The following is a 66,933-nucleotide window of genomic DNA, read 5'->3' as shown; positions in this document are numbered from 1 at the left end:
TTACGACTGGGAAAAAGGTGATTCGGAGGACACGCTGGCCGTCACTGCTGCGGCGAACACTGCACAGCAACTCACCCGTCTCACACCAGCTTACTTGGGGTATGTATTGAAATCTCTTTGATTAGTTGTTTATTGGCATTTGGGACTTTATTTTTCCAATTCCTTTCAACATACTAGCAATTTTATTGCGCTTGTAAAAGCTCCGTTGGGTTCAATATGCAGCTACAGAACTTTGCTTGTTCAGAGACCCCTCTTATCGTTGGTGATGATCAAATGAGCAACAGGGTGACCTTCTCCTCTCTCCTCATCCATTTCACCCACAGCATGGCCAACGCTTCAGTGCTGCCAGGCGAGCTGCAGAAGGAGAACACAGAGGACGTCCTGCAAGGAGAACGACTTAGTGACGCTGACAACTGTCCCCCTATCCCAACGCCAACCAACCCTGGTGCTGACGAATGGGAAGAGATGGACCGCAACCGAAACCATAAACATTCCCAGCCACAGATCAGAAAGGTCAAGACTGTTTGATTTTTCTGTTGACTCTCAGCAGTGTCTTCACAACTGTTTCAAGATTAGACAATCAAAACCACAATTTAAACTTTTTTTCATTGTCAGACATTTAATGATAATTACTGAAGTGTGTCAGAATTAATTCAGATCAAAGCAACAAAGAACCAGCACGTCCTTTATCCAACTGTACCAAACTTACAAAGAAAATACTTAAACATGGATTATTTTGAAGTTCACACACTATTCCTCGGACAAAAATAATTTTTAAGGTATTTTGTAATTCAGCCAGAACCTGTTAGTTATTATAGAGTATTGCTATCATTAATAACCTCACAACAGTATGCACCTACAGTGTAATGCACTTCTTGGTCTTGGAGTCATTTCTCAAAAACACAGTTTACATATTTAGTGGCTTTCCTCCTCTTCTGTGGTCTTTGGTCAGTTGTATTTTGTATTTTTTTTTTTATTATTATTATTGTTGCTCATGCGCTGAACCATGTGGAATGACCTGGGGTTTGATGTTTGAGTTCATTTGGAAGCACAGTTTTTGCTTTATACCTCATCATTCATTTTCATACTTGCAGTTCATGTTGTTGTTTTGTGTTCTGTCTTAAATATGTGGCTAAAATAAGACAGCATTGGCCAGTGCTAAGGGTGGAGCAAAAAGTGGTGCAGCCGATCAGTGGTCAGCTCTGCCCCTTGGGACGGGTTAAGTTTGGTTTGCACTACATATTACACAAGGACCTAAAACTGAAACGGGAGCTGGTTTCTTGGCCAGTCAACACACTGACAAATACCATTTTGAAGGAACAAAAAAAATTATGTAGACTGTAAAATCGGACCCAGCACGTATTGAGGACAGAGTCCATAATGTTGCTCACAACAATCACGTCATTTCACATACTGTTATAAGTTGAATTTATACTCCCCAAACAGGTGGTGAGTGAGGATGAGCACAGTCAAAATCAGGGGAATCAAAGTCCCAACACTGGCTCCATGCAGAGTTCTCCAAGACATGTACGATCAGAGACCATGTTCCTGGAACGGGCTACACCCTTGCTGCGGAGGATGAGACACAGTCAGAGCTTAGCGTTTGAGAAGAGGCTCGTACCTGACCCAAAGCCCACCATCGAACGCTTCCTTGAGACCTAGTTAGTACTTAAACTTGCAGTCTTACATTAAAAAGCAGATATGCAGTACGTGTCTAACTTAATTCACATCTTGTTTCAGTCTGGGCAAACACCCTGTCCTCTCTCACATGGGGGAGAAATCCATCCCAGAGAGACTCTGTGGGAAACCGCCACCCCCTTGCAATGAGGAACACTCTGGGAGAGCAGCACCTGGTCCAGAGGAGGGTGTAGCGAACAGCGGCTTCATGGCTGTAAACCTCAGTCCTGTGCCCCAAGAGGGTGAATCCCAGGAATGGGTGATGCTGGAGTTGGAGCAAGGCAGCGGTTCAGACACAACCAAACCTGCAACTGAACACGAGGAGAAGCCTGGTGTTCACGTGCCTGCTGAGACCGAGAACCACCCTGAGCCACAGGCTGTCCAGTCCCCAGCAACTCCCACTAGTCCTGTCCTGTCACAGATGGCAGTGCCTGGAACGTGGTTGTTGGGCCACAGGAGACTGCAGGGGATGCTGGGGCAAATGCCATCAGTCATCATGGGAAGACCCCAGACTGACCAGGTAGGTGCAGTAAGATACTTCTGTCACAAATCTCGTACCACCTGTAGTGTCCTCTATTAATTGTTGTACTTTCCTCAGTCCTCCAGCTGCACTCTACAATCCGCTGTGCAGGAAAAGAGTGATGTGGTAGGACCAGAACTTTCATCTGGTAAACCTGAAGAATTTCCTGTGAATGGAGAGAAGCTGGATTTAGCCCCAGTGCAAAGCCTAGCTAAAGGCCCCACAACTCATCTAGCCAATGACAGAGACCCAGAGAGTGATTCTGGGCTGCCTGATCGTTCATCAGAACCCAATCAGCAGCCTCAAGTTGACACAGCAGGGGGCGCTATTGAGAGCACAGTCACATTCTCCTCGTCCCCACCCCCGGCTTTGCTACAACAAAGGGACTCTCCCTTATCCCCAAGGTTGAGTCGAATCCCAATAAGAGATACTAGCACCCTCCTGGACTCTCCGAGCAAGGACGTCACCCTGGACAAACGTCAGCGCTGGAGCAGTCCGGTCCCCTTTTCCCCCACTCACTCACCCTCTCCGTCCCTGTCTTGTGACAACCTGCCTTGCGCATTGCCGAGAGACAGGCTCTCCTCAGAGCGAGGCTCCAGGTCTGACTGTGCGGGAGAAGATCCTCTCTCTTTGTCATCCTCATCAGGTAGTAAGAGTAAGATCCCACGTCCTGTGAGCGCCGGCCTTGTACCAGAGCAACTGGCTAGATTTCTGCCAAGACCACCTCCTGGGAAACCACCTCTCCGCTCCTGTGTGGATAACAGGTATGAGCTATGCACAGTGAATGTGTCATCAAGCAGCTTTCTGTAGAGTTGACCAAGAACAATGTAGTGTCCACGTATAAGCACCTGCTGATGGGTCTCAGGGCTTCCACATCACCACGGTGAAGTGGAAATGAAACAGTCAAGATGAACTTGTAGGTTTAAGTCAAAGGGTTTAACAAAAATAAGCATAAACCATATTGGAGTTGTAGCCATTTCTATACAGTGTCCATTTTAAGAGGTTATAAGTAAAATAGCTTGACTTGTCTAAATAAAACTTGCTGTAAAAGTGATTTGTGTCAACAATAATCCTTATATTTTGTGAAATTATATACAGCCTCTGGAAATGGGTGGACAATGGCTATAAATGGCCATAATACCTAAATATTTCAGGCAGTGGCAGTATTACCCTGCTCACCTGTGGAATGTTCCAGACAGGTGTTCTTTGAGCATTCATCAACTTTCCCAGTGTTTTGTTGCCACTGTCCCAGCTTTTTTGAAATGTGTTGCAGTCGTCCATTTCAAAATGAGCAAATATTTCCACAAAAACAAAACAGTCTATCAGTTTGAACATTAAATATCTTGTCTTTGTGGTGTATTCAATTGAATATAGGTTGAAGAGGATTTGAACATGATTGTATTCTGTTTTTATTTACATTTCACACAACATACCAACTTCATTGGAATTGGAGTTGTAATACTTGGAAGTTGGAGGTCTTTAACATGACAAGGATGCCAACCCATGCCACTGACTCAGAAGTCAAATGTCCCACCACTACAGCCACAGTGTGTCACACTGCAATGGATCATAGCATGAAGTCGTCATACATACCAGTGGAGGAACTTTAAAGTTGATTTAAAATCTGACCTCAACTCCTAACCTTAAAAATATCAGTGTGATGTCAGTCTGTTCTCACATCTGCTGTCCAAATACTTATGGGCCTGTATGATAAATGGAGCTGGAAATGACTAACAGGGGACAAATCAAACTTTACAGGTTGAAATTTTAACTTATTTTATATAACATATTTTGTAACATCTGCCATTTCTCTTATACTCAACATAGTCTTTTGTTTGCCTTTCATGCTTGTCAAGTTTTATCTTCTTAACTAAATGTGTTTGTAGTCTTAATGTAAAATATTACACTGCACTTTTCAACAGGCGACACCGGTTCAGAGTGCGAGCTAGCAGTACTAGCGATGCAGACTTCCTGGCCAGTCTGACGCAGCTGATGCACGAACGCAGCGGGACACTCTTCAGTCCTCCTCCTCGTCCCCGCAGCTCTTCCTCTTCTCTGCAACGCTCGCTAAGCTCCTCCCCCTCTCGCCAGGAGCTCCGCGAAGGCCGGCTACTCCAGGAAGGCAGCCGCTCTTCATCCAGCTTCTCTGGGTCTCCTCCTCCGCATCACTCTCACCCACAGGACGGGTCCGGCGGGCAGCTCCAGTGGGGATCAGGTCGCAGCTTAAGGGGGAGGGCGCTGGTCCACGAAGGCAAAGTGAGTCGGTGACTGAACAAAACAACAGATCTCAATGGTGGTGAGAAGCCGTCTCTCATCCAGTCCTTAATGGCATGTGTAAATAAATACCGTATTACTCAAGGGAATGTACTGTATGTAATGTAAAATGTACGATAAATTCTATTTATTTATTTATTCGTTGGATGTGACTGAGTACTTGACGGTGTGGCTGAACACCTGCAGATGAACAAAAAGGTTCGGAAACCTTCAGATTGCCAACTGTTACCTCCTGTTTCCCCACCTGTAAACACTCCACATCAGCCCAATATGAGACCAAAAAGAAAACACGCCGTTTCATACCAAATGTAAAAATGACACTATATGTAGATATGTATCATTCAGAAAATAGTATTATAGACTGACTGTGTACTCACACTGATAATACTATACATAATAGAGCCATCTCCACTGATGTGCCCCACGCGGCAACCTGTGGCATTAACCCAGAGCATTGCCATTTCGAGGCAGATAAACAGCAGCGCATAGAGCATCAAATGTAGCAAAATGGCTATGTGATAAAATAGGAATAATGCCCAAATGGCAGTGCAGGTTGGTGACTGGTATATTCTGGAAACCTTTTTGGTAGACGCCCAGCCAAGACTATACTTCCACATCTTCTCAGCAGACGTACACATGGGGAAAACTCTCCAGCGGTCGCCTGTCCGACATAGCAAGTCAGATGCCCAGTCTCCCCCAACTGTTGTTTGATGGAGTTCGCCACGCGCCGACTGCACCAGGATAGGAGACTGTAGGGGCATTTGTTGAGATGACGAATACAAAGTTCCTGGTTGAATGGCTCGTGGTGGGGATTCATCATAATACTGTATGACGTAATGACACCACTGTTGTTAGTACCTCACTGATGTGGGAACTACCAGAATTCCTCTATGTGGAGACAGCCCTATAGATTAGACAAAATCAGTGTACCAACAGCAGCATTTAGACACCGAGTCCAACATTGCTTTAGCCATTTCACACTACTAGAATAACAGTGGAATAGTGTGCTTTTTTTTTTTTTTTTTTTGGCCAGAAAAAAAGTCATGTTGGTATGTACATGTAAGTGCACTCATACTTGCATATTATAGACGTGCATGAGGCTACAGTGACTTATTTTTATTCATTTGTACAGTTGGTTACAGTATTATGTATTTTTACTGAACTGCTTCTGAACTTTCATGTAGCCAAGAAAAGATGTACCTTTTTTTCTTACCTCAAGTAGAAGGCAAACAACAAAAACAGTTTCTTTCCGTTATGCTTGACTGTTGCATTTTATTCAAGTCTGTAATGTGAATAAACAATGTTAAAACTAAGCCAACCATTTCTGCTTTATCAGTCTAAACTAGGGATTCACAAAGTATGGCACATAGCCCCCCCCCCAAAAGAGGCACGAAGGTAATGCAGGTGGGCCATCACATACAAAACATAAATCAGGCTTCTCAATGTAAAAATTTCTAAAATGATCTTCCTTAGACTCAAACTGAAAGTAAATCTCTACAACTTGATATAAATTAATTAAAGATATAAATGCGAAGATGTGTTGCATAAGTAATGGGCCCCTTTGGCATAATACCTGTAAATAATCAGTTTTATTGCCAGTTTTCTTCAGACAAGTCGGGGGATGGATACATGAACATTTCCAGGTCACTGAATATGTCTTGAACTTTATTTACATCAGTTATGAAGAAGTACAAAACTGTGTGGAGTAGTTTTCTTTCACCAAAACATTAAATCTAGGCTTGCATCTCAGAACTTTCAGATCTTCTTTTTAAAAACACCCTCCTCTGTACCACTTCATCATGAAGCAGTATAATTGGTGATACAAAATGCAAAACATGCACAATGCACAATTTCTCCAATCACAGCCACAGAAGCCTGTCTTGGTGGCTTTCCTCACTCCTTGCACAGTCATTCAGTTTTTGAGATCTGTCTACTCCACACAGATGTACCATACAGTGCCAAACTGTTTATATTTCTTCATAACTGATGTAAATAAAGTCCAAGACATATTCAGTGACTTGGAAATGTTCATGTATCCATCCGCGGACTTGTTTGAAGAAAAGTGGCAATTAAACTGATTATTTACAGGTATTGTGCCAAAGGGGCCCATTACTTATGCAACCCATCATCTTGGCTTTTATATTTTTAATTAATTTATATCAAGTTGTAGAGATTTGCTTTCAGTTTGAGTCTAAGATAATTTTATAAATTTTTATATTGTCTGAGAATCATCCGTCCTATCATTAGGAGGGTGCTAACTACAGCACAATAGGTGCTAATTAGAGCTATTGTTTAGTCACCAGCCTATAGCAGTCGGCCTCTCGGTAGGAGGGGTCTGGTTAGATTAAAAAACTCCAGCTTTTGTTGGCTTCTGTATTTTCTTCTCTACAAGAGTCAAGACAGAAGTCAGACTACCAGAGCAAGAATTTTAGCTGAGGAAGCTTCTGCGAATTGAAGCGAAACGTCCTCGCGTCAAGCAACCCAGTCCAGTCGAAGATTCAAGCTTCTCTACTATTGTCTGAGAAGCCTGATTTACTTTTTATATGTGAAATGCCATAAACAAAATGTGTGAAATACCAAGGGGCTGAATACTTTTGTAACCCACTGTGATTATATTAGATTAAACAGAACTTTATTATCCCTTGCTGGTTTTCAGGTTAGAATTAAACAAAATTTTGCACTAACCTAAACAATGACTTTTTTAAGTTAGGCCAAAAACTGGTTGAAACAAATTCAAAATGGGGTCTTTGAATTAAAAAAAAAAATGTGGACACTAGGAGTGATGTTAGCGTCACAGCTACAACAGTCTTGTTTGCTTAATCAGAAGAAGAAAAAAAGACAGAGAAAAAAGTGGCAAGACAATGAGCAGCATTATGCTTAAACAAATACTGAGTTTTGACCTGTAAACAGATTCCGTCTTTACATTTGGAATGCGCCATGTTGCATAATCTTGACTTGTAAAGCTAAAAATAAATCAAAACGTTAGTCCAAAAAGATCAGCGGCCACAACACACCATCTGTTTAATACAATATAAAGCCTACAAAAGCAGTGAACATTTTGTGAAATTTAAACACTTGTCTTATGAACAGTTCTGACTTTAAGAGCATTGGAGGCAACATTATAAAGTAATAAATTCAGTGTATTAAAAAATATTTACAGTATTTTATCAAATGATTTACAGTCAGCATTGTCAAAAATGCTAGCTGCTAATACAGTTATCAAATGCAGTCTGCTTATTTAAGGATAGAAATGTGGGATAGAAGTGTGCTGGAAGCCTGTACCAAGTACATTGCATTTGGAAAGTATTCACAGCACTTTACTTTTTCCACATTTTGTTATGTCAAAGCCTTATTCCAAAATGGATGAAATATATTTTTCCCCAAAATTCTACACACAATACCCCATAATGACAATGTGAAAAGTTTTATTTTTTAAGATTTTTGCAATTTTAATAAAAACAACAATAATAATTTTAAAATCTAAGAAATCACGTTAAGTATTAGTACGTAAGGATTTTCTTTCACCAAACAAAATCTGGGCTTGCATCTCAGATGTACCATCTGACAAATTGTAGCTGAACTTTCAGGTCTAAAGAAAATCCTTCAAATCACAGCCAGAGAAACCTATAACTTCTAGGTTGTGGCTTTCCTCACAGTCACTCAGTTTTTGAGAACCATCTACTCCACACAGATTTACCAGGGTGCCACACTGCATTTCTGAATTTATGTAAAAATATCCAAGACATATTCAGTGACTTGGAAATGTTCACGTATCCATTTCGACTTGTCTGAAGAAAACCGGCAATAAAACTGATTATTTACAGGTATTATACCAAAGTCGCATTATGCAACACATCATCTTGGCTTTTATATTTATAATAAATTTTATATCAAGTTGTAAAGAATTGCTTTCAGTTTGAGTTTAAGAAAGATCATTTTAGAAATTTTAATTTTTTTGTATTTGAAATGGCATAAATTAAAATGTGTGAAATATCAAGTGTTCCAATACTTTTGTAGGGAACTGTATTCACAGCCTTTGCCATGAAGCTCAAAATTCAGCTGTGGTGCATCCTATAATGGGGTTAATAAGGTTTTAAAAGGAATAGTTTGCACCATGTGTCATGCTTAGTTATCATCAAAGTTAGAATCCAATGGACATCGACATTGTTTGACCTTTACTTTGTAGACCAAGCATTCAACATCATCAAAAACTATTCCATTTATTCATCCTATTAGCTCAACCAATAATTTGCACCACTTTTTACCAAAATTGGAGAAACTTTAAGTTTTGACCCTTGTACAAACTGAAATTTGCCCTTGTCACCATTCTTGCTGTTTTTACGCCATAACATTCAGTCACTAGTAGCCCAAACTATACCTTTTTGGAATATTTATGAGCAGACAAATAATGTGGTATGTTTTCAATATGATTGGAGCATCTTTTAATTTTGACCCCTGTGGAATTCTTCAATTGACCCCCACCTGGCTGCCTATTGAAAATTCAAGTGCACACTCTGGCTTTTCAAAAGGGTAATATCTTGTGCTGAATTTGGTGCTTTTTCACCATTTGAAAAATTCCTCTGTAAATATTATCTCATCTGCTTCACTATGAAGAAATTCTCTGGTCTTATGAGACAAAGCTTGAACTCTTTGGTGTGAATGGCAGGGATCATGTTCGGTGGAAACTAGGCACCATTTGCAACATTATGTTGTGGGGATGTTTTTCAGCGGCAGGAACTGGGAGACTAGTCAGGACTGAGGGAAAGATGAATGCAGCAATGTACAGAGACATCCTGGATGAAAACCTGCTCCAAAGCACTCAACATAAGACTGGGGTGATAGTTCATCTTTCAGCAGCACAATGAGCCTAAGCACACAGCCAAGATATCAAAGGAGTGGCTTCGGGACAACTCTGTGAATGTCCTTGAGTGGCCCAGCCAGAGTCCAGACCTGAATCTGATTGAACGTCTCTGGAGAGATCTGAAAATGGGTGTACATTGACACTCCCCATCCAACCTGATGGAGCTTGAGAGGTGCTACAAAGAGGAATGGGCAAAACTGCTTGAAAATAGCTGCACTAAGCTTGTGGCATCACCTGCCAAAGGTGCATCAACAAAGTATTGAACAAAGGCTCTGAATACTTATATGTGATTTTAGTTGTTCATTTTTAATAAATTTGCAAAAATTTCAAAAAAATATTTTCATGCTGTCATTATGGGGTGTTGTGAGTAGAACTGAGGGGAAAAATGAATTTCATCCATTTTGGAATAAGGCTGTAACAACAAAATGTGGAAATAGTGAAGTGCTGTGAATATTTTCCAGATGCACTGTATGTTTATGGTGTTTGATTTGGAGGTTTTTAAGGTTTAAAACAGTGCAGACTGCCTGGGATCATCTGGCAACACACTGATGGAATCTTCAGCTTTTCCACACAGCATGCACAGCATAGTGTACTCCTGCAAAAATACACACAAAGCTTGAAACACAAAAGATTATGCAAACAACAATCCATAAATGCTTATCTGTAAATACAGGCCCTCTACTATAAAACACAACCACCCCACTAAACAGGGTAAAAATTGTGCTGTGTAGAGATCCTTATTTACCTGATAGTCATCCACAACAGAGAATGTATACTCATGCCTGGCGATGACATGATCACAATTTTTACAAACATCTGCAATGACAAATGAACAACAGGTGAAAGGCATTTTCATTTTATATTTTAACATTAAATTAATCAATAAACATGTCCATGAAGTCAAAGTTCAGTCAAAAAGATCACGTCAGAAGTTCAGTGAAAAATCACATCAGAAATTTGTCCAGCTTTGGTGCATCACTGCTGCTCTGACATCAACACTCCAAGACAAACTTTAAATAGGAGTCCAAAAATAATTCTGACGATGTTGTCCGCAATGCTGTGCACCAACTTCGTGTACTTCCAGCTAGTCTAGCGTTTCATTCTAACTTCCTCCTAACAGCTGTTCATGCCTCCAGACAGCTTACAGTGCAGTGGATTTGTTGTGTGTGTGTGTAGCACAGTCAGTTAGCTCCTCCAAATCGTCGGCAGTCAGTAAAACAAACTCCGCATGTTTAGCTAAACGCTTCTCGCACTAGTGGGTGGGGTTTGCAGAGTGCAATGGTACCAAACATATGTAACCAAATTTGCACACTGATTGAAACCAAACTGCACTGTAAATGCAACGCAGCACAAATGGGACGAATAATCCATGTCATGTGACATACAAAGCACCAATCAATTGACAAGGATCCAAAAATCCTTTAGAGTGATTTTCCTGGTTTAAGGAAGAACTGGATTGGAATCTTTAAAATTGTCCTTAGGTGTGTCTGTGTTTGTTTGTCTGTTTGCGGCCCTGCAACAGACTGGCGTCCTGTCCTGGGTGTACCCTGCCTTGCGCCCTATGACTGCTGGGATAGGCTCCAGCCCCCCCCCCCGTGACCCTTAATTGGACTAAGCGGTAGAAGATGAATGAATGAATGATTACATTTTGAAACACATATGTAACTAGAATAATTTAAAATTAATAAATGCCACCCACTGAATTCCAAGACAAGAAAAACAATCACATTCAACTCAAACATTTAGTAAATAACATATGCTAAACACATTTTCTACCTAATTAACTACAATAACCCTGAAGAAAAAACACATTCAACATATATTCAGGTGAAACAGCGCCCCCTACCCGCACTTCAACTCAGCTAAGCGCAGAATCAAAATGATGAGGATAAATGTGCACATGCAATGCCACAATTTAACGAACAAAGTTGAAAACAAATATTTTATGTACACGAAGCAAAAAAAAAAGGTGATTTTTACGGTCATAGGTGACGATCTCTTCTCCGTCCTCGTCCTCTGTGGCTTTATTACTGATCAGCACAAAGTCTCTCTGCTGGCAGCTCGCACAGCCCACAAAGTTCATCAGGTAGGAGCCGCTCTCCAGACAAATATTACCCTGAGCACAAAAACACACATTTCACTCTCTATCGCTGCACATTTTCTCTTTCCCCATCGTACACCAACTCGATGTTATTAGCACAGTAGCTACAAATTTTAGACTAACATTTACGCGCTAAAACACGTAAAAGTGTCTTAACTCACCCGATCGGGGTATTCTTTTTCCACACAGCCGTTGCACATTATTATTGTTTTTATTTATTTTTTCTTTTCTTCTTCTTCTTCTTATTTCTTCTTCTTCTTCTTTGGCGTTTAACGGCAGCCAACATCCTTATTGGTGCATTACTGCCACCTTCTGCATCAGTCCATTATAGTTAATCGCGAAACGTCCTCGCGTCAAGCAACCCAGTCCAGTCGAAGATTCAAGCTTCTCTACTATGGAAACCACCTCGACAACTGAGAGCCTACACAGAAACATTATAGTTGTACTAGATCTTTTTGAGTCCTCCAGCGTCGTTCAGGTATTAAAAAACACCACTTCCCCCTCCCACTTGACCCCATGTCCAAAATACTTCCTACAGGAACTCCAGCCAGACCTATCCTTCTAAATTCTGAAAGGAGCTTGTGTGTTTTCCTGGAATATTTCTCACAATACATGTATGCTGCACTGTCTGTAGCATAGTCCATCCAGGTGTTTCCCTAGCCTCTTCAGTCACAGACTGGTCCTTCCCAAATGCAGGTCCAATGGACTGAAAAACTCCTTTGTCCCTCGGGCCATCAGACTGTACAGCTCCTCACTCAGGGGGAGGAGGGGTAACAGGAAGACAGATGTCGGGAATGAGAGGAACAGTAGTAGCCAGTAACGTATGTCTGGTATTTATATTTGTGTATTTCTATTTATATTTGCAAACTGTTTTCTTTTATACTTTCACTTTAGATACTCTCTGTGTTTCTTACCTTGTGTGCCACTATACCATGCTGCTGGAACCTCAGTTTCCCTGAGGGAGTCTTTCCCAAAAGTTCTATCTAATCTAATCTAATGTGCGCTGGAACCCACATCAATATTATCTCCACCTCTTTGCTTTCCACATCTCTAATCGCCAAAAGAATGTCATAAATGAGGTGCTGACTCCTGGATGAACCTGTCCCAATACTATTGATAACTGACAGAGTCACTGCACACCAACACTTTGCGATGATAAATCTGACATCCACTGGACTGCCATTAGAATGGCCAATAACTCCACTGTGAAGACATTCAGGAAATCTGATATTTTCTTGCATTACTCAATATTCCATCCTTGGACTACAAAACCTGTTTCTGGATCCTGCAACCTGTCAATAAAAAGTAACACATGTTCTTGGTATCTGTTACGTGCTCATGAAATGCATTGACCAGGACTCCATTATTATTCTCTGCCTTAAGTTCAAGCAGTGCATGGTCAAACTTGGGTATCTCGAACTGCCACAAAGGAACAGGAGGTCACAAAATTCCTGGATGCTGTGCTTTCTCTCTTTCATGGTATCTATTTACACACGTTCTTGCGAACCACGTCAATGTGCATCCTTGGATGTGACGTCAGTGTTTGGAAACAAGTAGTATCCTCAATGATGTCCCAGTTAGAAATCCCTCCAAGGTCTGCAGAAACCAGAGTAAGGTCAATAGATGACTCAAACCCTCTAGACACAGTTCCCCTTCCTAGCAAACTTTCCCATCTGAGACAATCTCACATTTATTTTGTATTTGCCTTTGTCATCTAAATTTTGGAGAGATTTTGAAGAATACCTTTATGAAAAAAACTGGACATACCAACATAGTTGGTTTGAAGGATATTATCACAAGGTTTAAATGTAATGATAAGCCTTTTTATTTATAATTAATCTTATGTTGCTAATTGGCAAATTTTACTTAAACAGAATGAGAATTTTCAAATCTCTTCCACGTTTTCAAATATTTCTGGTAGAATTTATTTGGTATCTAAATACTTTGGAGCGAACAAATGATAAAAAAAAAAGTGAATATACGCTGCAATACCTTGGAGACCTTTGGGGTTCGTTTTTTTCCCTCTTTTTCTTTTCATTTATTTATTAAAATGTGATATATTCAATGTTACATTCATATTGTGTTCTATTTTGTGTCAGTTGTCTTCATTTATATACGTGTTTATTTTTGTATTTTGAGATGCCAAATAAAATTTTGAAAAAAAAAAAAAACTTTCCCGTACCTCCCCGTTCTGTTTACCAGATCTATAAAAGACAGTAACAACACCCAACTTTTAAAAGCTACATCTGTTTTCCTCGCGTGTTTTTTGTAGATCTGCGGCAGTGGCTCGTCGAGTACTTCCTGGATTTTCACGTATTGTGACGTAAGCACGTATGAAAACATGGTGGTACAACAGTAGGTGTGTGAGATTCTTGAAATTGTTTTAATGGAAGTTATGCTGCTTTTAATAAAATAAAAGTTATGTTATCGTTCATTTGACGGTAATTTGTGAAAAGCAAGTCTTTGGCAGCATTGTAGAGTTTGTATGAATGCTAATGGTGATGGTAGCTGCAGCTGTGTTTGACTTTGGCTAACTACCACGTTATGCTAGCGTTTTGAAAAAAAATATTTAGCGTACAAATTGGAGTTATGCTGCTTCATTTATGTTCAGGTGATATTACTTTTATTGCAATTATATATATATATATATATATATATATATATATATTACGGTTTTTGATACCAAATGTTTCTCGACCTGTGCTCGCTAGCTCGTGGCTGTGCGCATGCCCAAACATATACATAAGTATTTCGGAGCTGTGTTTCCACGTCCATAAATCCAAGCAGCCTCTATCTATTTTTTTATTGTGTCTTCTCATCTGTACGTGCATGTGCACAATGGCTCAGAGAAGTGAGTCTGTGCATGCGAAAAGCCACGGGGTTGCACATCTGGGCAAAACACCTAACTGCCTTTAAAGTGCTGTAATGCCGGTAGGGGGCAGTGTTTAGTCACATTCAACCTGCTTGCAAGAAAATACAGCGCGATGTAAATTTCAAGGACTTTTTCTTGAATATAACGAAGTCTCACAATGATTACTGTCATATGATCGTATATATCATATACAGTTTACTTATGATCATCAAACTATGTCACAATGAACCTTCTGGGGTCCATGGATGCACAGACGTGTTCAGTTATTCCACTTTTTATAGTATTGCATATGCAAGTACCTTAAAGGAGAAATGTCCAGAACATTCTCAGCTTTTGGAAAGTGGAACATTTTTAGAAATTCTTCAGCTCTTCACCTTTACCCATGTGAACAAATTGTTTTGTTAGAAATGGGTTGTCCAAAGTGCTCGGGTCACAAAAGTAGTGGCAGATATTAAAAGGATTTTAGATCAATGCATAGTGTATATATATATATATATATATATATATATATATATATATATACACACACACACCATGCAGCACAGCAGCGCCGCCCACTTGGAGCTGCATGGCAGGAACTGGTACATTGCAAAAGGGCATATTTGTCAAATAAAATCACTTATCAGTGCCAGCTTGCTGTCTTCTATTTTCAAATAAATCTTAATATGAATAAAATACTTCAGTGACAGAAACTCTGATGCCCACGTTGTTAGTTGCTACATTAAAAAATACATATTTTCCTCACGCCGATCCTGAAAAAAGAATCCCTTTTCATGTGTTTTCAACAACGATTTTGTTTGTGTGAAAGATTAAATTGAAGTGAAAGTGTTTTCAGCTTGGTGGGAAGGTTGTTTATGATTTTCCTCTGTGTTTATCAGTGTGTTTCCCTGAGAACTGACACTGGAGGACCATGTAATCTTTTCTGGCTTCCAGGATGAGCTGAGAGTGATAGATCATCTCAAGGAAAGATGGAAACTTCAGCTAAGAAGTTCTAGTTTCAGGAAGTGGCCCAACAAAGTCTCTGTAACATTCCTTTGTTGATTATTAATATATATATAATATAATAATATGACAAAAAGTTGATTTGGATGCGCAAGTGCATCTGTGGACCCAAGAGGCTTAATGGTAAATGTAAACGCTGTGACAACGCCTTTTTAAAACGTAACATGGAAGTCTTACTAGCATGAGAATTGCTGATGTTACTGTGTTGTTGTTGTTTTTTTGTTTTTTTTTATCTGGATCACAAAAGACAAAGTAGGTCTTGAACCTTTTTGAATCCATGTGTCCATGTGATTAATATAGGTAAGCAATATCTTCACACCTCATTTATTAAAGTGAAGCTTGGTATAAAAGGTCACCTTACTAAGACCTTGATGAAGTTCAACATTGGGAATTTTTTTATTATAATTGTTGCCACTGAAAGTGCCACTAAATGTGGTACTTTAAATGTGAAACAGATGATTTGTATGCCAAGTTAAGCATAGCTTCATATTTCATTATTTCTTTGGTTGCAAAATTACTTATACTGTGTTTTTGTTGTGTTATTAGAAATGGCACCGACTCCAAAGAAGCCTGTCAAGAATTTTAAAGGAACCTATTGTATGCTGTGTCGCAAGTTTTACGCGACAAATGTAAGCAGTACTATTTTTGCAGAACAGATTTAAATTGTACTGTAATGAAAAATCATTTGTACTTTTATAAAATGTCTCTTAAATACAGGATGTTCAACAGCATATGCACAGCATGTTGCATCACAGGGAGCTTGAAACGGTGCTTGGCACGTGAGTAACACTGTGAAACACACAGGTCTATAACATCCTTTTAAAGGTCATTCCATATCAGATCACAGACATGGAGAAGGAATTCCAACATTACTGCTCCTATACAAAACTTATGTAAAAACCACAAATATTTGGTCTCTAGCGCTTAAGTTTTGAAATAGCAGTCCGTTGAAATCTTAATTATTTTTATGCATTTTGCTAAACAGACTTCAGACATTAACTTCTCCATTTGATATAACATGTACTGCTTTGAAACATTGACTACAGCTAATGTTTTCTGTGCAATTCAAAAAGTGTCATAGAAGGCTCTGACAATGGCCAAAATTTCTAAATTATTAGACACCGTGTGTATGCAGTTAATATTGTAATAGTTGTAGTCTTACACACCTCTCTGCAGCTTCTCTCCCCCTGCCATCCCCTCATTACCCCATCCCCGTAGCGACGGTGCCTGCTCCCAGACCACCAATAACCAGCAAAAATCTATTTAAGGATAAAAATTCAAAAAGAAAAAATAATATAGCACCTTCAACTGCACCACAGACTAAAACAGTTAAATGTGGTCTATTAAACATTAGATCTCTCTCTTCTAAGTCCCTGTTAGTAAATGATATAATAATTGATCAACTATGATTTATTCTGCCTTACAGAAACCTGGTTATAGCAGGATGAATATGTTAGTTTAAATGAGTCAACACCCCCGAGTCACACTAACTGCCAGAACACTCATAGCACGGGCCGAGGCGGAGGATTAGCAGCAATCTTCCACTCCAGCTTATTAATTAATCAAAAACCCAGACAGAGCTTTAATTCATTTGAAAGCTTGACTCTTAGTCTTGTCCATCCAAATTGGAAGTCCCAAAAACCAGTTTTATTTGTTGTTATCTATCGTCCACCTGGTCGTTACTGTGAGTTTCTCTGTGAATTTTCGGACCTTTTGTCTGACTTAGTGTTTAGCTCAGATAAGATAATTATAGTGGGCGATTTTAACATCCACACAGATGCTGAGAATGACAGCCTCAACACTGCATTTAATCTATTGTTAGACTCGATTGGCTTTGCTCAAAATGTAAATGAGTCCACCCACCACTTTAATCGTACCTTAGATCTTGTTCTCACTTATGGTATGGAAATAGAAGACTTAACAGTATTCCCTGAAAACCCCCTTCTGTCTGATCATTTCTTAATAACATTTACATTTACTCTGATGGACTACCCAGCAGTGGGGAATAAGTTTCATTACACTAGAAGTCTTTCAGAAAGCGCTGTAACTAGGTTTAAGGATATGATTCCTTCTTTATGTTCTCTAATGCCATATACCAACACAGGGCAGAGTAGCTACCTAAACTCTGTGAGTGAGATAGATTATCTCATCAGTAGTTTTATATCCTCATTGAGGACAACTTTGGATGCTGTAGCTCCTCTGAAAAAGAGAGCCTTAAATCAGAAGTGCCTGACTCCGTGGTATAACTCACAAACTCGCAGCTTAAAGCAGATAACCCGTAAGTTGGAGAGGAAATGGCGTCTCACTAATTTAGAAGATCTTCACTTAGCCTAGAAAAAGAGTCTTGCTCTATAAAAAAAAGCCCTTCGTAAAGCTAGGACATCTTACTACTCATCACTAATTGAAGAAAATAAGAACAACCCCAGGTTTCTTTTCAGCACTGTAGCCAGGCTGACAAAGAGTCAGGAGTCAGGGCTCTATTAAGCCGAGTATTCCTTTAACTTTAACTAGTAATGACTTCATGACTTTCTTTGCTAATAAAATTTTAACTATTAGAGAAAAAATTACTCATAACCATCCCAAAGACATATCGTTCTCTTTGGCTGCTTTCAGTGATGCCGGTATTTGGTTAGACTCTTTCTCTCCGATTATTCTGTCTGAGTTATTTTCGTTAGTTACTTCCTCCAAACCATCAATATGTCTATTAGACCCCATTCCTACCAGGCTGCTCAAGGAAGCCCTACCATTAATTAATGCTTCAATCTTAAATATGATCAATCTGTTTTTATTAGTTGGCTATGTACCACAGGCTTTTAAGGTGGCAGTAATTAAACCATTACTTAAAGCCATCGCTTGACCCAGCTATCTTAGCTAATTATAGGCCAATCTCCAGCCTTCCTTTTCTCTCAAAAATTCTTGAAAAGGTAGTTGTAAAACAGCTAACTGATCATCTGCAGAGGAATGGTCTATTTGAAGAGTTTCAGTCAGGGTTTAGAATTCATCATAGTACAGAAACAGCATTAGTGAAGGTTACAAATGATCTTCTTATGGCCTCAGAGAGTGGACTCATCTCTGTGCTTGTTCTGTTAGACCTCAGTGCTGCTTTTGATACTGTTGACAATAAAATTTTATTAGAGATTAGAGCATGCCATAGGTATTAAAGGCACTGCGCTGCGGTGGTTTGAATCATATTTGTCTAATAGATTACAATTTGTTCATGTAAATGGGGAATCTTCTTCACAGACTAAGGTTAATTATGGAGTTCCACAAGGTTCTGTGCTAGGACCAATTTTATTCACTTTATACATGCTTCCCTTAGGCAGTATTATTAGACAGCATTGCTTAAATTTTCATTGTTACGCAGATGATACCCAGCTTTATCTATCCATGAAGCCAGAGGACACACACCAATTAGCTAAACTACAGGATTGTCTTACAGACATAAAGACATGGATGACCTCTAATTTCCTGCTTTTAAATTCAGATAAAACCAAAGTTATTGTACTTGGCCCCACAAATCTTAGAAACATGGTGTCTAACCAGATCCTTACTCTGAATGGCATTACCCTGACCTCTAGTAATACTGTGAGAAATCTTGGAGTCATTTTTGATCAGGATAATGTCATTCAATGCGCATACAACCCCTGGCAAAAATTATGGAATCACTGGCCTCGGAGGATGTTCATTCAGTTGTTTAATTTTGTAGAAAAAAAGCAGATCACAGACATGACACAAAACTAAAGTCATTTCAAGTGGCAACTTTCTGGCTTTAAGCAACACTATAAGAAATCAGGAAAAAAAAATTGGCAGTCAGTAACGGTTACTTTTTTAGACCAAGCAGAGGGAAAAAAATATGGAATCACTCAATTCCGAGGAAAAAATTATGGAATCATGAAAAACAAAAGAACGCTCCAACACATCACTCGGATTTTGTTGCACCACCTCTGGTTTTTATAACAGCTTGCAGTCTCTGAGGCATGGACTTAATGAGTGACAAACAGTACTCTTCATCAATCTGGCTCCAACTTTCTCTGATTGCTGTTGCCAGATCAGCTTTGCAGGTTGGAGCCTTATCATGGACCATTTTCTTCAACTTCCACCAAAGATTTTCAATTGGATTAAGATCCGGACTATTTGCAGGCCATGACATTGACCCTATGTGTCTTTTTGCAAGGAATGTTTTCACAGTTTTTGCTCTATGGCAAGATGCATTATCATCTTGAAAAATGACTTCATCATCCCCAAACATCCTTTCAATTGATGGGATAAGAAAAGTGTCCAAAATATCAACATAAACTTGTGCATTTATTGATGATGTAATGACAGCCATCTCCCCAGTGCCTTTACCTGACATGCAGCCCCATATCATCAATGACTGTGGAAATTTACATGTTCTTTTCAGGCAGTCATCTTTATAAATCTCATTGGAACGGCACCAAACAAAAGTTCCAGCATCATCACCTTGCCCAATGCAGATTCGAGATTCATCACTGAATATGACTTTCATCCAGTCATCCACAGTCCACGATTGCTTTTCCTTAGCCCATTGTAACCTTGTTTTTTTCTGTTTAGGTGTTAATGATGGCTTTCGTTTAGCTTTTCTGTATGTAAAGCCCATTTCCTTTAGGCGGTTTCTTACAGTTCGGTCACAGATGTTGACTCCAGTTTCCTCCCATTTGTTCCTCATTTGTTTTGTTGTGCATTTTCGATTTTTGAGACATATTGCTTATGTTTTCTGTCTTGACACTTTGATGTCTTCCTTGGTCTACCAGTATGTTTGCCTTTAACAACCTTCCCATGTTGTTTGTATTTGGTCCAGAGTTTAGACACAGCTGACTGTGAACAACCAACATCTTTTGCAACATTGCGTGATGATTTACCCTCTTTTAAGAGTTTGATAATCCTCTCCTTTGTTTCAATTGACATCTCTCGTTTGGAGCCATGATTCGTGTCAGTCCACTTGGTGCAACAGCTCTCCAAGGTGTGATCACTCCTTTTTAGATGCAGACTAACGTGCAGATCTGATTTGATGCAGGTGTTAGTTTTGGGGATGAAAATTTACAGGGTGATTCCATAATTTATTCCTCAAAATTGAGTGATTCCATATTTTTTTCCCTCTGCTTGGTCTAAAAAAGTAACCGTTACTGACTGCCACAATTATTTTTCCTGATTTCTTATAGTGTTTCTTAAAGCCAGGAAGTTGCCATTTGAAATGACTTTAGTTTTGTGTCATGTCTGTGATCTGCTTTTTTTCTACAAAATTAAACAACTGAATGAACATCCTCCGAGGCCGGTGATTCCATAATTATTGCCAGGGGTTGTATTAAACATATATGTAGGACTGCTTTTTTGCATTTGCGCAATATCTCTAAAATTAGAAAGGTCTTGTCTCAGAGTGATGCTGAAAAACTAATTCATGCATTTATTTCCTCTAGGCTGGACTATTGTAGTTCATTATTATCAGGTTGTCCTAAAAGTTCCCTTGAAAGCCTTCAGTTAATTCAAAATGCTGCAGCTAGAGTACTGACAGGGACTAGAAGGAGAGAGCATATCTCACCCATATTGGCCTCTCTTCATTGGCTTCCTGTTAATTCTAGAGTAGAATTTAAAATTCTTCTTCTTACTTATAAGGTTTTGAATAATCAGGTCCCATCTTATCTTAGGGACCTCATAGTACCATATCACCCCAATAGAGCGCTTCGCTCTCAGACTGCAGGCTTACTTGTAGTTCCTAGGGTTTGTAAGAGTAGAATGGGAAGCAGAGCCTTCAGCTTTCAGGCTCCTCTCCTCTGGAACCAGCTCCCAGTTTGGATCAGGGAGACAGACACCCTCTCTACTTTTAAGATTAGGCTTAAAACTTTCCTTTTTGCTAAAGCTTATAGTTAGGGCTGGATCAGGTGACCCTGAACCATCCCTTAGTTATGCTGCTATAGACTTAGACTGCTGGGGGGTTCCCATGATGCACTGAGTGTTTCTTTCTCTTTTTGCTCTGTATGCACCACTCTGCATTTAATCATTAGTGATCGATCTCTGCTCCCCTCCACAGCATGTCTTTTTCCTGGTTCTCTCCCTCAGCCCCAACCAGTCCCAGCAGAAGACTGCCCCTCCCTGAGCCTGGTTCTGCTGGAGGTTTCTTCCTGTTAAAAGGGAGTTTTTCCTTCCCACTGTTGCCAAGTGCTTGCTCACAGGGGGTTGGTTTGACCGTTGGAGTTTTTCCGTAATTATTGTATGGCTTTGCCTTACAATATAAAGCACCTTGGGGCAACTGTTTGTTGTGATTTGGCGCTATATAAATAAAATTGATTTGATTGGATTTGAATATTTATTGCAGTTATTGTAATGTCACAATAATTTTCAAAAATGTGCTCATTTTTCAGTTTTCCTGAAAAATGTATATATCCACATTTGTCCATGTTGGTGATTTAACCACAGTTTTTGTATTTGTGCCATACATGCATATATTATCTAAAGATGTTCTGACAGAAATATGTTATTGTTGCTGAGCTTCCTCGTAGAGTTAATTTGTTTAACCTACTGTCTGTAGGATTTAGTACAATCTTTCATCTGAAAGCAGACAGACGAGACAGAGAATGTGGCAGGGATGGAGGCAACAGGAACGACATTCCCCACAATCAACAGTCACGGAATAATATTAAATGGTCATTTATATTTATTAAAAGAAATATTAATTGTGTAATCGTATATCTATTTTCTAAGAGGCAACCGTATATATGTGGGTGTGTATATGTCCCTCTCCTGTCCAACTGGCACCTCGGAATTGAGTTGAAGTTGGCACACATACACTTTGGCATCTGGATAGTGGTAGTTGTGGCTAAGGGGAGAGACACTTTAGCACACTATATTGTGTTTAGTGCATTGTTATAGTGTGTTTAGTGCATTATTTGTGACTCACTATGTTGTGTACAGTCTTGTAATGTATAGCATACAAAAACTTGAAAGCAGTGCAAATGCTGACTCAAATCTGACAAAATATTTGTGTGTATTCCTTCCACATATAGAAATTCACGTCATGACTGCTACGCCTGTCAGACATCTTGCGTTGGTTTAAATGAGTATGCCTACCACATCACGACTGCTCTGCACAAAGCCCAGTTTAAGGTCTTCCTGTCTAAAAACATAATGATGCCTTCTCTGGAAAAGACCCTGCATGCAGATGCTATTGCCATAATCATGGAACGAAACAAGGCACTCAAGCGAAAGGAGTAAGATATTACCATTTTTGCATAGTGATAATAAGAAAGGGAAAGCTTTATGGTGTCATGTGTCTGATTGAATGTTTTTCAATCCATTTCCATAACAGAAAGAAAGCCAAGAACAAACAAAGGAAGAAATTAAAGCAGTTAGCTGCTCAAAAAAGTGTAATGCTAAAGGAACCCACCAAAAAAACCACGGTGCCACCTGAAAACAATCTACAAAAATCCAAGCAGGCGGACGTAAGAAACATCAAACAGCAAGGTGCTGTGCGCAATCAGAGCGGCACGATGGGTTGTTTGTCAGTTAAACCTAAAGGCAAAATGCAGCAGCTCCTTCGGCAACAGGAGCAGTTGAGCAGATCGGCACACCGTCTGCAGCAGGATGCAAAAGTCAGTGCCAAAGGTGTCAAGTCCAAAAAAGAGAGTGGTGCTGAAAAAGCAAAAAATGTTACTTGGCCTCCTGCGGATTGTCATTACTATCATGAGGCTCAGTACAGTAGTGAAAAAGATGACGAGTTCATCAGCGACCACCTCCCTCTGGCTGGAGCAATCATTTTTGAGGACAGTTACGGGACACATAAGGAATCCTGTCAGACAAAACCTGAGCAAAGTTCAGAGTGTCCCACTATACCAGCTTCTCCGCCGCAGAGCGTAAACAGATCCAGCAGCTCAACTCCTGCACGTGATGTGGACATCAGTGCAATGCTGAGGCAAATCAGAAGGGCTCTGGGTGTTAGAGAACCGTGCAGAGCAGACCGGCAAGCCCGGCTGCAAAGCAGCAAGGCGGGCGTCCAGGTATCCGGAACAGAGAGCGCACGCCCTGAAGGTGCATCAGAAGGGAACAGTGCAGTCAAAGCTCCACTACAAAAAACCTCCAACGCAGCTGCGGACCAGTCCGCTACGACCTTATCAGTGCAAGCTCAACAGTCCAATACCGTCAGCAGCCTGGCTTCAACCAGTCAGTGCAAGAGCAAGACCACATCCACCAAGCCAAAGGTGGACATTACACAGAGGATGCAGAAAGTTACCAAATCAAGCAAACCAACTCTCAGGAAGTTGCTCACCTTATCAGGGAGCAGAAGAAATTTAAACCCGAAGGAGGTTTACGAGGACATAAAGAGAAAGAATCGAGAGATGCTCAAAGGCATTCCCAGGTGATGAACCCACACTCACACTGAGGGCTATAAACAACGTCATAACAGAGAGGACTATCGCTCTCGTAGGCAGGAACTCTCTAAGTGTCCTCCTAATTGAAAAGTAGTGCAGAAAGGTTGGCAAAAGTCAAATGTACACATGATCATCATCTCATTCAGTGTTAAAAATAATAATCCACTGCAAATTATTTGGTTCTTACCAAGAAAAAAAACTTTAGAAGTGTTCGATAATTTCTCGTTTTAAGAGTTAATTTCTTATTTTAAGTGTTCAACATGCTTATTTTTAGATTTAACAATCTTAATTCAAGAATCTTGTCAACTGAAATTATCTTGCTGCATACCTTTTCCTTCAAATTTAGGGTTTTTATCTTGTTTTTAGACACTCCTTTTTTGCAGTGTACAAAGCTTCAAGCAGTAATTGATTTGATTACATCAGCATAAAAAATAGAAATTGCTGCCAGAGGCTTCAGGCCCCATCTTCCATAAATCCCATACTTTCTCACACACATGCTCATGCATGTTGATGGTCATTTGCATTCAGAAATGCCCTCAATTAACCATATATGGTAACAGAACATCCATTTGTTGCTTGTGTTCCACACTGGAATAACTGATAAGAGTGAAGAAAATCAACTTTTGTGTAACAGAAATCACAGCAAGGCATATCAATGAGATTAAAAATACAAATAATACATGAATGTGCCACAAGGTAGTGTTGACCCATCCCCCAGTAGTTTTGAAAACTAGCCATTGGTGATGGCCATTCACTCATGGTGCTAAGTTGCTTCTTAATTTAGACATCAAAATCTCTCATGGACATTTAAGAAGCTTGAAAAGTTCACCACAAAAACCATAAAATTTCCAATTAACACAATAAGTAGACAATTATTTGGTGTTACACTTGTCTCAGCATCCATTGTGCTCCTTTGACATCACTGCACTTCTGTCTTTATTAAGGTAAAATCTCTACTGAAGGAATTTGAGAAGCAAAAATAATGTGGGAGCATTTTAAATATAAAACTACAGGAGTCAGGCTGTTTTATTTTTGCCTTGTAGCAGGGAGACATCAAGGTGCTTGTTGAAGATCAAAAGCTGCTGTTTAGTTCACACAGGTGCCGTTTGTAAGTTTTAAGACCAATGAGGTTACACGTCTGTTTCTAACATGACATGATTACTAATTGTGTACTTATTTATTTGAGTAAATAAAGAACCTATATGGGCAAGGATGCATGTTGCCAAGGTTTCAGTGCAGAAGGCTCCGGGTTCAAATCCTACCCCTGCCACATTTCTCCATGTAATGTGGAGTTGTGTCAGGAAGGGCATCCGGCGTAAAACCTGTGCCAATTCAACATGCAGATCCACCTTGGATTTGCTGTGGCGACCCCGAGTGCAAACAAGGGAGCAGCCGAAGGGATTTACTTTTATGGGCAAGGATGCATGTTGTGACATCAGCAATGTTTTATAGTTGCAGTTTCCCAGTTCTACCACTAGATGCTGTGCGTACATGTATATTTAGAGACCCATTCCTAAGTCTAGTACATGTTGAAAATTCGACACTTTGCATAGAAATGTTTGTACTTGCAGGATAAGCACAAAATTGTGCATACGAATGCTTGATAAATGAGGACCCTGGTATTTAAAGAGCAAAGTAGTCCGAAAGCCTCATGTGGATTCACAATGCACATACATTCTGTGCACAAAGATGCCAATTAATGCATCATAGGACCATCAAAATGAATTGGCAACAAAAATTAATATCATAAAAGAAAAAGCTATTGGAAAAACTCTATATCCTGCTTTTCTTCCTCCTTGTGGCTGGTATATATGCATGAACAAGGGGAATTCCATTTTCACAGAGTCCAGACATGAAACATAGCTTGAAATGAAAATGTAGAATACTGATAATACATTTCTAATATCCATTAAAAACATGTACTTTAATGCAAAAAAAAAAAAACATGACAAATGCTAATTACACACTACAGCCTTAACAGAAAATGAAACTTCACTCACTGTGCCAAAGTTTTTTTAACAGAGTGTACAATAGCTAATTTCCACTTTTTACATTTTAAACAGTTTGTAACTTACCTTCAAGAGTACTCCCCCAATTACAGTGCCTGCCAGTAGATGGAAATATTGGACAAGAGGTTTTAAGTTGTTTGAAACAATATAGCAGATGTGTTAACAATGTTGAAGTCTCAAAATTAGCACCTCTGTTATTTTTTATGTAACATTGATTTTTATTCATTTTAAAATGCGCTGTTTTGATTTTGTGTGACTGCAGGTTTGGAATAGAGTTGGCACCCCCATTGTCTGACCAAGGATGCGCCCTTCCTCTACAGGACAATGAACAGCCTCCTCCAGAATGCCTCAATTGGGAGTCTTTACCAGACAGTCCCCCACATCTTTTCTGTCCATTAACTCCTCTGAACCAACAAGAGGAAGGCCGTGACGCTCTCACAGATGCACAGTCTAGTTCTGCAAATCAGGAGGTCTCTGAGCTGCCTGCGGCAGCACCAAAAGATTGTAGCATCACTCAAACAGTAACACAACCCACTATGAAAACTGAGCCAATCTCCATTGATGAGAATGGACATTTTTTAGAAAACGGCAGCACAAAGAAGAGGAGAAGCCACACAGTAAAAGTGAGCAGTGTGTTGCCGACTGCTGTTAGGTGCAAATATCCCAGTAAATTTTAATTATGCTTTCTGTATTTTTATAGGATGGTGACATTAATAACAAGGATCCAAGTGGAAAAAGAAGAAGAAAAACAAAATCAAATGAGGGTAATTCAAATATTTAATTTGCTTTTATGAATAAGATTTGTAAATAATACAGGTTGTGTTTTTGATGTTGATAAATTTACACCATGGGATATTTTGAGGTTTGGACCCAGTGTAGAAAATTGGCATGCACGTTACTACCAGTAGTTTTACACAGAATTGTCTGAGTTCAGAAATCCCAAAATGATTAAAATATGGCTGAATGTAAAACTCTCACGGAAACATCATCACAGTGTGTATCTCTTTTGAAATTTATTTTAATTGGATACAACTTGAATAATATGTAACAGTTGAACTGTTGGCTGTGATAACTTTGGGCAAAAAGGTATTAAGTATCTGCAAGTTGATTAAGTGAACCTAATGAGACTGTGTTTTTGAATTTCACCACCCTATTTACCGTCAGATCCAGAAGTAATTGGACGGTATTGGACAGCAACATTTTCATACACAGTCCCTCCACTATCAGAGACCTTACATTATTGGACAGACTAACTATAAGTATTATTGGTAATACAAATTGTCTCTTTGACAGCTAGTTTTGTTTTGACAATCAGGTCAGTGATACATTTACATTTCCAAGTCACTGGATGTGTCTTCATTTACAGCAGTCATCAGTGAATGCAAACAGCCTGGTGCTGTGCGGTAAATCTGTCTGGTGTAGACACTTCTCATAAAGTGAGTAACTATGCATGAAGGAGATTAGTGTGGGAAGCTACCAATACACCCATGACAATTCTGAGGGAGTTATAGTCTTCTGTGTCTGTGATTCTTGAAGCTACAAAGTGCAGCTTCTGTATTTTGGACCATATTGGACATTTTGAAAATGGCCAGTACAGTCCTTTTCTGGTTGTGTGATTTTAAGAATTTTACCTTTTGAGGATATGCAGCCTGTCTTCATTTGTAACGAAGCATAGCTCTCTAATCTTTTCAATAATTTAAAGGAAAGATCCTCCCACAATTTTGCTTCCCCCCACTTTTTTCTTGTCCTATAGACCAGGTTGAAATGAATCAGCTCTTGGCTGTGTCCCTGAAGGAGGAAGACCTGAACCATTCTTTGCTTGAATTAGATAAATGTCTGATCCAGGCTCGCAGTGCCTTGCAAACAGCCTATGCTGAAGTGCAAAGACTGTTGTTACTGAGACAGCAGGTACCGCCACTACTGCTCTTACTAATGCTCATCAATTCCTCAAATTTGCATTTATATGTTCATGTTTAATTGACGTTCTCATTTTAGGTTATTGCTGAGGTCAACGATCTTAGATCTAAGCGGATTGAGATCCTGCAGGGGATGCAAGGTGGGTTTACATTGGCATGGAAACGTGTGTTAAAATTACTGGCAGACACATGGTGAAAATGGAGGTGCTTCACTCGGCTCCATTGCTTCACTGGAGACATTAGTAGAAGCTGCAAATAAGGGGGGGGGGGGCTCATTTTGTAAGTTTGTTCAGTTAGTTTTTCTTCACTACATCAGATTTTCAGTGAGTCACCAGTTCCCGCACACCATGGAAGTTCAGTTTCAATTTATTTTCATATATATATATATATATATATATATATTAAGTGCCAAATCACAACAGAGTTGCCTCAAGGCGCTTCACACAAGTAAGATCCAAGGTGGAAGTTCCAGAAATTGTAAAAGCGTCCATTTGACTTACTGTATTGACATAATTTGGGGTTACTTTTGAGACTTTTTGTGTTTTTTAATGGCCTAAGTCATGCGAAGTCTGGGAGCATGCACTGGTGTCACACAACACTGCATCCACCACATCACAGAAGTTCCTTGGGTCCTAGATGGCAACCACCCAGGCAGACAACCACAATGGAATGCAACTGCAGAACCAAGAATTTTTTTTTTTTCCTCTACACTCTTATCCTCACCTATGGTCATGAACTTTGGGTATTGACCGATAGAACAAGGTCATGGATACAGGTGGCAGAAATGAAATTCCTCCATTGGGTATCTGGGCCTACACTCAGGGACAGGGTGAGAAGCTCGAATATCCAGGAGAGACTGTGAGTACAGTCGCTGCTTGTTTGCATCGAAAGGAGCCAGTTGAGGTGGTTCGGGCATCCAGTGAGGATGCTCCCAGTCATCTCCCTAGGTAGGCCTTCCAGTCACTTCCCACTAGGTGGACACCCCTGGGAAAAACCCAGGGTATAAGGATTATATATCCCAGCTTCATGGGAATGTCTCGTGATCCCTAGGAAGAGTTAAGAGGACGTGGCCAATTCAATTTATTTTATTTATACAGCGCCAAATCACAATAAAGCTGCCTCAAGGCCCTTCACAAGAGTAAGGTCTAACCATACCAACTCCCCTGAGCAACCACACACTTCCCGATGATTGGGAAATGTGGGATGAACTACTTTGTCTTCTGCCACTGCACCCGGCACCTGGATAAATGGCAGAAAATGAATAAATGGGTTAATAGCATCCTCTTTGGTCACTCTTACACCCACACACATGTTTGAGAAAATGGAATATGTGCAGTGGGGGAAAATTGAGTTTGAAAGTTTTAGTCAATGTATGTAAACGTATGGACACAGCTGTAAATGTAGCTACACTTATCAAAAGCTGTAGCTACAGTTTTCTTTCAACTTTGTCAAAAATGAGCATTAGCTTGATCAGGTGCTGTCAGAGTCAACAAATAATTCCCCTTCTCCTCTGAATCTTTTCAGAAAACTATTCTGGGGCATCAGATGTGGAAAATAAAGCCATCATCCCTTCAACAGGGGCTGCTGCTACAGTCCAGGCTACATCATTGTCATCATTACCCTCCGAAGATCCGGGATCAAACTTCAGCGATCATACACTAGTTACAGTCCAATCAAGACCCTCGTCATGTTCTTCCTCTAGTTCTTTGCCTTTTTCAGAGCCGGCATCGAGCATCAGCCATCATCAACAAGCTGCAGTTCAGTCAAGACCTTCATGTTCTTCCTCTCCTGCTTTACCCTCTTCAGATGTGGCATCTGGTAACACCCATCATCATCCAGCCTCCACTTCATTGTCAGCCATGACGCTTAAGTTCAAGAAAGACATCTCAGAAAGTCTTGCACAGAAACAGGAAATTAAAAATGACCAAACTGTCTCCTGTAATGCTGATGCCTGTCAGATGCCTGTGAACTCTTGTGTTCCTGTGTATGTGTTGGATACACCCACTACCTCGCCACATTCTCCTGCTCCAATTACTGGTGGTCCTCCAAGACAAGTCCAAGAAAACCTCAGCAACATCCAAGTTAAAGGAAGAGAGGTGTCTGTAGACAAGCCTGTTTCCAGGTTTGTGCCTGGAAGTGACCAAAACGCTGGTATATCTTCTGTATCAATAAACGATGGAGGGAATGACTGTGATGTTGAAATTGTGGCTCCTTCTCAATTGCCCATCATTAATGTTGAGGAGGTGGATAACAAGGAATCATCTGAGAAGTCTGACTCTGTGGAGGTCAGATCTGCAACTGACAGGTGAGGTATTCTCATATGACTTCCTTGTTCGTGTTGGATAAAAAAAAAAACGAAAAGCTTGAGCTTTACCAGGACCTCATTACTTGCCAGTTACAATAAATATATTTACACTTTTCTGTTTTGACCTCAGAAAAAGTCAGCCACCAGCTGTGACAGTAAAAGATGAAAACGTCTGTCAGGGTGCGTATTATTGTGTTTTTCTGTGTGTTTTCCCTCACTTTCATGAAATAAAAACGGCAGAGAATGTCTACCAATCCAATCCTTACCCACTGCTACACGGTTTAGAATCAGCTTTGTGTTATTTCAGAGTCTATTGTGGTGACCGAGGATGTGGAACCATTTTTGGGAGTCTTTGAGAATCACAAGGGCCCTGTCTACGGCCTGCAGATTCATGAAGACCTGCTGTACACGTGCTCTGGAGACAACACTGTGCGAGCCTACAATCTGGTGGTATGTTGGTTTGACAATACTGTATGTAAAATTCATAATGTATTAATAACATGTAAAAGGGGGTGTTAATCTACAATCATATAACAGATCAGTTCTAGGAGCAGGCACTATCAGCCATACCATAGAACTGCCCTGGGTTCTGGAGCAAGGCAGACAACCAGTCCACCCCAACCTTTTGAAAGTAACTAACTGTCTGCTGCAGCCAGGTGAAACGAGAGCATCCCCTTAGCCTTCTTCAGCTGTTAGTACCATCAACACTGAGGCACCCGCATGCTGGAGCACGCTCAGAGAAATGTGTCATATGGCCAAAATGTTACAGTTGATGGTCCCCCACTATGCGAGTGATACGCCTCATTTGGGTCTTCATAAGTAGCCGGTTGTTTGACGCAGAGTCGCTCCAGCAATACCTAAGGATCCTCCAAACCACCCTCATAACAAAGGCATTAGTCATCATCTAAGATAAGAAGCACCAGGGCCCGTATCCATGAAGCAGCCTAAGGCTAAAAATAGCTCCTAGTGACGCTGTTCTAAGAAAAATTTAACCTTGGTAAGATGAAAGTTGTCCACAAAGCACCTTAGGAGCTCTCTTAAGACCTAAGACCAAACTGGTAAGAGTAGGGAGGAGGACTTTTAAGATGCCTAAGAGTGTCTTAAGCAGATAAGATGGCAGAAAAGACAGAGGAAGCAGAGATATTCTCCATATGTAGGATGACAGTGAGTCAATAACACGCTCCCTGCTTGATCTACGTAATTGTTTTATGTTAATTTACTGTCGTAATAAATTGTTTAGGTTCTTGTTACCATATACACACATTAATATTATTATTATTACTGTCATTGGTATTATTAATATTGTTATTTTCTTTTATTATTACATCTATTTTGTCATTCAATTTTAAATGGACCACAATGGAAATAAGTGTTTTCACTTTCGTATGTCATGTATGTATTTTTAACATTTTTACAATTATATTATGTACTCACAGTGAACATACTAAATAAACTCACACATCAATGCACATACACACGCACACTTTTAATATATAGATATTTGGCATGTGAATGAGGTACGTTAAAACATTTTCAAGCTGTGTAACAATTCATTTAATTTTGCTGGGTTTCATCATCATAACAAAGTTATCCTCACGATTACACGTTTGGGTTATATGATCGGTTGATTTCACTGTACATTCATGACTAGGAGGGCGGCGCTCACTTGTTTTTTTATTTGTTCCCTTTCTGTGACAACCAATCACAGCTCGAAGAGGACTGAGTCATACCTAGCAACGGTGTCAACCCCGCCTCCTCACAAAGATAGGAGTTTCTGTCCCCTCCTTGCTCAGACTTGCTCTCAGACACCTCCTGGGTCACTGTTAGGCTAAGATTCCTTGCCAGGAAATTTTAGGCTAAGTTAGGAGCTCTTTGAGAGGGCTTTGAGTTGCTTCACGGATACGGGCCCACGACCATAAGGACTTGGTCTTTTCTTCTACTGTGAAGATATTGGCATCATCAAACACCTCTGTCCAGTTAGTCTTGATCCAGAACAACTTCAAACCCAGACACTTCGATTCCTCACTCAGGTTCTCAAGTGCTGCAGTCAGGGCATTCATCAATTCCACAAATATCACAGTATCATCCATAAAGTCGAGGTTGGTAACCCTTTCCTCGTCTGGTTTCCACAACCGTAACCCACATCCGGTCTAAAGATGCTTTTGGGAAATTTAGACCATAAGCAGTGTGTGTAGCTAAGGGCACAAAATCCAAAGTTGATAAAATACACGAGGGAACTGCTGTTTTTAGTTTTAATATCATTATATTGCAATAGAATCTGAATGTGTATTTGTGTTTTGTCTCTGTGTCTCCAGAGTGGGGAGCGTCAAGCAGTGTTTGAAGGTCACACAGATAAAGTCAACTGCCTGTTGGTGTCATGGCTGCCAAACATGCCGGCACGCCTCTACACCGGATCCAGTGATCAGACTGTTCGCTGTTATAGCACAAAGGTACACACGCGCCTAAACAGAATTAACTTTGTTCCATCCTCTTGGGCCGCCCAGAGTTTTGATCGCATTTTTTTTTTTTTTTTAAATCATCCCTGTTTATTGAAGCACTGCTTCTGTATTTGCTGTTTCATCTTGGATTCTGTTTTGGTGACTTATGTTGTTTCTCCTCCTGTGCCTTATTTTTGTTATTTATTTATTTTGACGTGTCGCCTCCAGTCCAAGAAATGTCTCGAGCAGATCTCTCTACCGGACAGAGTGTTTTGTTTGCACTCAGCCTGGAACATTTTGTATGTCGGACTCGCCAACGGATCAGTTGCCAGCTTTGACTTAAAGGTGAGTGGAAACGATCTTGATGCAATTTTCCACATTCTTTAGTTAATGTTATGGTGTGATGTGATTTTTCTTTTTTCTTTTTTTTTTTTTTTTTAATGAAACTTTTTGACACCCCATGATCTCATGAGTTAAGTGGCAAATGAAATCTTACAACTCCAGATTCAGCTAAATACCGTAGTCCTACTTTACTAAAGTGGTAGCTGTATGATGGTCAACTTCCTCATTTGTAACTTAGTGGGTTTTGGCTGCGCAATTTTTTTTTTCTTCCTGAATGATATTTTCTTCAACCTTCTCTGAACTCCTTTTGTCAGACTCTGAAGCAGCTGGATATGTTCGAGTGCCACGGGCTGCGCGGCGTGAGTTGCCTCGGTTCGGCGCAGGAAGGCGCTCGCCGATTGCTGCTGGTCGGCTCCTACGACAGCACCATAAGTGTGCGTGACGCCAAGAGCAGCCTGCTGCTCCGCTCCATGGAGGGTCATTCCAAAACTGTCCTCTGTATGAAGGTGAGGAGGTAAAGTCACTTTGGGGAAGTTGATCCGGGAAGGTTGAACCTTATCGATCTGATATTGTTTGTTAAATTTGAATATGCAGACGTCCACTGTTGTATTTTGACTGGCATTCCTGTGTTTCATTTTCCTTCATCAGGTGGTGAACGACCTCGTCTTCAGTGGCTCCAGCGACACGTCTGTTCATGCCCACAACATCCATGTAAGCCTCACGCTCCCGACAGCACAAATCAGTTCTGTATCTGGAGAGCAACACTGCAAAAATTGACATCTAAGAAAGTAAAAAGACTTGTTTAAAGAAAATTTGACTTTATTTTTCTATTTAGGCAAAAATGATCTTGTCAAGCATTTTTTACATAAGAAAAAAATGTCATATTTTGGGAAAATATATCTCACTTTTTCTTAAGTTTTTCCAGCTAATATCAAGCTGTATTTAACCAGTAACAAGTAAAAGGCAATGGATTTCAAATCAACCAAGCAAAGGAACAAGATTGTTTTCCTTATTTTAAGACAGAGGCTAATCTTAAAATAAGAATTCTGTCTAGTCTTAAGGCACATTTTGATTATTCAGTGCCTAGACATTTTGCTAATTTTGAAAATTCTAACCAAGTAAATTTTTCTTACCCCATTGGCAGATTTTTTTTGCTTAAACAAGACATTTTGGCTAGATTTCAGATTATTTGGCTTATTTTGAGAGGGACAGTTTTTGCAGTGAACACATTTGAACAGACTTTGAGTTGACCCAGCAGTAATTTAAAAAAAGTTTGTATTGATCATGTTGATTATCTTATACATTATTTGCAGACTGGAGAATTGTTGCGTATCTACAAAGGTCATTCTAATTCCGTCACATCAGTAATGGTCCTGGGAAACGTGTTAGCGACAGCCTGTCTGGATAAGATGGTCCGAATTTATGAGCTCGAGGTATGTTTGTCCGAATTTTTTTTTTTAATGTAAACGGACTGAGTTTCTGTAGCGTTTTTTCATCTGAAGCAGATGCTCAAAGCACTTTACAGTTATGTGACACAGTCACCCATTCTGACACACTCGCACACTGATGTCAATGTGCTGCCAGGTAAGGCACACCAGGAACAACTTGGGATTTAAGGACCTTGCCCAAGGGCCTTTAGTGATTTTCCAGTCTGATTGGGATTTGAACGGAGTATTTTCTGATGTCAACCCTACAACTTTTACTTTGAGACAATATCTGAAAAAAAAAAATTGAAGGAAAAAGTCAAAAGCTAAAAAACCAAACCCTGCAGTTTGGATGTTTTGAAGAGTTGACGATCCTCCATTGATGCATTAATTCTGTATTTGTAGTTATTAAGTTGTGAGATGCTATTAAGTAGCAGTTGTTATCAAGTTGTGCTGTAAAATGCTGAACAGTATGGCACCTTCATATCTCTCAGAACTTGTGTGCCATTATGTACCTTCCAGTGTTTTACACTCTCAGGCTGCAGGTGAAAAAGAAGTCAGCAGGCTCCAGGGCTTTCTCTTCTCATGCTCCTTTTTTATGGAATAATGTGCCTGTTGATGCGACACTATCACACTCCATTAACTGTTTTAAATCTAGACTTAAAACACATGTATTCTTTCTTAGTGTGTTACTTTATGAATGAATTTATGAAATAATTTGTACCAGTCATTATTTTTGAAAGTGCTCTTCATATAAATTTACTTGTTGCCTTCTGTCTCCGTATACATTCAGAATTTTGAAGAGTGAAGGGATGAAGTCATAAACGATTGTCTATCTTTGGATGTTTGAAAGTCTTCCAAAAAAATACATGTACTGACTCTCTTAAATTTCCATGAACACTGTTGAATTGAATTGTCTTTGTTTTGTTCCTTTCTAGACCCACGACCGCCTCCAGGTGTATGGTGGCCATAGTGATATGGTGATGTGCATGACCATCCACAAAAGTGTGGTAGGTGTATGCAGACTTGTTGAAATATATCTGATCTTAATATGTCAGGGTTTGTGAAAGCAAATATGACTGTAATTTAATATAATAGCACATTTCTCACCCAGATCTACACAGGTTGTTATGATGGCAGTATCCAGGCAGTAAAGCTCAACTTGACGAAGAACTACCGCTGCTTGGTAATGACTTGCCTTCCTAATTTGTAACAAATGTGAAATTAACAGTGTCATATATAAATTTATATTAATTCATCACTTACCATCTATTGGATATTGTAAATTTCTGTTTCTTGAAGTGTACTAATAGTGCTGTGTTTGGTGATTTACCTATGATTTGCAGTGGCACGGTTGCTCGCTGATCTTTGGTGTGGCAGCGCATGTTGTGCAGCACTTAGTGGGTGACCACACCAACCCAAGTTTACACACGATCAAATGTCGCTGGAGAGATTGCAGCACCTTTTTTGGGTCCCAACTTTCAGTCAGACAGGTAATGAAATAAAGATGTCTTTCTATACACTTTCCCATTCAGGTGAATGGGAAAGTGTGTCCAGACATTATATGCCATTAGAAGGATTTCACCCTTCAGAATTTATCGTCTTATAAAATAAATAAATGTATTCACTGTAGATTCAACTTGGATTTATTGACAAAAAATGTGACGGAAAAACCAGTTTGTACGGTGCATTCAGAAAGTATTCACAGCGCTTCACTTTTTCCACATTTTATGTTATAATTTTGTTAGGTTACAGACAGTTTCTTTGACTTCATGCTTGGTTTGTGCTCTGGCATGCTGTCAACTGTGAGACCTTATATGTAGACGGGGTGTGTCTTTCCAAATCATGTCTAATCAACTAAGTTTACCCCAGGTGGACTGCAGTTAAGCTGTAGAAATATCTCTAGGATGATCAGTGGAAACATGATGCACCTGAGCTTCATGGCAAAGACTGTGATTACTTATGTACACGTTAGTTCTTATTTTATTATTAATAAATTTGCAAAAATCTAAAAAAAAAAAAAAACAACTATTCTTCTTGTTGTCATTATGGGGTATTGTGTGTAGAATTTTCAGGGGAAAAAAAATGGATTTCATACATTTTGGAATAAGGCTGTAACATAAAATGTGGAAGAAAGTGAAGCACTGAATACTTTCAGGATACGCTGTAACATCAAATAAGCAACAAATGACATCATCCCACATAATCATTATTAGTTTAGCCTGTTGGTTTTACAAGTTTTGTAACATTGGGCATCACATATTTTTGAAATGTTTTCCTTCTGAAAAAATGCCATGTTAAACATAAAATAGTTTTAGATTTGATGTAGCACATAAGTATGTTAAAACAAATTCACAACATATGTGTTTGCATTAAATCACACATTTAATCTCATGACAACAGGGACATCTTGTTTTGGTTCAAGTGAATCAACTAAATCTTAATGCTGCATATACACACAATGCTGTTGCTTGAACATGTGCACCAACATGGATCCAAACAGCATCTGTAAACATATCTATCTGTTATATCTACAAAATAGGAAGATTTTAAGTCTGTTTTTCATAATCAGCAGTCCAAAATCTATAAAGTAATTAGTGAACTTGCAAACATTTGTGATTACTCAAAGGTCTCCTGCCTGCACCTGGTCGGACATGGAGGAGATCAGGTGGTCAAATGCTTCACCTCAGGGAGCTGTGGTGGATGACTGCTGCTCCCATAAATGATCTGCCTGCATGCTGAGAAGATATGGACACAAAAGTTCCTCGCCAGAAAACCTCTCGATTCCTTGATTACTTCATTATGCTCATTTAAGTTGATAGGTTTTGATGGGTGAATCGTTTGAGTTGCCTAAAATAGTTAGAAAAACAAATCAGTCATAAATAAATAAATGAGTGTGGCCCAGCTGAGCGTGCACAGACGAGCTGAGCAGTTTCATTAGCCTTCAAGCTGGACACACTCACATTCGTACACTGCGTGTCCAGCCTGGTTTCATTGAAGCTTTGCATCCACAGCGCGAACCTGCAATCTGTATACTGCAGAAACGAAATGAGAAAAACTAATTTTGTGTTTGTGTCTCTGCAGGAGCTTCCTGATCACATGCAGAGCCACGTAGAAAATGAAAGTGAGATCCAACCTTAACGGAGGCAAAGCTGCCATCCATCCAAATGACACATCCGCTGTTTGCTGCATCCGGAACGCACCGTTCATATTAAATGAGTAGTTCTTGCTCTTTTTTTTTTATTTATTTAGTTTTTTTTTTTTTTTTTTTTTACTTGCTGCTGACCTTCTGATCATTTAGTTGCGGCACCCAGTGCTTTTTTTATTTCATTATTATAATGAAGCCTATTATCCTGTTTTCACTGAAGAATTGGTCAGATTGTTTCAGCTCACACCACTTTGCTTGTGTGGGTTAGTAATTAGATGAGTACGTCGTCTTATTACAGCGAGTTGTTTGAAATCAATGTTAATATGAAACACAGGTTCAATAAAGTACCACTTCACAATAAGTTTACATTAATTAATGTGCTAATAAGCAAAAACAACCAGTGAATTAAGACTTTACTATATTTAGTAGTAGATTCTGACTGATATTTCAGTTAGCCGATGATATCAGCTGATATGAGCCTTTCACTTGCATATCGGCATCTGCCTTATTTTTGCCCACAAGAAAATGCAGAGTGGGCATTTTACAGTAACTACAGGCACGTGGTCACTACGCTGCCAGCTTGATGGGGCCAAAGTGGAGAATAATTCTGTTTTATGAAACTGCTGAGTGGTGCGACATGGTGACTGTCAATCCAAGTGACGGCAGCGGGACATACGCTGTTTGGTTGTTGGTTGTATTTATGTTTATTTATTTATAATACAGTTCAAGGCTCAATTAACAGTACATTTATTTGATAACGAAATGTTAGAAATCACTGCTGTATTTGTTTATTCCCTAATATCGGTATCTGTACTGCCCCCCCCCCCAAAAAAAAAATTCCATATCGATCGGGCTCTATTTAGTAATCACATATTAAAAAGTTTCATATTAACTAAGGTATTAATTTATACATTTATTCATTCATAAAGATAACTGATCACCCTCAGTAATTGGCTACTAAACACAGTTAAAGCTTGATTCACTATTAGTTAATCCTTGTTATTGCATAAACTAACAAGAACACTTCAGGCAATATATTAATAAGTGAGTTCATACTTATTAACGCACTAACTAATGTCAATTAATGTGCACTTATTGAAAAGTGCGTTGAAATGTCGCTGGTCACAAGCGATGTTGATTTAGAAAAAAAAAGTATATGTTGGTTTTGCTGTTAAACATGAAACATGTTTTTCAGTAAGTGTAGTCTTGATTAAAAAGGTGTTTTGTTATTCTTTTTCAAGGATGTTTGGGCTTGGCGTAGGTTGAACCTTATGCAGAAAGCAAGCTGTGAAAAATCCCGTTTAAACATGAAGAGTTGCAGCATTTTGCGCTCTTTTCAGGTTAAAATCTGTTTGTTGACTGATTTTAAGTTGGAGGTTTGAGACACTTTATTGTTACTGTATGAACATTTATTTTCACACAGTTTAAGTGTGGATGAATAAAACTGAGTTAATCCTTCAGTGTTTTGGGATTTCTGATATTCAATAAATTTCAAGAAGGCACCTGAATTCTTAGTAAGATTGATGTTTTCCACTGTGTAATCAGCAGCTACGATGTGCAGGATTATGTTTGTTTCTTTGTTTAATGAACTGAAATAGTCTTCTGCTTTGCAAATTAAACTTGTACTTTATATTAGTACATGCCTTTGAAGAGCTGAACATTTTTATCTGATATGTAGAAATAAAGGGAAAAAAACTATGAAAATATCTTATGTAATGTTGGCTGCTCTCACATTTAAAGTTTGAATTAATTTCTTTTATGTGGAGTCCTGAAAAAAAGATGGCTTAGAATGTTTTAAGAAAATGGATCAAATAAATTAGAAACGTCACAGATCTGCTCCTTACATTCAAATATTCATCTGATGTCAGTTCCTGCTCTCTTCAGCATTCATAACACTTTTGGGCTTGCAAACATTTCAAACCTTTTAATGAACATTGTCAACCCAGTTTGATTTTGCTGTAATCACAAAATCTGCAAATAAATTAATAAAAATTGAAAGAAGAAAGTACGCAGTGGTGCCATTGGACATAAAAGGAGTGTTGCAGGAAAAAATAGCACACGAGTCCTCGATGAAGATGGTTAGGAATACATGGTCAGCTGAAGCCACTAGAAAGAGGGGGAAAAAAATTAAGTACAACAAATTTATGCGGTGACAGAAAGATATATTGCACAAATGTTTGACAATATTGCCCATAACGTGCTTTAATAACATTACACCCCATACTTTTTTACATAAGATGCCTTAGTCAAAGCGTAAAGCAATTATTGCAATAAAACTATTTTTAAATAACTTATGAGGAACTAGTTTCACTGATTAATCATTTTCTTTAATCTAGAATATATACCTATTTAAAAGGTTCATATTTTGAAAAATAGTTTTGCATCTACGTTAACACTTAAATATACACTCAACAAAAATATAAACGCAACACTTTTGGTTTTGCTCCCATTTTGTATGAGATGAACTCAAAGATCTAAAACTTTTTCCACATACACAATATCACCATTTCCCTCAAATATTGTTCACAAACGAGTCTAAATCTGTAATAGTGAGCACTTCTCCTTTGCTGAAATAATCCATCCCACCTCACAGGTGTGCCATATCAAGATGCTGATTAGACACCATGATTAGTGCACAGGTGTGCCTTAGACTGCCCACAATAAAAGGCCACTCTGAAAGGTGCAGTTTTATCACACAGCACAATGCCACAGATGTCGCAAGATTTGAGGGAGCGTGCAATTGGCATGCTGACAGCAGGAATGTCAACCAGAGCTGTTGCTCGTGTATTGAATGTTCATGTCTCTACCATAAGCCGTCTCCAAAGTCGTTTCAGAGAATTTGGCAGTACATCCAACCAGCCTCACAACCGCAGACCACGTGTAACCACACCAGCCCAGGACCTCCACATCCAGCATGTTCACCTCCAAGATCGTCTGAGACCAGCCACTCAGACAGCTGCTGGAACAATCGGTTTGCATAACCAAAGAATTTCTGCACAAACTGTCAGAAACCGTCTCTGGGAAGCTCATCTGCATGCTCGTCGTCCTCATCGGGGTCTTGACCTGACTCCAGTTCGTCATCGTAAACAACTTGAGTGGGCAAATGCTCACATTCGCTGGCGTTTGGCACGTTGGAGAGGTGTTCTCTTCACGGATGATGCGAAGGAGATGTGTTGCACTGCATGAGGCAAATGGTGGTCACACCAGATACTGACTGGTATCCCCCCCTCATGAAACAAAACTGCACCTTTCAGAGTGGCCTTTTATTGTGGGCAGTCTAAGGCACACCTGTGCACTAATCATGGTGTCTAATCAGCATCTTGGTATGGCACACCTGTGAGGTGGGTTGGATTATCTCAGCAAAGGAGAAGTGCTTACTATCACAGATTTCGACTGGTTTGTGAACAATATTTGAGGGAAATGGTGATATTGTGTATGTGGAAAAGTTTTAGATCTTTGAGTTCATCTCATACAAAATGGGAGCAAAACCAAAAGTGTTGCGTTTATATTTTTGTTGAGTATAGTTGACATTTTACATTTGTTAAACATCCTCAAAGTGTGTGTCTGTACACACACTCCTGCTATAAACCAAAAGTTGGCCTGAAACAGCTCGTTTTAAACTTCTGGGACATATGTCACAGAAGGCATAACTGAGCTCCTATTCATTGAGATACTCCCACTGAACCATAGTGAAATTCTTGTGACACGCTCACACAGCGCATGGAAGGAAGATGGAATAATGCGACCTCATAAAAGTGAAGGGGCGTGGCCAATGGCAGCTAACACAGAAGTTTAAACAGCTGAAAACATGATTTTTTTCCTAAGCAATGCCTCAGTTTTGCGTATTTGTAGCTGGAGACTTTAATTTTAAGATGTCTGATGACCCACATTAGTTTGGTAAATAAGTATATAACAGTACCCCTTTAACAAAATTCAATCTGGTAGTAAAGACGCTATAGTACAACTGTCTTACCTCAAGGACATTAAGCTTAATTATTCCATCTCCATCTTTGTCAAATGCATTGAAAGCCCCTACAAGAGACCCAGCCAATCACAGCGGTTAAAAAACAGAAATATTTTCAGGCAACTAACAAGTATAAAAACCAGCGTGATGACATAAGCGTGCATGTGGCCTGCACTTACTGAACATGCCCTCAAGCCTCACAAAGCAGCAGATGAAGCTGTCAAAATCAATGTTGAGGTGTTCGTCTGCATATCGCATGGCTATGATGTCATAAAGCTGTTTGTTTAGATGAAACCCTTTGCAGAGAAAGAGATCAGGTTTATATATTGTCTTCTTATGATGGTTACACAAGATTTCTGATCAACAATTTGTGACAAAAGTAAATGCAGATGTATCAACCTTTGCATAGTTTGTAACAGAGTTGTTAGATTTTGCAATAGAGTTAAGCGGTCATGTCCATGAAACAAAAGAAAGACAAAATACAATCAGCAGCCTCCTGAAATTGTTCAGTTTAACTAATTTGTTTCCATTTTAAACACCTCACCTGCTTCATTAACGGCATTCCTCATTTCAAAACTGCTGATGGAACAAGATTGGTCTTTGTTATACTTTTTGAAGATCAGCTGGAACCACACAAGGACACGGCTGATCAGGTGCGAGCTGAACATGTTTAAGATGGTTAAGACGAGTACAGGTGGCCTACCTGCCACTGTTTGATCTTACTCCACAAGTGCTTGAACTCTTGCAGATTCAGTTTTCCCGTCCCATCAGTCTGAGAAAAACATCAGTTATGGAAAAGAAAAAACAGCACTGGTATGTTGTCAGCCCTTTTTAAAAAGGTGGATGACCATTTTTGTACTCTTACGTAGAAACACTGAAGCCATCATGATTGTTGTATAGGAACTGGGCAGACCATACAGTATGCTGAAAGGTCAGGGGTTTGAAGTTAGTCCCATCTGTTGTGCAGCCACACTTTGACAAACAGTCCAACAGCATGGCTCAAAAATGGCTAAATAATGGATAAGCAGAAATTTTCAGGATAGATTGAGAAAAAATGTGTAGAATCACACATTGAAAGTGCCCAAAAATCTCCCTTTGTGCCTTTTTTCAAAATCCAATATGGCGTCTAAAATGGCCGCCTTGGGGGGGGGGGGGCACATTTTTGCTTCTGAAAATGTTAGGAGGCTAATTTAAGCGTCTAAATATATGTTTTGGGCCAGGGTGGCTTGTTGCTTTTTTTTTCACTCTACTGGATGTTTCTGAGTGCGTTACCGTCATGTAAACCATTTGTTATTATCATTTATTATGCCCGCCAAGGACATAATAAAATAATCAGCGTTTATTTATTTGTCTGTCTGTTAGCAGGATTACATCAAAACCACTGCACAGATTTTGACAAAATTCTTGCTTTATCATGTTATTATGGCTGACAAAATAACATGTTAATTTACATTAATTAATTACAGCACCTATAACGTTTTCATTTTTTTAAAATCCAGATTAATCTCACTTTGTTTTGTTTATCGTTCGGTTGTATGCTGCCATCTAGTGGAGGTATTGCTGTATGATTCAACTAACAAATTGCTATGATTGTCTTGCTTAAATGTATTTGCTGAATGGGTCACCTTAATCATTATCAGAAAAATTGCCTCTCCTGAGAAATTTTTGAGGAGATGCCACTGCCTGGGGCATGAAATGCTGTTTACCATAATTTTGTAGAGGTTTTAGTTGTGAACTCCTTCGATAATATTCAGATTTTAATGCTTTAGATCTTGATGCCATGGACAGTTCTAAAGAGTTTATCATGTCTTAATACAAAAAATGTAGACATTTAATTTAAATTTTTAATCTTTCCAGAAGCAAAGACATGTAAAAGTGAAGTGGTGGCCATTTTGGACACCATCTTGGATTTTGGAAAATCCACAAGGGGGCTTTTGAAGGACTTTTAGTATGTGATTCTACATACTTTTTCTCGACCTATCCTGAAAATGTCAGCTTGTTGCACAATTTCTTTTACAATTTTTATGCTAAAAACTCTTGGCTTGAAGTGAAAGGATACGTCCATCAATGCGATCATACTGCGACATGTCTCGAGGCTGAAACCCTCCGTCTTTAACTGGGTATCTGCAGGATGCAGCAGCTTGGTGTGAGAACGTACAACTCATTGTGGCGCATATGTAGCTTCTGTAACCTACTTACGTTTGGAGAGCACGTTCTTCAAAACCGTCTTGAGTTCCGTGGCACATATCTGCATGTCCTGGGTGGTGGGGAGACAACTGGCTGCTAATCACCTTAAACGTAACCTTCTAGCAGTGACGACACGTCTTGTGTTGCACTCACCTCTCCAGCGATCCGTTTGTAAATGGCCCTAAACTGTTTTTCGTCTTCTGTCTCTTCCGCAGGTTGCAATATTTTAAACTGAAGGAAACCATTCACAATCATTAGTAACAAGCAGTTGTGACATTATTGTTGTAGAGCCTGCATCAAACCACATCATGTGTACCTCATGTGGTGTCAATGGTGCAACACGAGTATCACTCTTACAGTATATCTGCATCGGGTTTTTTTATAATAACAATTGCTCCAATAGCTCAACATCTAAATGTGTTAAACTTAAGTTATTGTGCAAGAATTTACATGCTTTTTAATGATTTACATGATTTTTTTGGGGGGGGGGGGGAGGGGGCACAACATCTCAGTTAGTGCAGCAGATAAGAGAATATTTACAAAGGAATCATTAAAAAGGTGATACAGGCACCAAATTTGGCACAATTACTCCTCAGACATTACTCTTTTGAGAAAGCAGTGTCCACTTGAATTTTTACGACGGAGTTTTAGGGCCACATGGAATTTCTTTCCTTTTTTTTTTTTCTTTTTTTTTTTTTTGGACTTTGAGAATAAAGTCGTAATATTATGAGACAAAAGTCGTAATATTACGAGAATAAAGTCATAATATTACGAGAATAAAGTCATAATTTTACGAGAAAAACTTTATTCTTGTAATATTATGACTTATTCTCGTAAAATTACGAATTTATTATCATAATATTACGACTTTATTCTCATAATATTACGACTTTATTCTCAAAGTAAAAAAAAAAAAAAATCTATGTGGCCCTAAAACGCCGTCGGAAATTTTCAATAGGTGGCCAGGTCAAAATTTAAAACGCTCCAATCATATTGAAAGGTACTCCATATTTTTGTCTGAATATAAAGATTTCAAAAAGGTATAGTTTGGACCATCTATGACTAAATTCTATGGAGTTATGGGATGAAAAATAGCAAAAATGGTGAGAGGTCAGTACAGGTTTGTACAGGGGTCATAATTAATGTTGCTCCAATTTTGGTAAAATGTGGTGCAAATTATTGATTGAGCTAATAGGAATAATAAATAGAATATTTTTGGCTGTGTTGAATGTTTGGTCTGCAAAGTAAAAGTTAAACAATGTAGGCGTCCATTGGATTCTATGACATGTAACAAATGTTACCCTGTAGCATGATAACTAAGCATGACACATGATGCAAACTATTCCTTTTTAAAACCCTTTTAACTCAACCAATAATTTGCATTATTTGTTTCCAAAATTAGAGCAACTTTAACTTTTAACCCCTGACCTCTGTACAAACTGAAATTGACCTTTGACCAATGAAGATACAGACTAGATGCGTACTCAAAGTTATATTTAAATATAATTAAATAAGATTATATTTAAAAGTGTACTTTATAAACTACAAAATGGGCCAATTTAATCTCAAGAAGAACTAAAATCGTACACTACCAACCATGTACTTGTATTACCTTGACAGTACACAGCATACTTACTGCACAAAGTATAGTTGGGAAACAGCCTCAAACTTTACTTAATAAAACTCAACAAAAATATAAACGCAACACTTTTGGTTTTGCTCCCATTTTGTATGAGATGAACTCAAAGATCTAAAACTTTTTCCACATACACAATATCACCATTTCCCTCAAATATTGTTCACAAACCAGTCTAAATCTGTGATAGTGAGCACTTCTCCTTTGCTGAGATAATCCATCCAACCTCACAGGTGTGCCATATCAAGATGCTGATTAGACACCATGATTAGTGCACAGGTGTGCCTTAGACTGCCCACAATAAAAGGCCACCCTGAAAGGTGCAGTTTTATCACACAGCACAATGCCACAGATGTTGCAAGATTTGAGGGAGCGTGCAGTTGGCATGCTGACAGCAGGAATGTCAACCAGAGCTGTTGCTCGTGTATTGAAAGTTCATGTCTCTACCATAAGCCGTCTCCAAAGGCGTTTCAGAGAATTTGGCAGTACATCCAACCAGCCTCACAACCGCAGACCACTTGTAACCACACCAGCCCAGGACCTCCACATCCAGCATGTTCACCTCCAAGATCATCTGAGACCAGCCACTCGGACAGCTGCTGGAACAATCGGTTTGCATAACCAAAGAATGTCTGCACAAACTGTCAGAAACCGTCTCAGGGAAGCTCATCTGCATGCTCGTCGTCCTCATCGGGGTCTCGAACTGACTCCAGTTCGTCGTCGTAACCGACTTGAGTGGGCAAATGCTCACATTCGCCTGTGTTTGGCACGTTGGAGAGGTGTTCTCTTCTCGGATGATGCGAAGGAGATGTGTTGCACTGCATGAGGCATATGGTGGTCACACCAGATACTGACTGGTATCCCCCCCCCAATAAAACAAAACTGCACCTTTCAGAGTGGCCTTTTATTGTGGGCAGTCTAAGGCACACCTGTGCACTAATCATGGTGTCTAATCAGTATCTTGATATGGCACACCTGTGAGGTGGGATGGATTATCTCAGCAAAGGAGAAGTGCTCACTATCACAGATTTCAACTGGTTTGTGAACAATATTTGAAGGAAATGGTGATATTGTGTATGTGGAAAAAGTTTTAGATCTTTGAGTTCATCTCATACAAAATGGGAGCAAAACCAAAAGTGTTGCGTTTAAATTTTTGTTGAGTATATATACTGTATTTTGTAAAGGAAACAGTTTCATTCCAGTTGTTGACATCTTGAAAAAGCAAACCTGACCATTGGGAAAGCGAGGCCTCGCTGGAGAACAGGTGCAGCCCGAGATGTTATGTGACCTGGTCAAGATTACATATCTGACCCGTCATTCAGCGCAGACTCGGTCAGCTACGTATGTGGTAGCAGTTAGAGGAAAGTACCTTTGGTTTCTTCTTTTCCCCTTGGATGCCGCCGTGCTCGAGTTCCTTGTTGGCACGTGCTCTGTCCGACACAAACACAATCGGCTGGAGAGCGGACGATGGTTTGTGTTGGGGAAGAACACAGAGGGGAGGATACAAAGTTAAACTATGTTTATTCTGCTGGTTATCTTCAAAAACAGCAGAAGCTGCAACGCTAGAAACTGCCACCTTAATGATGCGGAATCACGCAGAAAGCAAAATATAAAAGCAATGTAGCAAACACGTGCATGCTTTACCTTTTCTATCCTTTGCTTATCTTGCTGAAGGTGAATAGATCAAGGAATGATAGAAGGGTGACATGACATGAAATGGAGGGAAACATTCTTATTCAAGACTGTTAGTTACTGTTATAAGAAAAGAATCATACTGTAGATCTTGACAGTGCAACAGGAAAAAGGGTGTTGCAGGACGCACGCTGTGATTCAGATCTGTTGCAGTGTGATATTAGAATACGTGAAGAAGATTTGGTTCATATTTTATATTTTACAAACCTGTATTTCATCAGAGCCGATTGTGTTTTCTGCTTCTCTGCGTGAAGAACAGACACAAAATGCATTAAGATACTTGGCATCATTGTGTTGGATTTTAAAGGGGTCATATGGTGCTAAATCTACTTTTATGTACCTTTTCCAGTTGCGTATGGTCTTAGTTTAATGAACTTTCTTGTCCATACAGGTAGCGGGACTGAGAATCAAATCCAGGTCTACATATTGGTACCCAAACTCATATCCTACTGAGCTATGAGGGGGTGATTGAGAAGTTTTGAGCTGGATCTAGAAAACGTAGGGCACGGTTTTCCATATTTTGCATTCTGAGAAACTAACATTTCTCAACATTGCACCCAGTGAGTCAAAACTTCACACATTTTCGAGAAATGTTGGTTTCTCAGAATGCAAAAGATGGAAAACCATACCTTGCTTTTTCTAGGTCAGGCTTGAAACTTCTCAATCAATTCTTGTAGCTCAAGTAGTTTAGGAATTGGGGTACTAATATGTAGATCTGGATTTGATTCCCAGTCCCGCTACCTGTATGGACAAGGAAGTTCATCTGTATTGCCTAAGTCCACTAGATAACGCCATTGGTTGGGGAAGTGGTGTCGCATCTATGGGGAGTTGACTTTCAGCCACTTTACACTACGCAGTCTAGGGATTACCAACGGCACCAGTGGACCTATATAGGAACTACTTACTACAAGTGTATTTGCCAAGACTGGTGATGCCATCCAAATACTTAATTATTGACACAACTTTCCTCTCTGTTTGGAATATTGACCAGTTAGTTCCTGTTCCACAAACCTCTACTATGTCCTGTTCATGCTCGCGTTCCTGTGCCGCGCATATGATCATTGCTAGCAGTGTGTGCTTTGATCCCTCAAATTAATTAAACCTTAAGAGTTAGAGCTAGATTAGATTGAACTTTATTGATCCCTTGGGAAGACTCCCTCAGGGAAATTGAGGTTTCAGCAGCATTGTATAGCAGCAGACAGGGTACACACATCAAGAACTGGATAGTCAGCTCTTCAATTCTCTAATTAGAAGTTCCAACGGAGAGATCAGGTCAGGTAATGACCACAAAGGCAATCATTAGTACACAACCCTTAATCTACGATTTGACCTCCCGTGTTTCAAGTAACAAGCACAGAAACAGGATACGTGTTAAAGATTAGATTTTTCTTCTTTTTCTTTACCTCGCTGTCAAGATATATTTGGTTATGTGAGATGTATGAGTTGGCTGATATGACCACTTTAAAATACATTCATTACATTCACGTAATGCGGTTTGTGTCTTACTCAGATGTGTTGCCCTTTTCAGAGAATACCCTGAGAATGAACTCTCCCTCTTGATGGGGCTCAAAGGTCGTGGGGATAATGACATACTCTCCTGGAGGCAGACGGAATCGCTCTGTGACCTCCCGCAGGTTAATGTAGGTTTTGCATTTAGCCTTGGAAGCCGTGTACAAAAAGAAATCCTTCTGAAGATGCTGATTCTGTCCAATCTCCTATGGATGAGTAAAGCATCAGAATTGTGAAGGAAAGCAGTTATTGTTCACAGATATTGTATTTTCTAAAATAGTATAAAAGCCGCACCTGTCAAAAAATTGCATCGTGAAGAGCTAAAAACATACACAACACAATGGAGTATAAGTCACACATTTTATCTGTATGTGGAACTATTTGTAACAGCGTTTCTCCGGGGCCGAGTTTAACAATGGACAGGAAGGCAATGTAACACATGTGCACAGCACAGCCTGTGCTGTTACTTAATATAAGGATTTTTAAATTACAAAAATATGCAAGATGTACAAATAATTTTTAGGTGGACAACATATTAGATGTTATTTGATACAGTCTGGACAAAATAAATTGTCAGATGAACACAGATTGCTGGTCCACAACAACATGGAGAAGTCAACAGTGAACAAGCTGAGGGCTTCCTCAGCTTGTGGTGTGTAACATAAAGATTGTTCAATTCTAAAAAATAAGCAAGCTGTACAAGTGTACGGTGATAGACAATAAACTGGGTGTTAATTAATGGAGTTTGGACAAAAATAATCAGATGGACATGGATTGCCAGTCCATTTGATTTATTGATCAGCTCTTTAATTTGAGATGTTTGTGCATTATTGTAGTTGTACTTTTATTTTGGGGATTTATTGTTTTAATATTGGTTTATTTTGTTTAGTGCTTTGATTTCTGGTAAAGCCCCATATAAATAATTATCTGTATTATAATAGCCAAATGGTGTTTGTGTGCGTGTGTGTGTTCGTGCGTGTGTTTGTGCGTGCATAAGTATGGCTTTGATCACGCAGAGACTGGGGACAACTGACATTTGCTGCTTGGTATTCTTGAATTTTGGATCAAGGATGAATGCTGCAAAAACGGAAAGGTGATAGGACTAATATTTTTGGAGAAATTACCTATTTTAGCTAACCAGTAAACAATGAATATTGTGCTGCAATGCACCATGGGAGTTTGGAGTTTTGGGGTTTTAAATTTTGTCATTGTGGTTCATGTTAGTTTAACAGTGTTGTAAGTGTTTTTGATTTATTGTGTTTTTCTGGTTCAATTGGTTTAGTCAGTTAAGTGTCATGTTGTCATTACTATGAGTGAAAAGAGTATTGCTTTTGATGTCTTCTGCCAGGTCTGTGTTTGGCAACACGCTAGTTAATATTAATATTATTATTCTTAATGAAAGCATGATTGTATAAATCACAAGACCTCGCATATTAGTACTCCCCACCCCCCACCAACATAACCTATACTCCAGAAAATATGGTAATGGAAATTGCAAGAAGGTGCTTTCTGCACATTCTCACTGTGACTTACCTCTTTGGGCACCTGCAGGAACAAAGAAGGCAAACGTAATGTCAGCTTTTTTGAATGTACATAATCTTAACCAAGATGTTTGCAGAACGGTTTGCGGTGTTCGGTACCTCGTAAATGGAAAACCCGATAGTGAAAAGTCTGGCTCCTTTATTGCGCTGCATCCTTCGACCCTTCTGCATCAGAGCCACAACAACAGTGCAGGCTACCTGCCCGTCATCTGGATCGTCGTCCTCCTCGTACAGTCGCATGTGGTACTGAGGGTTTGTCCAGAAAGTGTCTGTAAAGGCGGAATGTAGAGAGCTATTGATAAAATACTGGCCAGGAAGCAGCAGGCAACATTGGATGCTACTAAAATCCACAGTGGTCCACACGATCCAGACAACTGATCCATCATTGTCTCTCAAAAGTAACCATCTCTCTGCATGACCAAAATGTGGCAGTTGATGTTCCCTCACAATGCAAGCGATACCCCTCAAGTCTCCCACTTGTAAGACATCCAGTTGTCACCTTCGGTCACTTTAGTGTCCAAGTCTCACAATCATACAGTAAGACAGGCAGCACCAGAACCATAATGACTTGGACCTTCATTCTCCTGCAAAGATATCGGCATCACCAGACACCTTTATCCAGTGGCCTCATGACTCCATAAGATCTTACTGAGTGTCTCCCAATCTCAGTCACTGAGGACCCAGATCTAAGAATATCACCGCCGAGATGAGTGAATACCAACCCTCTACAAGTTCAACATTTTCACCCCATACAGCCCAGGAAGCCTTTGAAAGCCTGGGTCTTACTCTTGATGAAGGACAATCCCAAACCCAGACATACAGAGTTGTAAAATCTAAGTTTAGACAAAACAGACTTATCAGATAATCTCAGGTTCATCCTGTAATCTCCTTACCAACCTGGAAAGTTCCTGCAGCCACCACCAGAGCTCCCTCTCACCCAGCGACCCTCATGGACCGACACGGTCCAGCTGTGTCTCTCATCGCCCTGCAGTGTGTCTGGGGTCAGATTACACATCTCCATCTTGGTGAAGTACTTCTTGAAATCTTCAAATGACATCCTAGATGACAAAAGAAAACACTAAATTTGAATTAAAAACTGTAAATGCTCAGAACGAGCTGAAGTATATGCAGAAAATGCCGAATGTGCTTTTACTCACCAGAATTCACTGTCCTCGATAGTCTGTTTTTTTAAGTTGTCCTTGTCTGCAATGGAAAGGGTTGACCATTCCTTTGAACTAAAGAAAGATTAAAGCTAATGAATTACGGTCATGACAAAAAGAGGCTAAAAATACCTGTGATCAAGAATTTGGTCAAACTACAATCCACATATGTCTGTTTTTCCCTACTGACACCTGTTAGACCTGTTAAAAGGTTCCAACTCCTGTTCCTTCTGGTGCATGCTGAGAAGGTTGGTGGGAGGGTTAGGGAGGAGTGGCAGAGGAAGGAAGCTATGTTTACATCTTAAAGAGTGGACTAGTGCAACATCTATTGACAGAAAAATATTTAACGCAAGGAAAGTTTGGGGTCCCCTGCTGGAGCTGTTGCCCCCACGACCCGATCCCAGATAAGCGGTTGAAGATGTATGCACTTTTTAGAGGTTTTATTTTGGCAAAGGTCAAGGCCATTTCAGTCAGACATTTTTATTTTCACTCTTATTTCCGCCAAACCTGGTACATGTATGTTGGGAAGTTCTGGAATTGCCTATGCAAGGTCAAATTTGCCAAGTCAATTATTGGGGTCAACGTCATGCCCATTTGTTTTTTCTTTAGTCCTCCATTGTTTGCCGTCTACCAAACTTGGTATGTGCATGAAGGTCCCTCTGGAATTGACCTTGAAGGTTAATGTAATTGGTGCTACAGGTCAAAATTTTTATTTTCACACCAGTTTGCACCAAACCTGGTAAATACCTGTCCTGTCTTGGATCCAGAATTGCTCAAGTATGGTCATATTTGCCAAAGGCCAATCAATGGATCAAGGTCATTGTCTGTTTGTCTGTCATCATGTCTATTTGTCTGTTTGTTGGCCTACTGCTACCAGGTCCTGCAACCAATTTCTATCAAACTTGGTGTGTGTATAAATATAGACTCTAGAATGACTTTAAAAGGGTTAATTTTGGCAAAAGTCAAGGTCAATTGGGTTGCGGTAAAGAAATTAAATTTTCAATCTAATTTGGATCAAACTTGTCTCTCATACTGTATGTTAGTGGATTCCAGAATTGCATTGGCAAAGTCACCAAATATCAATAATTCAGGTGATAATCAAGGCTGTTGGGGTCAAAGATCAGATTTTTACCAGCCAGGCAATAATGTTTGTTGTTTACCAGGACATTCTATCCTAAAAACGTGACTACATCCTTATTGACGCTATGCTTACCCATCCTACAACCTTAGCATCTTCCTGCACCCAGATACTGTTGATGAGTTAAAGAGCTGGTGAAACACCTCAGCACACACTGAGCTTTCCTTAAATTCACTCAGAAGATTGACAGCCATACTGGACGATTTGTGTCTTCTTAATACACTATAAAACATCAGATACTACAATGTACTGCATGAAGCCTAAATCAGTCATTTACATATGTGATATGACTTTTGTGCTTCAGGAAGACATATGTTCAAATCTTACTTTGGACACCACGGTCCCTTCCACAGAACCCGACCCCAGGGATTACGTAAACGTATCAGGCGAATTTTGCTGTCATGTTTAATGGAATCACACTAAAGGGGGAGAAAAAGAAGCTTTTATCACCACTTGAAAAGACAAAGAAAACCAAATCTAAATTTAACTGGTGATGTTATTGTACCTCCTCCAAGGCAATGATGGAGTAGGCGTGGCCCCTGATAAGGCCCTGAGCAGTCCGACTCTCCATTTCCGCAGCAAAAGAAACCTGTGAGATACATCGCATGTCAGAAATAGACATATGGACATACTAACAACAATCCCTCTTTTGGGAAAAGTCATGTGACTGTGACCTCATCTGACTGACTGTCGGCAGGATATCGTAATAACTCATGAAAGGGTTTCAATCAAATTTTGGGACAGATTGACCTTGGGTCATGAAGAATTGGCAAAATTTTGCACCAGTTCAATGTCCACAGTAACTTCAATTCATAGTTTTGAAAAGTCTCCCATTGATTTCGATGTTATGTTCCAAGAGACATGAACCAATTTTAATGACATTTAGTAGACAGGTAGAGCTCCTAGAAAACTAATTCAATTTTAAGGTACATGCACATCCACAATAATATTAATATTTTTATGATATTTCAGCTTTAACAAAACAGTGCCTTCAACTGCACTATATCTCGCTTAAGAACAATGGTTGTCATAGCAACCCAAAGTCATTTGAGTGGAAGAATATTTACCCTCCAACTAACATGAACATTGCATTGATGATATTTAACTTTAAAGGTAGATTAAAATCCACTTTTGCACATTTGTTCCCCTTTTATACTAAAATACACTCACCGGCCACTTTATTAGGTACACCTTGCTTGTATCAGGTTGGGCCCCTTTTGCCTTCAGAACTACCTTAATTCTTGGTGGCATAGATTTAACAAGGTGTCACTTAAATCCCCTTTCTTCCCTATTCTGATGCTCAGTTTGGACTTCAGCAAGGCATCTTCACCACATCTAGATGACTAAATGTATTGAGTTGCTGCCATGTGATTGGCTGATTAACTACAGTGCATCCAGAAAGCATTCAGAGCGCTTTCCTTCTTACACATTTATGTTACAGTCTTATTCCAAAATGGGTGAAATTCATGTTTTTTCCTCAAAATTCTGCACGCAATACCCCATAATGACAATATGAATTTTTTTTGTGATTTCTTAGTTTTTTATTTTTAATAAATTTGCAAAAAAAAAAAAAAAAAAAAACCTGATTCCAGAAAGGGCCAACAGGTTGCAGGTTTTCTTTGCAGCCATCCACTCCACACAATACTCCATAATGACAGTATGAATTTTTTTGTGATTTCTTAGTTTTTTTTATAAATTAAAAAAAAATGATTCCAGAAAGGGCCAAGAGGGTGCAGGTATTCTTTGCAGCCATCCACTCCACACAATACCCCATAATGACAGTATGAATTTTTTTTGTGATTTCTTTTTTTTTTTTTAATAAATTTGCAAAAAGAAAAAAAAACCTGATTCCAGAAAGGGCCAAGAGGGTGCAGGTTTTATTTGCAGCCATCCACTCCACACAATACTCCATAATGACAGTATGAATTTTTTTTTTTTTGTGATTTCTTAGTTTTTTTTTTTATTTTTAATAAATTTGCAAAAAAAAAAGAAAAAAAAAGAAAAAAAAAGCTGATTCCAGAAAGGGCCAAGAGGGTGTAGGTTTTCTTTGCAACCATCCACTCCATACAATACCCCATAATGACAGTATGATATTTTTTTGTGATTCCTTAGTTTTTTTTATTTTTAATAAATTTGTGAAAGAAAAAATTGATTCCAGAAAGGGCCAAGAGGGTGCAGGTTTTCTTTGCAACCATCCACTCCACCAGGTGATTTCACTGATTAACTGATTCCATCTGCTCAAAGTGATGTTAATCAGTGAAATACCCAGAGTGCGTCGTTGCAAAGAAAACCTGAACCCTCTTGGCCCTTTCTGGAATCAGTTTGAGACCTCTGTTATGGGGTGTTGTAAGTAGAATATTGAGAGGGAAAAAAACTCTATGAGTCAGACATTTGTATTATGGTAAGGCCCATAGACACTAACATCTATAGAGCAGCCCATCAGGGAGCCTCGCTCCAGCGCCCTCCTCATGATGCTGTAGAGTTCGCTCGGTGCTTCAGGCAGCTCAAAGAACTCTGTAACTCCTCCTGTGAAGTCTACCATGGCTTCTAAAGTGTTGCCCCCTTTCAGCGCTTCATATGATCCGTGTAACCTGAAAGACAGGTCAGTCGTTCAGGTCAATTAGTCCACTTAGATTGTTGTCACTGAACTTTACTTTGTGAAAACCCATCCTCTAAGTAGTTAAATAGTTTTATGGATGGGTCTGAAATCTGATCTGCAGGACTTGGACATGAAGATGTAATTGCTTGCACGCTGTGGATATTAATAGCTCCCAGCACTCGTCAGGCTTACTTGGCATAAGCTTTTTCCAAAAGAGCACTCCAGAACTCGTTCTTTCTGAAGGATTTGGTGAACACAAGCTGGTTGTTAAGGGTGGGGATGCGATCGTCCACGACCACATCGATCCATTCTCCATAACGCCAGAACTGAGAAAAAAAAATCAAGAATCAGTGAAGACATGTAATGTCATCTTTTCATTTTTTTTGTCTTGTGTCTAAGTTAATACCTGGAAGTGGAAGATGCCGGCGTAGTTCTCGGTGAAGCTCTGATCTTTGGGGATCACTCTGTAGAGCAGCTTCTCATTCAGCGTCAGACAGGCGATGGCGGCGAGCAGCCAGCAGTCACCTGTTAAGAGCCGAGCAAACGAAACACTGAACCCCAACACAGATTCTGCAAAATGATCAGGTTTAATCCCCACCCAAAATCAAATACTCATAGGGCCTTATCTTCAATTAGAACAAGGTAACGCAAAGCACAGCACAAGCTACTGATTTGAACAGATGTATTTGTCATTTCACACCCATCATCTACACTTTAAACCCAAACAAGTTACCAGAACTCAAAAATTTAGGTTCATAAACTTAAAAGTCAATTGTTCCCAGAACTTAAATGTTTTGATTATATGCTATTTGTACCTTGTGATTACACTTAAATTAACGTAGCTATTAAGTAAAAGGGAGTCCCTTTGGCTGCTCCTTTGTCTTTGTTTTCCACACAACAGATCTGAGGTGGATCTGCATGTTGATTTGGCACAAGTTTTACACCGGATGCCCTTCCTGTCGCAACTCCACATTACATGGAGAAATGTGGCAGGGGTGGGGTTTTAACTGGGAACTTAATGCATCAAAACCAAGCATACTAACCACTTGGCCATGTTATGTGTCGGACGCAGCTCGGAGAACCGACCAGCGTTTGAAGGACCCAGTATGAAATAAGCAGAGCACGGTACAAAGGCTAACTGAATTTAATACATAACAGTGAAGTGATACAAAACAACAAAAGCATGTGCGGTCTGGCGTGGTGGTGATACGGTGCGCTCCCAGCAGCGCTAACGGTCCGGAGCCAGAAGCTGTTCGGACCCAAGGACCCCGCCGACACCCCCCAGGTGGCCGCAACAAACCGAGTCTGTGAAAGAAGAAACCATTATGTGAGTCCACACTCTACACACAGAGAGACCACTCAAAGGTGTACATAAACAGCAAACACTTCCTGGCTTAATTACTAATCAGCTTCCCAACCTGCAGGCATGGAACATCCAGTTCACAAAACTCCACTGCAGTGGAAGCCGATACATGACTAACGTACAGCTCAATATAATAAGGTGTGAGGGACACCACATTTACTGACTGTATAAACGTTAGTCACAAAATCTAACGTACCTCAGGAAGTGTGCTGACGAGCGTGAGACCTCACCCCCTCCTCTTTCACAGACCGTGCATCAAACCCTGGACGTTCTCTGCATCCACTGATGATGAGATGGCTCCCGAGACGACGATCTCACCCGTCTGGTCACAAGGTCGAGTCTCTGGCAAATACACACTGTATACTCCAGTCTTAAATGCCACCATGTTCCAATCCATATAGATGCACCACAGCTGTGAGTCCTGACGAGCCGCAGGTGATCAGGGTGAGGTCCTGATAACCTCAGCAACACAGCCACTCAGTCCCAAATGCAAGCCACCTGGAAGGAAAAACAAAAGACAGAAACAAAAAGGCAGCCAGGCCCCCCAGCCATACAACAGGCCACCACCCCTGCTAAAGTGTTCATTAAGTCAACTCAGATATTTCATATATAATTACTTTATTCATTTAAGTTGTACTTACTTATATACAGTTAGTTCAAGTCAATCAAAAATTCTGAGTTTAATTTACCCAAAAAGCAAGACCATGTTACACAAACTTGAAATATTTAAGTAAGTAGAATGTTTTCTTACAAATTTGAGTTTACACTACTTAATGTTTTTAATTCATTTGAACATTCGGGTTTATAGTGTACATATTTTAAAAGGAGAGTGCACCTTTGCTTATTTGTGCACCCTTGGACTTGTGGGTCTTAAAATGAAGTGTGGCCAGGTGCAGTATCAGTACATTTCTATCATGAGGGAACAGAAAGCGAATTCAGTACAGGACACCCAAAATAAAGTTTTATCTCGAGCAGAGTTTTTCTCCTATTTATGTGGTGTAATATTCACGTGTACACGTGTAATACACGTGTAATATGGCACGTGTACACTCTACTTGTACTGACATTGAAACAGAATTATACTTATTTACCTCAGGGAACTTGAGAATTTTAATATTAGTTTATTTTAAAGATACAACTTTCTCTTGGATCTAATTAAACATTTGTCAGAAGCAGAGCTGTTACCATGGTAACAGACAAAAGTAGCTAAATTCACCAATAACTTAGATCGCATTAACCACCTACAGTAGCTAGCATATCCATCCATCCATCCATTCAGTTAAAGTCTCAGAGGAGCTGGAGCCTAAAGTAAAGCCCAAAGTTTGAACCCTTTTGTCACATTCCGGAAGTCATGTTGGCAAATTGTCAGAATTCCCCCATTCCTTGCTAGTTTACTCAAAATAGAAACAGTTTCACAATAATTACCCAGTTCTCCTTGACAGATGTCCGTCCTGTTGGCTCCGTCGATGATGAAGTGGGGGTTTTCACAAATTTCCTGTTGTAGAAAACAGAAAAAGGATTACTGGAAGGATTACTGTGTGTAGAAATTTCAGCTATTTGTATCAATATAGTGCTGAAGATCAACATTTTTTAAAATCAAGACATTCAGTCTAATATATAGTTGCTGTGACCACTGTCATTTTTAAAATTTCAAACTTAGTTGAGTTTTAATTATATTTTCATAAAATGTCATGCTTTACATATTTTTAAAAATATTACAGAAATGCAAAAATTTATTTCATACTAACTGTTTATTATCTCTGCTGCACGTTGGTGTGAAATCCATGTTTCTAAGCATCTCTCACACAATTCACCCTATCTGGATTTACAACAAAAACAAAAATTCCATATGCTTTTTTTTCCCATTAGGATCTGTGCATTAATCTTTGTGAAACTGAACAATAAAATTAAAAAAGGTCAAATAAATAATGTAGATCTTCCTAGCACAGTAATGCCAGGCTCACTAACAATAAAATAGCTGAAGTCATTTCCATAAAATTCGCCTCTTTTCAATATATTAGCTTGGTAACAGAATTTTGATATTGACTCATGATCTTGATTGTTGTCTGATCCCCACTAAAATTAAACATAATCTTACCATCCATAGGCCCAATGTACCCGCCAAGTTTGATCAAAATGGATTTGTCGTTCTTAAGATATCTTGCTAAAATTCATACAAACATAGTTACACATAAACCAAAGTGATCACAAGAGCCTACACCTCTGGCGATGTCGCTAATAAAACCAAAATCCACTCTGGATCAGCCTCAGCCTGTTCCTCACCCCAAGACCCACCTTTCCACAAAATAATATTAAAATCTGCTTAACTGTAAATTACTGATGCCTTCTGTACCACTTCAAAATACATTATGACATCATAAAGCACTACAATTCACTCCTTGCAAGACTGACAGACACACACACACACACACACACACGCACACACACATACAGATTTGTGTTGGTGTTCTCAGGCAAGATCCAGGAAAGATCCACAGTCATTTCTCCGCCTGCTTCTTGGCTTCGTGCAAACGAGGGAGCAGCTGTTAGAGGCCCTGTGAGGTCGCGACCTCTGAGCCCTCTGAATGAGTCATTTTGTAACTTAATACTTCTGTCATGTCAGAATGATTGACAGCTTGCTCCTGTCACAAGTCACACATACTGGTTGGCTGTTATTAGTGGGGGGGGGGGGGGGGGATGTGGGTCATGAATACTCAGGAACCGCTTGGCAGAATTACTTGTGAAAACACCTGACAATGGAATTAATATGAAGCTCAAAGGTCAAAAGTCAAGGTCAGTCAAGGTCACTCAATTGTCTGAAAGTCACATTTTCTTTACAATAACTACAAACCTAAGAAAGCAAGAAAAATGATTTAAATTTGGATGTGGTGTTATTACTTCATAATGTACATCTCAACATGAGGCAATCTGTGCTGACTCATATTCCCTTGAGAACATCCTTCTAGTTCTCATTGTTTTGAAGTTATTGAGAAAAATGTGATTTTCAAAAATCTTTTAATATAATATGACATAATTTGGTGGTATGATACTATCACATCCATTTCTAGTGGCTACCAGATATTAGTGGCCAAACTTGCACTTGACTTTTCTTATCATTACTCACTCGTGTTTGTCATACACATCTTGTATATTTGTGGTTTGTAGTTACCAATAAGCCTTGTCTGTATGATTTATTATTATACTATTATATCTATTATACTGATCCATGCATTTGTTTCTTCTAGATTGGACTACTGCAATGTTATATTTTCTCGTTTACCGCAGTCCAGCATCCGGTGTCTCCAACTGGTTCAAAACGCTGCTGCCAGACTTTTGACATGAAGCAGAATGTTTGATCATATTACACCCATTTTGGCATCTCTTCACTGGCTTCTTGTCTCTGTGAGATCAGATTTTAAGGTTCTGCTGTTAACCTATAAAATTATTCACCAACTAGCACCTCCCTATTTAGCTGACCTAGTCAAACCGTACGTACCGGCACAGGCTCTGCATTCTCAGGGTGCAGGACTACTTTGTGTCCCTAGGGTGAATAAAAAGTCTATGGGCCACAGAGCTTTCTCTTATCGTGCCCCTGTTCTGTGGAATGAGCTCCCTGCATCAATAAAACAGTCAGATTCTGTAGAGACTTTCAAGTCTAGACTTAAGAAGCATTTATTCTCCCTTTCAAATGGCTAGCATACGGGCATAGTATGTTACTATGCTTTTTACCCTTTTAAATTAATTTTATTAGTAAACAGAGTGGGTCTCGGCCTCAACTTTATCTAAAGTCTGGGTCTGTTAGTGAAGATTAGGGCTAGTGGCCAGCGATCACCTTAGTATTTATTCTATTTTACTGTTGCTTAATGCTGACAAATTTTACCTTAAGTGTAGTTTTTCTGTCTGGCTGATTCTGTTTTCTTTGTCTCTCTGTCCGAGATGCGGCTGGATCCACATGCTGGATTGGATGATTTCTGTGGCGGATGTGGGATGGACTCCGCTGTAGGAACAGGTCCAACGAGTGACTCGATGACCCCCCCACCCCACCCCCCCAACCCGGACAGTGGACTGGAAGCCTGCATGGACTCTCATCAGATGTTGTTGTGTTGTGTTCTGTATTGTAAAGCTTTTTCGTAGAATGGCCTCAGCAGTGGGTCACCCCTTTGAGTTTGGTCTGCTTGAGGTTTCTTCCTCAATAACATCAGAGGGAGTTTTTCTTACCACTGTCTCCTGTGTTCTTGCTCTAGTAGTTGGTAAGGTTAGACCTTACTTGTGTGAAGTGCCTTGAGGCAACTTTGTTGTGATTTGGCACTACATAACTGAAATAAATTGAAATTAAATTTAGATTTTGCCACAGTTTGAGGGATGGGTGGATAAAATTGTTCCCACTAAAGAATAGCATTTATTATTATTATTTTTTTGTCATATTCATAAATTTTTAATCAAACACAAAAAATGTGGATTTAACAGAGATACACACTCAAATGAATGAGTACTTTGAAATATCATAATTTGTGTTGGAATGGCTGATCTTCAAACCTTTTTATCCCACAACGTGTTGAAGGATTTGACTTGGCAGTCATGAAATCTTAAATATCTGTTGTTATCTAGTCACAGCAATGACTCTGCGTTTTTTCTGGCTAGATCATCTGACTAGCCGCTCTGCTGACCCCAGGGTTCAGGTGTCATCAATCTCAAATGTCACATTTGTCATCAACAATTTCCCATCAAGCTTCACATTTGTCTTAAGCGTGGACTATAAAAAGCTTCTCAAAAAGGAAGACATCAAAGTTGCCAAGTCTGTGTTTCAAAAATAAAATAAATAAATAAAAATGTTAAGATAGGACTCAAGATCATTGTGCTTTGCTAAACTGATTGAAAAAAAAAAAGATCTGTGTGTGAACGTGTTTTATTTGCGATATTAACCATAAGCACACCAAATTGGCTAATTGATCAACAAATTTTTAGGAGCTGTTTGGCCCTTCAAATGCTGTTGATTTTGGTATCGGAAGGTCAAAGGTCAAGATCACTGAAAACATTTTTGTCTTGTTGCATAACTTGTGCTTTATGTACCATATTGATGCTAAATTCCCTATGAATGTTACAGAGCCTGGTTGTAACTATTCTATTGATTTTGTATTGTGAAGGTCAAAGGTCAAGATCACAGAAAGTTTTTTTTTCTTTCTAACCGTTTTTTTTTTCTTTGTAACCACAATAACTTCAAGCTGTACTTGCCCAGTTGCTGATAGTCTTATAGCCTTCTATAGATTTTAGATTGTGTAAATCTGGCAACGCTATTGATTTGGGGGTGAGAAGGTCCATGCTTAAGATCACAGATTACTTTTTTAATCAATTAACATGCTATGTATGTTAGATTGCCTGACTCTGGCAACCCTATTGAATTTGGAGTATGGAAATACAAAAAGTCAAAAATCACAGTAACTTTTTTAACCAACAGTTGCTTGTGAGCAGAGCTCTAAATGCTTTATTTTATTTTACCACACTTAATATGCATATTATGTAGCGACTGAAGAATATCTGTAAGAGTGAAAGGGAAAGTTTACAAGACAATAATGAGACCAGCTGTCTTGTACAGCTTAGAGACGGTGACACTAACAAAAAGACAGGAGGCAGAACTGAAGATGTTGAGATTCTCTTTGGGAGTGACGACAATAGACAGGATTAGGAATGAACATATCAGAGGGACAGCTCAGGTGGGACGGTTTGGAGACAAAATCAGAGAGGTGAGAAATGAGATGGTGTGGATTGCGCAGAGGAGGAACCTAGGGTATATAGGGAGAAGGATGCTGAGGATGGAGCCACCAGGCAGGAGGAGAAGAGGGAGGCCAAAGATGGATGTGCTGAGAGAGGACATGCAGGTGGTTGGTGTGACAGAGGAAGATACAGAGGACAGGGTGAGACGGAAACGATTGATCTGCTGTGACGACCCCTAACGGGAACAGCGAATAGAAGAAGTAAAAATATGCACATTATGTAGCCCTAGTTAGATAACCCAATAGATTTTTGAGTCAAGAGGTCAAAGATCAAGGTCACCCAAAGCATAAAAAACCTGCAAACTGCTGCCACACTACAAATGACTAATAATAAAGTTACTCAGAAGGTTAAAGGTCAGGGTCCATGGGAGAATAATAAAAAAAAAATTACAGTTTGTTTCTGCTACAATGCAAATACACTCATCAGTAGCAATCTTGCTATGTGTGTTTAGAGCTAGTCCAAGAACCCTATTGATTATGGTCTCAGAAGGTCAAAGATCACTTGGAACATTTTAAAAAAAGCAAAGAAAAATTCCTTCTGCCACACTAGTAATAACTAATCATTAGCAAATTTGCTATGTGTGTTAAGTAGAGCTAGTCTGAGAATCCTTTGGATTTTAATCTCAAAAGGTCAAAGGTCAAGGTCAGTCCGAGTACATAAAAAAATACAAATTACTTCTACTACACTACAAAGTACTAATCATTTGCAATTGTGATGTGCATGTTAAGTAGACCTAGTCCATGAACCCCGTTGATTTTGGTCTTAGAACGTCAAAGGTCACTTAGAGCATTTAATTTTTAAAAAATTGTTTCTGCCACACTCGCAATAACTAATCATTAGCAGATTTTCTATGTGTGTTAAGTAGAGCTAGTCTGAGAATCCTTTGAATTTTGATCTCAAAAGGTCAAAGGTCAAGGTCAGTCAGAGTACATAAAACAATATCTTCTACTACACTATAAAGTCCAGTCATTTACAAATGTGATGTGTATGTTAAGTAGACCTAGTCCAAGAACCCTGTTGATTTTGTTCTCAGAAGGTCAAAGGTCAAGCTCAGTGGGATCTTTTATTTAAGCTTAAAAAAAAAATTGGGCAGCTGTCAGTAATTACTTTGCACCAAGATGTGATGCATGTTTTTAGAGTTTCTGTATTTCTGTGTTGTCAAACACGGACTATTGTGTCCATGAAGACGAGCAGCAAAAAGTCCTTTAAAGGCTGCAAGTCTGCAGCTGTTGTTACTGGAATACGATCAAACTTCCCGGGAAGGTGTGTTTCTCAGAGAAATATGAAGCTGTGAAGCCAACACTGAATTCCCACTTTTCCAGCACTGTCTTCTCCTCAGCTGCCTGTGACTGGAGAAGGTGAAAACTCAGAGCTATGCACACACAAACACAGCCGGATCAAACTGACGCTCCTCCCGTGCACACTGCAGGAAGCGATGAAACATGGATTCAAGAGTGGCTCAGGCTGTAAAAGGTGATGATTTACTGCAAATTCATCCAAGTGTGCCAACAATGGAGTCACTGCACACTTTACCTCTGATTTCATATTCACCATATGAAAGCATTCCGTTGTTCAATAATGCCACATTTAAAATAATAATAATAATAATAATAATTTGAGAAAATGTAAAAAATTCAAAGCAACTGCACTTGTGTTTTTCTACTTTGAATTTTAAGCTTAGATAAATTAAATATGTGCAGAAATAAGTATAAATGAATCAATTTTGTATCATCAGAATATTTCATGAAATGTCCAAACTTTGTAAATAAATAAACAATCAAACAAACAAAAAATTTGAGAAAACATAAAATGTCAGGGGAAAAAAAATGTACTTACCCTATAAGAGTGGTAACTAATGTTTTTAAGTTGAGAAAGCGCAGAAATGTACTGCAGCCAGTTGACTGGAGATTTTATGTTTTCTCAACTTTTATGTATTTATTTTCATTTTGCACTCAAAAAATTACTCATTGGATGAACTCAATTTAATTATGTGCAGGATTTCCATCTAATAAATATATGTAGTCCCAACTCAAAAAAGTAATCCATGCAAGATAATATAATTTAATTTAGTTGGGACTACATATATTTATTGGATGGAAATCTGTTGTGAAAGTGTCGTGACACGGACCCACAACAGGGGGCGGTAATGAACGGACAATGGATAAGCCAAAAGTAACAATTTAATGTTGTGAATCGCACAACGACGTACAGACAATAACAATATGGTGGACTGTCAATCATACACCAGGTGACGTGTGGGTAGGCTCGACGATAGAACACGCCTGGCGAGAGAAGAGCCAGATCCCCACACAGCTTCCACCACCAACGGAGCTGAAGAACACCGGAGCTGCCAAGCCCTGCGCCCCAGGTGGCCGCTGTCTTCAGCAGTCAGACCCGGTACTGCTGGCAGAGAACAGAGACAGTCCTGATGAGTGTGAGTTCGCACACTCAGTAATCCCACAGTCAGTGTTTAGTTAGGAGGGAAAACCTCCACCTCCAATCACACACTCGTGCAGCTCCTGTCTAACCACTTATCTGGTTGGAGTGTGAAGCGAAGCCGTCGCTGATCACACCAAACGCCAATCCCACAGATAAGGACACACCACAGGAAAACAGCTGCAAAGAAGTACACATTATTACTCAGTGTTTTGAGTCAGCAGAGAAAGTTACCTGAATGGTAGCTGATTTCTCGGCGAGGAGGTGGAGTTGCAGTCCGGCCTTTATGGTGATGGTGATGAGATGAATGAGTGACAGCTGGTGCTGAGGATGAGTGACAGCTGTCACTCCCAGTGGCTCCGGCGCCCTCTCGTGCTTGAAGCCCGCACTCCAAGCAGGGCGCCATCTGGTGGTGGTGGGCCAGCAGTACCTCCTCTTCAGCGGCCCACACAACAGAAATCCAATCCAATGAATCAGTTTTTTGAGTGTATTATTGCTTTGACATTTCATAAAATATTCCGATTACACAAAATTGGTTCATTTGCATGTATTTCTATAAATAAATCTATTTTTAAATAAATTAATTTAAAATTTAGAGTTGTCAGTAATGCCACACAGGGTTGTAAAGAGTGTAGAGTGTTGTACTTACAGAGGGACGTTTCCATTCAAAATTCCCCGGGAGTTTGCGACTATAGAAGAGCGAGGAGTCATCTGCAGGAAACAGCGAGTCTTCAAACACCACGTTCTTTTTCACATACTTGTCTTTCAGCTCTAAAAAGGTTTTGAGTCTCTTGGCATCCTTGACAGCCTCGTTTCTGCTTAGAATGGCAGAGTAGATGGAGTTGGACCCGGCTGGAGGGTAATCCGCTTTGTCGTCAGGCCCAAACGATGATTCGGATTCATAGAGCGCTTTCACCTCAACTTCTTCCACCAGAGGAACTTTGCCTGTGTGGTTTTCTTCTGCCATCTTATCAGCGAGAGCCTCAGCCCGTGGCATTCGTGCTCCAAGAATTCAAATTGTAAAGTGCAAGAGAGAAAGTCAACTGACCTTCCTTATTTACAGAAACAGAACATGAACTTGCAAAACACTGCTTCCTGTATCCTCTGCTGAACAGGCTTAGTTTAGCTCGTAGTCACTCGCCAACCAAAATCTGACCGCAATCCTCACTAGTTTACTGCTGTGTTCCCAATGCTCAAACTAAATATAGTTCATTTGGGAGGGGGTGGTTGGGGTCGAGTAGGATAGTTTCTCAAAGACAGACCTTAACAGTGTCCTAACACTTCAGCCCACAACGGCACAGTTCAATTCAATTCAGTTAAATTTATTGCTATAGCGCCAGATTAAATCAACTCAAGGTGCTACACACAAGGAAGGTTTAGTGCCTAGACGCTAGACCTCACCCACTGCGGTGACAGTCATATAGAAAATCTGCTTCAGTGGTTCCTTTGATTATTGGGAGAAAGCTCAAGCAGACCAGACTCCGTGGGGTGACCATCTGCTATAACAATATAACAAGACAAAGCAAATCATTCCAGTTAATTGTTGAACATTTGTGCCAGACGTCTAGAGAAAATACATCTGATTCTTGATTACATGACATTTTGAGGAAGCCTAATTTCAAACATATATATATATATATATATATATATATATATATATATATATATATATATATATATATATATATATATATATATATATATATATATATCAAATCAATTCAAATCAATTTTATTTATATAGCGCCAAATCACAACAAACAGTTGCCTCAAGGCACTTCATATTGCAGGGCAAAACCATACAATAATTACAGAAAAACCCCAATGGTCAAAACGACCCCCTGTGAGCAAGCACTTGGCTACAGTAGGAAGGAAAAACTCCCTTTTAACAGGAAGAAACCTCCAGCAGAACCAGGCTCAGGGAGGGGCAGTCTTCTGCTGGGACTGGTTGGGGCTGAGGGAGAGAACAGGAGAAAGACATGCTGTGGAGGGGAGCAGAGATCAATCACTAACGATTAAATGCAGAGTGGTGCATACAGAGCAAAAAGAGAAAGAAACACTCAGTGCATCATGGGAACCCCCCAGCAGTCTACGTCTATAGCAGCATAACTAAGGGATGGTTCAGGGTCACCTGATCCAGCCCAAACTATAAGCTTTAGCAAAAAGGAAAGTTTTAAGCCTAATCTTAAAAGTAGAGAGGGTGTCTGTCTCCCTGATCTGAATTGGGAGCTGGTTCCACAGGAGAGGAGCCTGAAAGCTGAAGGCTCTGCCTCCCATTCTACTCTTACAAACCCTAGGAACTACAAGTAAGCCTGCAGTCTGAGAGCGAAGCGCTCTATTGGGGTGATATGGTACTATGAGGTCCCTAAGATAAGATGGGACCTGATTATTCAAAACCTTATAAGTAAGAAGAAGAATTTTAAATTCTATTCTAGAATTAACAGGAAGCCAATGAAGAGAGGCCAATATGGGTGAGATATGCTCTCTCCTTCTAGTCCCCGTTAGTACTCTAGCTGCAGCATTTTGAATTAACTGAAGGCTTTTCAGGGAACTTTTAGGATAAACTGATAATAATGAATTACAATAGTCCAGCCTAGAGGAAATAAATGCATGAATTAGTTTTTCAGCATCACTCTGAGACAAGACCTTTCTAATTTTAGAGATAT

At 39.6% G+C, this 66,933-nt stretch overlaps 4 protein-coding genes across 7 annotated transcripts in view; 2 read left to right on the top strand and 2 right to left on the bottom strand.

Annotated features, from left to right (window-relative positions):
- ttbk2b (tau tubulin kinase 2b) overlaps positions 1-4,836 on the top strand; it is a 19,804-nt gene extending 14,968 nt beyond the window's left edge. For all 3 annotated transcript variants that reach the window (XM_034162004.1, XM_034162003.1, XM_034162002.1), the window contains 6 exons: positions 1-99; positions 324-513; positions 1,447-1,661; positions 1,741-2,197; positions 2,276-2,961; positions 4,120-4,836. The exon at positions 1-99 is cut by the window's left edge and continues 59 nt beyond it. In XM_034162004.1, the coding sequence (XP_034017895.1) occupies positions 1-99; positions 324-513; positions 1,447-1,661; positions 1,741-2,197; positions 2,276-2,961; positions 4,120-4,465 (1,993 nt within the window). In that variant the 3' untranslated portion in view covers positions 4,466-4,836. The remainder of the gene's footprint in view (positions 100-323; positions 514-1,446; positions 1,662-1,740; positions 2,198-2,275; positions 2,962-4,119) is intronic.
- A 4,885-nt stretch (positions 4,837-9,721) lies between these two features.
- On the bottom strand, positions 9,722-11,727 carry churc1 (churchill domain containing 1). The gene is made up of 4 exons (XM_034161821.1): positions 11,595-11,727; positions 11,313-11,448; positions 10,078-10,148; positions 9,722-9,927 (listed from the first exon to the last, which is right to left on the bottom strand). Exons 1-4 carry the CDS (start codon positions 11,631-11,633, stop codon positions 9,838-9,840), a joined length of 336 nt encoding a protein of 111 aa, XP_034017712.1. The 5' UTR covers positions 11,634-11,727; the 3' UTR covers positions 9,722-9,837.
- On the top strand, positions 11,313-37,270 carry znf106b (zinc finger protein 106b). Its single transcript, XM_034161818.1, has 21 exons — positions 11,313-11,418; positions 15,845-15,936; positions 16,025-16,086; positions 22,327-22,530; positions 22,629-23,675; positions 25,960-26,320; positions 26,398-26,461; positions 27,451-27,605; positions 27,693-27,753; positions 29,138-29,918; positions 30,049-30,098; positions 30,226-30,368; positions 32,234-32,368; positions 32,585-32,701; positions 33,013-33,204; positions 33,347-33,409; positions 34,012-34,131; positions 35,061-35,132; positions 35,237-35,308; positions 35,469-35,615; positions 37,207-37,270. The coding sequence occupies exons 2-21, from the start codon at positions 15,856-15,858 to the stop codon at positions 37,261-37,263; spliced, it is 3,984 nt and encodes a 1,327-aa protein (XP_034017709.1). The 5' UTR covers positions 11,313-11,418; positions 15,845-15,855; the 3' UTR covers positions 37,264-37,270.
- A 711-nt stretch (positions 37,271-37,981) lies between these two features.
- On the bottom strand, positions 37,982-65,421 carry capn3b (calpain 3b). 2 transcript variants are annotated; one of them, XM_034161819.1, is made up of 23 exons: positions 64,917-65,421; positions 57,485-57,554; positions 55,103-55,221; positions 54,889-55,022; positions 54,520-54,688; positions 52,603-52,686; positions 52,425-52,516; positions 50,957-51,034; positions 50,697-50,857; positions 49,899-50,068; positions 49,792-49,803; positions 48,256-48,464; positions 46,957-46,993; positions 46,702-46,725; positions 46,427-46,510; positions 43,575-43,652; positions 43,434-43,491; positions 43,294-43,358; positions 41,938-42,006; positions 41,779-41,857; positions 41,414-41,530; positions 41,244-41,302; positions 37,982-39,376 (listed from the first exon to the last, which is right to left on the bottom strand). In XM_034161819.1, exons 1-23 carry the CDS (start codon positions 65,262-65,264, stop codon positions 39,350-39,352), a joined length of 2,343 nt encoding a protein of 780 aa, XP_034017710.1. In that variant the 5' UTR covers positions 65,265-65,421; the 3' UTR covers positions 37,982-39,349. The 2 variants fall into 2 exon arrangements, with proteins under 2 accessions (XP_034017710.1, XP_034017711.1); XM_034161820.1 differs by lacking the exon at positions 46,702-46,725.
- Between the last annotated feature and the right edge of the window lie 1,512 nt (positions 65,422-66,933).

The sequence above is a fragment of the Thalassophryne amazonica genome, chromosome 21 (genome assembly GCF_902500255.1).
Source record: "Thalassophryne amazonica chromosome 21, fThaAma1.1, whole genome shotgun sequence".
In the NCBI taxonomy this organism is placed as follows: domain Eukaryota; kingdom Metazoa; phylum Chordata; class Actinopteri; order Batrachoidiformes; family Batrachoididae; genus Thalassophryne; species Thalassophryne amazonica.
Note: the sequence above shows the minus strand (reverse complement) of the source record. Positions and strands in the feature narration are given on the sequence as shown.

Excerpts from the sequence above, each read along its gene's own strand:
- churc1 (XM_034161821.1), bottom strand. The coding sequence starts at position 11,633 with ATGTGCAACGGCTGTGTGGAAAAAGAATACCCCGATCGG. Across the intron at positions 11,449-11,594 it reads AAAAAGAATACCCCGATCGG|GGTAATATTTGTCTGGAGAG; the intron begins GTGAGTTAAGAC and ends TTTTGTGCTCAG. Across the intron at positions 10,149-11,312 it reads AGAGATCGTCACCTATGACC|ATGTTTGTAAAAATTGTGAT; the intron begins GTAAAAATCACC and ends TTGTCATTGCAG.
- znf106b (XM_034161818.1), top strand. The coding sequence starts at position 15,856 with ATGGCACCGACTCCAAAGAAGCCTGTCAAGAATTTTAAAGGAACCTAT. Across the intron at positions 30,369-32,233 it reads TGCGAGCCTACAATCTGGTG|AGTGGGGAGCGTCAAGCAGT; the intron begins GTATGTTGGTTT and ends CTGTGTCTCCAG. Across the intron at positions 35,133-35,236 it reads TGACCATCCACAAAAGTGTG|ATCTACACAGGTTGTTATGA; the intron begins GTAGGTGTATGC and ends TTTCTCACCCAG.
- capn3b (XM_034161819.1), bottom strand. The coding sequence starts at position 65,264 with ATGCCACGGGCTGAGGCTCTCGCTGATAAGATGGCAGAAGAAAACCAC. Across the intron at positions 51,035-52,424 it reads AAGGGACCGTGGTGTCCAAA|TTCAAAGGAATGGTCAACCC; the intron begins GTAAGATTTGAA and ends ATCTTTCTTTAG. Across the intron at positions 46,511-46,701 it reads ATAAGCAAAGGATAGAAAAG|CCGATTGTGTTTGTGTCGGA; the intron begins GTAAAGCATGCA and ends TCCGCTCTCCAG.